Source organism: Salvelinus fontinalis, unplaced genomic scaffold (assembly GCF_029448725.1).
Source record: "Salvelinus fontinalis isolate EN_2023a unplaced genomic scaffold, ASM2944872v1 scaffold_1051, whole genome shotgun sequence".
In the NCBI taxonomy this organism is placed as follows: Eukaryota; Metazoa; Chordata; class Actinopteri; order Salmoniformes; family Salmonidae; genus Salvelinus; species Salvelinus fontinalis.
In genome coordinates, this window is record NW_026601260.1 from 1 (window position 1) to 63573 (window position 63573).

Sequence of the window (63573 nt, forward strand, 5' to 3'; positions counted from 1 at the left end):
AACAGGAAGATAGACTGGTATCTGTTACCAGGACAACCAGCAGAGTTCTGTTAGTTGACAGGAAGATAGACTGGTATCTGTTACCAGGACAACCAGCAGAGTTCTGTTAGTTGACAGGAAGATAGACTGGTATCTGTTACCAGGACAACCAGCAGAGTTCTGTTAGTTGACAGGAAGATAGACTGGTATCTGTTACCAGGACAACCAGCAGAGTTCTGTTAGTTGACAGGAAGATAGACTGGTGGATATGGATGTTATGAATATCATAACACTGAAAAAGGATTCTGCCAATGAAAAGAGAGAAACCAATAGACCATATAAAACCTTGATGAAAGTTCGTTTTGGAGAGAAAGTTTCAATGATCCGTTGTAAGGTGCTTGTTTTACAAAAACTTTTCCTTAAAACATTATGGATGTTACATTGCCTGTCCCAGTCAACCCCCCTATCTTTACAAGACTGTAGAACAGGCAAACTAAACTCCAGACACTGGTAATTAATTAACTAATACTGGAGGAAAGCTGTGATCAGGCTGCCCACTCAAGAGAAAGCTTCAAACTGTAACCAGTGCCTGCAACCTTGATCAGGTTATCAATCAACCTACCAGGGTAGTTACAAACAGTAGAGGAATGAAATCATCAACATATTTTGATCATATCTTTACTAATGCTGCAGAAATTTGTTTGAAAGCAGTATCCAGATTCTTTGGATGTAGTGATCACAATATAGTAGCCATGTCTAGGAAAACCACAGTTCCAAAAGGCTGGGCCTAATGTGCTATTTAAGAGGTCATACAAATGTTTGTAGTGATTCCTATGTTGTTGATGTTGTTAGGTTATTTTTTTTCACAGTAAATAACTCACGGACACTAGAGAAGCTTTAACCAAGTTTAATTATTCCCAAAGGTTCTGTACATCTGTAATTCAGACAACCCAACATTTGTTCCATCCAGATATACAGTGGGGCAAAAATGTATTTAGTCAGCCACCAATTGTGCAAGTTCTCCCACTTAAAAAGATGAGAGAGGTCTGTAATTTTCATCATAGGTACACTTCAACTATGACAGACAAAATGAGAAAAAAAATCCAGAAAATCACATTGTAGGATTTTTCATGAATTTATTTGCAAATTATGGTGGAAAATAAGTATTTGGTCAATAACAAAAGTTTATCTCAATACTTTGTTATATACCCTTTGTTGGCAATGACAGAGGTCAAACGTTTTCTGTAAGTCTTCACAAGGTTCATTGGTGGCTGACTAAATACTTTTTTGCCCCACGTTATGTCTCAAGTAAGACATTCCTCCTTCTCTCCAATCCTTACATCTTATGGTTCCACAGGAAGAGAGTAAAGAGGGTAACAGGATACCACACCTTTGTCTCCCTGATGAGAATCTGTCCTGACCTCAACCCCTCCTTCATCTAATCCACAGATGTCCATCTGTCTCCCCTGTTTCACACTTTGCTTTCCTCTCGTCCACCCAACACATAGATAATGTGTTACTGGTGTAGAGAAGAGTAGGATTGGTTAACACTGCTCTACACTCTCCTAGATAATGTGTTACTGGTGTAGAGAGGAGTAGGATTGGTTAACACTGCTCTACACTCTCCTAGATAATGTGTTACTGGTGTAGAGAAGAGTAGGATTGGTTAACACTGCTCTACATTCTCTTAGATAATGTGTTACTGGTGTAGAGAGGAGTAGGATTGGTTAACACTGCTCTACACTCTCCTAGATAATGTGTTACTGGTGTAGAGAGGAGTAGAAAGGATGCAGTCTCAGGTTTGGAAAGACTGAATTTATTTCAGCACCAACAGATCAAAGCGGAACAAAACCCAAACGTGGTTGTGCTCAAATTAGATCTTCATTAACAAAAAGGCACAGGGTGAACTATATAAAGTACTCAGGAAATAGGAGTAGGAGAGATTCCTCTCAGGAAAACAAGTAACATTTACAAATGACCGACAAAAAGACAAAATGTCAGAGGGAGTGTATATATACAGTGATAGAGGGGCGATTGGAACCAGGTGCGTGTAATGATGACGAGACAAGTCCGGGGGTTGATGAGTGAAGGGCGTTTGACAGCGGTAGGTTCGGCAGCAGCTAGAAGGCCGGGGGTTGATGAGTGAAGGGCGTTTGACAGCAGTAGGTTCGGCAGCAGCTAGAAGGCCGGGGGTTGATGAGTGAAGGGCGTTTGACAGCAGTAGGTTCGGCAGCAGCTAGAAGGCCGGGGGTTGATGAGTGAAGGGCGTTTGACAGCAGTAGGTTCGGCAGCAGCTAGAAGGCCGGGGGTTGATGAGTGAAGGGCGTTTGACAGCAGTAGGTTCGGCAGCAGCTAGAAGGCCGGGGGTTGATGAGTGAAGGGCGTTTGACAGCAGTAGGTTCGGCAGCAGCTAGAAGGCCGGGGGTTGATGAGTGAAGGGCGTTTGACAGCAGTTTGTTCGGCAGCAGCTAGATGGCCGGCAACGCTGAACGCCTGAGCTGGACAGGAGGGGGAGCCAAAGCGAAGTCTGGTGTGACATAATGAGAGAAAATCAATAGAATATTTAATATATTTTCTCAAATTCCGTTTTCTCCGTTTAGTTATTTTCCAGGTTTCTGATATTGTCTCTGTTTTTCAGTTTTTCGCTCTCAAAATCACATTGTTAATAGAAAAACAACAAAAGGAGACCACTTTTGTCGTCCGAGAAAAATCTAAGACATTTTCATTTTTGGGTGTAGATACCCTTTAATTCAAGTGGCACCAGCAAGAGCCTTGCTTGGTTAGTGGTGTCTCTGTAGCACACATGTGATTGCAGAGTTTGCTGAACAAATCACAACTGGATTGATGCAAATAATCATGATATCATTCTGCCAGGTAGGCATAGACTACTTTGTAGTTGACATTTAATTGACAAGGTTTGTGGGAAAACTTTTCCATCAACCAGAAGATGGTTGTCATTAGCATCATCGCTAACAGCTACACATAGTGGTAGACAAATGCACTCAGACAGGGGCATTTCCTGACTGTTTCCTCTTCAGAAAGTTGAAGGAAAATACAAATCACTGAGGTGAATTTAAAAACGACTTGCAGGCAGTGGGTTAAAAATAACTATGACAAAAAATGAATACAAATTATACCACCACCCAAAAGGGCACTTTAGAGACAGGAAGGGTAAAGGGGCATGTGCTCTACACAGGTAGAGTCCTATCTGTCCATGTTGCCTTTTGCAAAGTGGGCACTGCTTTATGTGCTAACACCAACACTCACCTAAATATCCCATATGCCACTGGGTGGGAGAAGTTTTCATTGTTTTTGGGCAGAATTATGTGAGGTGTTGTTAGCGATGAGCCTTGGTCAATTTGACGAGGATGGCATATTCCAAGCTAATGTCGCCCTCTTCAATCTGTCACCTAATCCTCTTCAATCTGTCACCTAATGGGCAGGTCAGCCCTGGAGGAAAGTTTTGGCTCTAAGAAGTAAGATAACATAACATCTGGTTGTTTTTAAATTACTTTTTTTGACATTGCTTTATTTTTGTTCCAATCTGTGTTACCCACTCCAGTCAGCAGATGGCAATGTGAGTTTTTCAGGTAATGCTTCTTGCGTGACGTATAATTTAATGGACGGGGCGGGAGGCTTCTTCAACAGCGACAAAAGGCCTCTGATTCAACCAACGCGGTGGTTTGCTAGCGAACATAAAACCGGAGCATTTAAGCTCTTTAGACTAATCTTGTGTATATTAATCTTGGTGTTTAGAACACAATTCTGTTTACGTATCTACTAGTTCATTTTAACGTAATTTGCTTCTTAAATTAGCGAATGTGTTAACTTCATACCGCACTAGGCTAATCGCCCAGAGCATGAGCTCACTAAACTAGACGGAGAAAATAAGTTCTGGTGAAAGGAGAGGAAGAAGCTTCAGAATGAAAATGGAGGAAGATGCCGTAACATTGAAGGAGGAGAAAGTAGTGAAAGGAGAGGAAGAACCTTTTGGAGTAAAAGAGGAAGAGGAGGCTATCTCAATAAAAGAGGAGGAAGACGTTTTGGAAGTGAAAAGGGAGGAGGAGGAGTCAGAATATCCGATTACCATCAGTGAGTACTGTCTTTAAAAACAGGGGCACAAACAGCAGTTGTTCAACTGTGGGGTTTTAAAGGGGGATTCTACTGAAGTTCTACACATGAATATGTTGTTCTGTACTGTATAAGTTGTTAGTTTCAATCTGCCATTGGTACATCTTTTTTTAGGACCAGGACGTGGTCTATATTAAAGCGCACTTCATCTTGTATAACAGGATTTTACAATCCAATTCTGGTGCATAATTTCTACATAAAATTTTAAAGGAATGCAAAAGGCACCCATTTCGTGGTACAACCTTTTACATTTGCATCACAAACCGTATTTTAAAAAAAAAGCATAATGAAAGTGGCCAATTTAGGCCCTTTTTAGACATATCAATGTCTCTGGTAAGACCCTATGATTGCAATAGAAGATCATAAGTTGACTGTCTGTTTGATGTTGTCATTCACACAGGAGAGAGATGTGACTATCATGGATTCTCTGGGGAGCCTCAACAACATCCTGATGCTGACGAGGCAGAGAAGAGTCTCTCCAGAACAGAACACCAGATGGTACAGCTTGGTCTGGTCTAGCATACAGCTTGCTCTATCGGGGGCTGGGTTTCTGTAAAGCACTTTATGACAACAGTGACATCAGCATCCATAATGATATGTGTCTGTGTCCCCTCTTTATGGTTACCAGGACAACGCTAGCCCTTCCTCCCTCCCGGAGTCCCCGTGTCGTGCCTCTCCCGGTAGCGCCTTACTGCTGGGTATGAAGAGGTTGTCTGTGCTGCTGGTGGACTGCAGGAAAACAACAGGGCTGAGTGGAACTGTGAGAGGAGGAGAAGAGAAGAAAGGATCAGATTTGACACATCAAAGTAAGTGCTGTAATTTAGTTTGGACAAATACAATAGATCTGCCAATGGTATCTGTTACCAGGACAACCAGCAGAGTTCTGTTAGTTGACAGGAAGATAGACTGGTATCTGTTACCAGGATAACCAGCAGAGTTCTGTTAGTTGACGTGAAGATAGACTGGTATCTGTTACGAGGACAACCAGCAGAGTTCTGTTAGTTGACAGGAAGATAGACTGGTATCTGTTACCAGGACAACCAGCAGAGTTCTGTTAGTTGACATGAAGATAGACTGGTATCTTGACATGAAGATAGACTGGTGGATATGGATGTTATGAATATCATAACACTGAAAAAGGATTCTGCCAATGAAAAGAGAGAAACCAATAGACCATATAAAACCTTGATGAAAGTTAGTTTTGGAGAGAAAGTTTCAATGATCTGTTGTAAGGTTTTACAAAAACTTTTCCTTAAAACATTATGGATGTTACATTGCCTGTCCCAGTCAACTCCCCTATCTTTACAAGACTGTAGAACAGGCAAACTAAACTCAAGACACTGTTAATTAATTAACTAATATTGGAGGAAAGCTGTGATCAGGCTGCCCACTCAAGAGAAAGCTTCAAACTGTAACCAGTGCCGGCAACCTTGATCAGGTTATCAATCAACCTACCAGGGTAGTTACAAACAGTACAGAAATGAAATCATCAACATATTTTGATCATATCTTTACTAATGCTGCAGAAATTTGTTTGAAAGCAGTATCCAGATTCTTTGGATGTAGTGATCACAATATAGTAGCCATATCTAGGAAAACCACAGTTCCAAAAGGCTGGGCCTAATGTGCTATTTAAGAGGTCATACAATTGTTTGTAGTGATTCCTATGGTGTTGATGTTGTTAGGTTCTTATTTTTCAGAGTAAATAACTCACGGACACTAGAGAAGCTTTAACCAAGTTTAATTATTCCCAAAGGTTCTGTACATCTGTAATTCAGACAACCCAACATTTGTTCCATCCAGATATACAGTGGGGCAAAAATGTATTTAGTCAGCCACCAATTGTGCAAGTTCTCCCACTTAAAAAGATGAGAGAGGTCTGTAATTTTCATCATAGGTACACTTCAACTATGACAGACAAAATGAGAAAAAAAATCCAAAAAATCACATTGTAGGATTTTTAATGAATTTATTTGCAAATTATGGTGGAAAATAAGTATTTGGTCAATAACAAAAGTTTATCTCAATACTTTGTTATATACCCTTTGTTGGCAATGACAGAGGTCAAACGTTTTCTGTAAGTCTTCACAAGGTTCATTGGTGGCTGACTAAATACTTTTTTGCCCCACGTTATATCTCACGTAAGACATTCCTCCTTCTCTCCAATCCTTACATCTTATGGTTCCACAGGAAGAGAGTAAAGAGGGTAACAGGATACCAAACCTTTGTCTCCCTGATGAGAATCTGTCCTGACCTCAACCCCTCCATCTAATCCACAGATGTCCATCTGTCTCCCCTGTTTCACACTTTGCTTTCCTCTCGTCACCCAACACATTCCGAAGCCATCTGTCTTTCTTCAGAGAACCATTAACTTCTGACATAACACCCAGTCTCTTTCACTTCCTATCACTTCTTTAATGTCTCCATGTTCAAAGTTAAGCCGATTACATCAATGGAAATAATATCTGTTGGTCCGTGGTGTGTAATGACGAGCCACCAGACGCTGCCCTTGACACGTTTATGAAATTGCTTATCCAAGTTACTCATAAGCATGCACCCATTAAGAAAATGACTGTAAAAAACGTTAAATCCACGTGGATTGATGAGGAATTTAAAAATGGTATGATGAAGAGGGAGGCAAAAGAGATGGCAAATAGGTCTGGCTGTATAACTGATTGGCAAACCTATTGCAAATTGAGAAATCATTTGACTAAACTGAATAAAAAGAAGAAACTACACTATGAAACAAAGATAAATGACATGAAGAATGATTGTAAAAAGCTTTGGAGCACCTTAAATGACATTTTGGGCAAAAAAATCAACAATGACATGTCACTGGTGTCTGACAACGTGGATGGAAAATGATTGAGGATAATAGCGGCCGATATTTCCACTTCTATTCGCATTATCTTCAATTTAAGCCTACTAGAAAGTGTGTTCCCTCATGCTTGGAGGGAAGCTAAAGTCATTCCACTACCCAAGAATAGTAAAGCTCCCTTTACTGGCTTAAATAGCCGACCAATCAACCTGTTACCAACCCTTACATTTAAAAAAATAAATGGTGTTTGGCCAGATACAATGCTATTTTACAGTAAACAAATTGAGACTTTCAGCTTATAGAGAAGTTCATTCAACAAGCACAGCACTTACAAATGACTGATTGGCTGAGAGAAATTGATGATAAAAATATTGTTGGGGCTGTTTTGTTAGACTTCAGTGCGGCTTTTGACAGTATCGATCATAGTCTGCTGCTGAAAAAAACGTATGGCTTTACACCCCCTGCTATATTGTGGATAAAGAGTTTTTTTTTATATGTAAACTTTATTTAACTAGGCAAGTCAGTTAAGAACAAAGTCTTTGTTTCAATGACGGCCAAGGACTGCCTTGTTCAGGGGCAGAACGACAGAGTTTTACCTTGTCAGCTCGGGGATTCGATCCAGCAATGTTTCGGTTACTGGCCTACCGCTCTAACCACTAGGCTACCTGCCGCCCCAGAGCTACCTGTCTAACAGAACACAGTGTTCTTTAATGGAAGCCTGTACTACAAAATCAAGGTAGAATCAGGAATTGCCCAGGGCAGCTGTTTGGCACCTTCTTTTTTCAATCTTTACCAACAACATGCCAATGACATTTGAGTTAAGCCAGTGTATCTATGTATGCGGATGACTCAACACTGTACACTTCAGCTACTACAGCGACTGAAATGACTGCAACACTTAACATAGAGCTGCAGTGAGTTCCAGAATGGGTGGCAAGGAATAAGTTTGTCCTAAATATTTCAGATTACCTTAAGTTACATGGCCTACTATGCTAATTCTGTAGCGGTATTGTAAGAGGGGGGTAAAGATAAAGATTTTGTCTGGGCGCCAGGCAGGTATTAACTCTAGTTATTAAAGTTAGTTATTACCTATTATAACATTATTATTATTATAAATATGATTAAAACTGAAAGGATAAGAGTAGAATAGATAGAGTAGCGCTTCCAGACACATTCTAAACATGATAGAGTCTTAAAGGAGGACTGTAGCATCTAATTATGAAACATAATGGAGTCTTAAAGGAGGACTGTAGCATGGAGTCTTAAAGGAGGACTGTAGCATCTAATGATGAAACATTATGGAGTCTTAAAGGAGGACTGTAGCATGGAGTCTTAAAGGAGGACTGTAGCATCATGAGGTGGTCACCTGAAATGCATTTCAATTAACATGTGTGCCTTTTTAGAAGTTAAGTTGTGGAATTTCTTTCCTTAAGCTTTAATTTGGTGTATTGCACTTGTGAATGCATGGAAGTTAATTATTTCTAATAAATAAATAAATATTTTGCGCTCTGCAATTTCACCGGATGTTGTCGAAACGTTCCGCTAGCGGAACCCCAAGCTATAACAGGTTTTAATGTGTTTGAGCCAATCAGTTGTGTTGTGACATGGTAGGGGTGGTATACAGAAGATAGCACTAATGGGTAAAAGACGAAGTTCATATTATGTCAAGAACAGCTCAAATAAGCAAAGAGAAACAACAGTCCATCATTACTTTAAGGACCACCACAGGAATGGGAGACCCAGAGTTACTTCTGATGCATAAGTTCATTAGAGTTACCAGCCTTAGAAATTGCAGCCCAAATAAATGCTTCACAAAGTTCAAGTGCTTTGTATCTTGTGCTTTGTATCTTCGACGTAAAAACAAGTTTTGGACTTCCACACAAAATTACTTCTTTAGTTATTTTATGTTTAAGGAAGTGTGTAGGTCACATTCTGTATCATACAGCTATGAAAGTTATATATTTAGAACCACCTGCTCGATTGGATTCTAGCTACGTCTGTGTCTTCAGTGTCCTAGAACTGTCTAGTTTTTTGTGTTCTGACTTGTAAAACAGGATGAATAAAATAAGTAATGTAAACATAGCAGTAATTGCCAGGAAGCTCTACATTTATTTTAAAATCACACTATAATTGTTAAAACTGGCCTCAGGTTATTGAGAGATCTGATTTAGGATTTACCCTCGTAGCAAGGTTGTTTTATCATGTGGAGGTTTCATTTGGGTCTCTATTTAAAAATAACACAGTGTCTTTGGCAGGAGAACGACCAGACTCAGAGGAACCAGAGCCAGGGACATCCAAACCAGCAAGACGACACCAGTGCTCCCACTGTAGAAAGAGTTGTAACCGGTTATGGGACCTGAAACAACATGAGAGAATACACACAGGGGAGAAGCCTTACCACTGCTCACAGTGTGGAAAGTGTTTCAAAATGTCACGGGACCTGAAACGACATGAGAGAATACACACGGGAGAGAAGCCTTACCACTGCTCCCAGTGTGGAAAGTGTTTCAAACAGCCAGGGCATCTGAAACAGCACGAGAGAATACACACAGGGGAGAAGCCTTACCACTGCTCCCAGTGTGGAAAGTGTTTCAAACAGTCAGGGGAGCTGAAACAACATGAGAGAATACACACAGGGGAGAAGCCTTACCACTGCTCCCAGTGTGGAACGTGTTTCAAAATGTCACGGAACCTGAAACGACATGAGAGAATACACACGGGAGAGAAGCCTTACCACTGCTCCCAATGTGGAAAGTGTTTCAACTGGTCAGGGGAGCTGAAACGACATGAGAGAATACACACCGGGGAGAAGCCTTACCACTGTTCCCAGTGTGGAAAGTGTTTCAACCAGTCAGGGGAGCTGAAACAACATGAGAGAATACACACATGGGAGAAGCCTTACCACTGCTCCCAGTGTGGAAAGTGTTTCAAAATGTCACGGGACCTGAAACGACACGAGAGAATACACACGGGAGAGAAGCCTTACCACTGCTCCCAACGTGGAAAGTGTTTCAACCGGTCAGGGGAGCTGAAACAACATGAGAGAATACACACAGGGGAGAAGCCTTACCACTGCTCCCAATGTGGAAAGTGTTTCAACTGTTTAGGGGAGCTGAAACGACATGAGAGAATACACACCGGGGAGAAGCCTTACCACTGCTCCCAGTGTGGAAAGTGTTTCAGCCAGTCGGGGGGGCTGAAACAACATGAGAGAATACACACCGGGGAGAAGCCTTACCACTGCTCCCAGTGTGGAAAGTGTTTCCGCCAGTCAGGGGAGCTGAAACAACATGAGAGAATACACACGGGAGAGAAGCCTTACCACTGCTCCCAGTGTGGGAAGTGTTTCAAACAGGCAGGGCATCTGAAACGGCACGAGAGAATACACACAGGGGAGAAGCCTTACCACTGCTCCCAGTGTGGAAAGTGTTTCAACCAGTCATGGGAGCTGAAAGGACATGAGAGAATACACACAGGGGAGAAGCCTTACCACTCCTCCCAGGGTGCAAAGCTTTTGCCCATTTAGGAAGCCTGAAATAACACATTAGACTGCACACAGAGCGGAGAATGCTTACAAAAGCCCAGACTTAGGGAAAATATATCACTCATAACAGTCTTTTAAACGTCATTAGAGAATCCACACAGGAGAGAGAAATTACTTCTCTTAGCGTGTATACTGATATTTCACATCACATTGACTTAATATTCATCAGAGTACATACACAGTGCTCCCATTGTCTTATATTGTTGACTGATAATGTGTTTACTTGTTTTTACCATATGAAATTAAATGGTACAAGGTATACTCAAACATATATTTGTTTGTTTTTATTAGAAAACATGAATTTAATATGGAGTATGTCACTTTGAATATAAAGTAGATCAGATTCCATGTGTTTAAATGGTCCTTTTTAAAACTCTTTGTGTGTGTTTATCTGGGTGTGTCATTCCTCCAGCACTACAGATAATACAGTGATATTTGGATGTGATGCATTTGTTCCATTGTTTACATTTGCATTGTTGGCCCACTGATGATTTAATGAAATTCAAATATTCAGACTGTAACGGAAAATGTTAATTGTATGTGTGTCCACATAAGTGATTATGTGACTAACCTTGTGAAACTGTCCTATTTTAATCTCCTGTTCTTGGGACCATCATTATGTGTTGCAAACCAGCTGCACCTGCGTCCTTGTATGAATAAAGTCCCTCCCAGGAACAGGAAACTATAAAGATATGTGCTCATCACCCAATGCTTTGGGAATTCAGACTGTCTACACTGCGGTGTGTAACTCTGTTATTCTCTCTGAGCTCAGAAATAAAGAATCTTGGTTTGACTTGGACTCCAGCAGATGCTTATTTTATAATATCCACCTCAACTCTCCCACGGATTGCTGTTTATTATTGTCTCAATGAAGAGTTCCTCGTTCCACTTTCCTGGGGGCATTTACAAGCCTCCCACTGGTTGAATAAATGTTGTTTCCACGTCATTTCAACAAAACAAATCCACGTGATGATGATAGATGTAGAAAACTGATTGGATTTGTAAAAAGCCATCAACATCAGTTATTTTAGTTGTTTTTCATCCAACTGGCAACCTAAATCCAATGACAGGTGACATTTTGTGTTGATTTCATGTTGAATTCACTTTAGTTGACGACTCAAAGAAATGTAAATAGAAACTAGATGTTGAACTGACGTCTGTGCCCAGTGGGCTGGTTTGAATACGTGGCAGGTGTTGGATCAATATCCACCTTAGTAGCTAAGTTTCCATGTAATTTGAGACAGATTTTCATGTGAATATTCTAAAATCTGCATAAAACAATATACGCATTTTCCCACCAGAAATGTTTCTATCAAACAGACTCATTGCAGATAAAAGGCTTTGCGTGACAAAACTTAAATATAAATATTTGAGCATAATGGAGTTTCCACCGCCATTTCTCGCTTAAACATTTTTACTGACACAAAAAGACCCCACCATGTAAAACGAACTAACATATCGTCTGTCGGCTTTTATAAAATTGTAAAGGCATAACCTGTTTCCATCAGCCCGGTCATTACTTTTGAAATGGTTGGATCAATATCTACCTTCATGATATGGATGAAGCCTGATTTGGAATGTCTGAGTAGTTCTATCTGATGTCATAATACACCCCTCTGATAATCAAGTGATATTTGGAATGTCTGAGTAGTTCTATCTGATGTCATAATACACCCCTCTGATAATCATATGATATTTGGAATGTCTGAGTAGTTCTATATGATGTCATAATACACCCCTCTGATAGTGATACATTTGCTCCATTGTTTCCATGTCAGTTGGTTTCCCACTCTGATGATTTATATCTAACAGAGGGGCTTTAAAGGAATATTATGGTGACATCTTAGTGGGGCTTGAAATAAATAGGATTATTAATCATGAACTCCTACAGATACAATACACTGCAGCTTTTGACGTCAAGAAGAGAATGGGCTGATGGGTGGTGGTGCTACTATATAGGTAAGGCTGTCCAATATGAATGTTCAATACACACAATAGGTTGACTGGGGAGGTGATGTACCACAGTCAAAGTCCTGCAATAAGAGCTAAGAGGCTAATATTTGTGTAAACTATATAAACTGTTTACAATTTGGCTCATGCATCCTCCCTTCTCTCCCCTGTAATGATTCCCCAGGTTGTTGCTGTAAATGACAATGTGTTCTCAGTTGACTTACCTTGTTAAATAAATCATGACATGTGAATGAACAAGCCTTTTCATACTCTATAACATGGCTATATACAATGCCTTCAGAAAGTATTCAGACCCCTTGACTTTTTCCAACATTTTCTTACGTTACAGCCTTATTCTAAAATGTATTAAATCATTTTTTCCCCTCATCAATCTACACACAATATCCCATAATGACATCACAATATCCCATAATGACATCACAAAAACAGGTCTTTAGAAATTGTTGCTAATTTTTTATTATTTTTTTTAACAACTGAAAAATAACATTTTCATAAGTATTCAGACCCTTTACTCTGTACTTTGTCGAAGGACCTTTGGCAGCGATTACAGCATTGAGTCTTCTTGGGTATGACGCTACAAGCTTGGCACACCTGTATTTGGGGAGTTTCTCCCATTCTTCTCTGCAGACTCTCTCAAGCTCTGTCAGGTTGGATGGGGAGCGTCGCTGCACAGCTATTTTCAGGTCTCTCCAGAGATGTTAGACCAGGTTCAAGTCCGGGCTCTGGCTCGGCCACTCAAGGACATTCAGAGACCAGAGACTTGACCCGAAGCCACTACTGCATTGTCTTGGCTGTGTGCTTAGGGTTGTTGTCCTGTTGGAAGGTGAACCTTCGCCCCCAGTCTGAGGTCCTGAGTGCTCTGGAGCAGGTTTTCATCAAGGATCTCTCTGTACTTTGCTCGGTTCATCTTTCCCTTGATCCTGACTAATCTCCTAGTCCCTGCTGCTGAAAAACATCCCCACAGCATGATGCTGCCACCACCATGCTTCACCCTAGGGATGGTGCCAGGTTTCCTCCAGACGTGACGCTTGGCATTCAGGCCAAAGAGTTCAATCTTGGTTTCATCACACGAGAGAATCTGGTTTCTCATGGTCTGAAAGTCCTTTTGGTGCCTTTTGGCAAACTCCAAGTGGGCTGTCATGTGCATTTTACTGAGGGGCTTCCGTCAGGCCACTCTACCATAAAGGCTTGATTGGTGGAGAGGTGGAGAGATGGTTGTCCTTCTGGAAGGTTCTCCCATCTCCACAGAGGAACTCTAGAGCTCTGTCAGAGTGACCATCGGGTTCTTGGTCACCTCCCTGACCAAGGCCCATCTCCCCCGACTGCTCAGCTTGGCTGTGCCGCCAGCTCGAGGAAGAGTCTTGGTGGTTCCAAACTTCTTCCATTTTAGAATGATGGAGGCCACTGTGTTCTTGGGGACCTTCAATGCCGCAGAAATGTGTTGGTACCATTCCCAAGATCTGTGCCTCGACACAATTCTGTCTCGGAGCTCTACAGACAATTCCTTCTACCTCATGGCTTGGTTTTTACCCTGACAGTCTCATATAAAGGGTCTGAATACTTACTGTTATGTAAAGGTATATCGTTTATCTTTAATAAATGTTTCTAAAAACCTGTTTTTGCTTTGTAATTAGATGTTTTATATTTAACTAGGCAAGTCAGTTAAGAACAATTTCTTATTTACAATGACGGCCTACCGCTGAACAGTGCCTTGTTCAGGGTCAGAACAACAGAGTTTTACCTTGTCAGCTCAGGGATTCGATCCATCAACCTTATGGTTACTAGCCCAATGCTCTAACCAATAGGCTACCTGCCACCCCAAATGATGGGCTATTGTGTGTAGATTGCTGAATATATATATATATTTTTAAAATCCATTTTCAAATAAGGCTGTAACGTAACAAAATGTGGAAAAAGTAAAGGGGTCTGAATACTTTCCGAAGGCACTGTACAAACATCACATGGAATATTCACCTCACTTTTGAAAAGCTCCATGAGGAAGAAAGGATTCCCAGATGATCTTTTAGATGTTCTGTCTTCAGGATGTTCTGGGTTGATGGCTGTTGGAGAGGGGAGGGGCAGTTGAGTGAGCTGGGGCCTTTTATGGGCCTGCCTCTGGGAGCCTCTCAGCTTGTGACATGATGAGAGAGAGTGAGAGAGGGCCTACCTGTAAGATATGTGTTATAAACATACTTCTATTTGAAGAGCTTTTTGACCATTCAGGGACCTAATCTCAAGCAGTCATGAAAACATGAAAAAAATATTGTCCACACGAAAGACTGAATTTGGTAATAAAACTGATTTTTGACAAGTTATATGCATGAAAATAAAGATGTTAATAAAAATGTGACATTTTGGAGAGTTTTTTGCAGACTATATGAGAGGCCTAAGCCTTGTTGTGGATACATGTCTATAAAGATAGACTGGTATTAGATATCTGAACCATTTTTATTGAACATGTTGACAAGATGTTGGGGAATCACTGGAGGGGAATATTGACCAACTGAGCATCTCAGTGTACAGCTCAATAAACACAATAGTAGTTTTGTTACATTCAGTCTTCTGTGATGAAGTGTCATATTGGGATGTAAACTCAAATGTGTACATTTAAATTGTATCTGACATGGTACTGGTGTCTTCTTTTTTAAAGCCCATAACCATGTGTGATGTGTAAACAACAAAGGGCACCCCCCCCCCATAAAAATATCCTGCAACAGAAAGCTGCACAATATGTTGAGTAAAGTATTTTGTTAACCATGACTATATCAAACCCTACTCCATGTGTTGCCACTATCATGTATCCTACCATGACTATATCCAACCCAACTCCATGTGTTGCCACTATCATGTATCCTACCATGACTATATCCAACCCTACTCCATGTGTTGCCACTATCATGTATCCTACCATGACTATATCAAACCCTACTCCATGTGTTGCCACTATCATGTATCCTACCATGACTATATCCAACCCTACTCCATGTGTTGTCACTATCATGTATCCTACTTGGCTGAAGCTTTGATCCAATGGATGAAGTATTAAGGAGCAGGGAGGTTAAAGGTCACTTCAGGATACAGCTGTTACTCTACAACAGTAAAAATGAAACACTGCTTTACACTCTCCTAGATAATGTGTTACTGTTGGGGGTACTGGAGGACCAGGATTGGGAAACACTTCTTTACACTCTCCTAGATAATGTGTTACTGTTGGAGGTAGTGGAGGACCAGGATTGGTTAACACTGCTCTACACTCTCCTAGATAATGTGTTACTGGTGTAGAGAGGAGTAGGATTGGTTAACACTGCTCTACACTCTCCTAGATAATGTGTTACTGGTGTAGAGAGGAGTAGGATTGGTTAACACTGCTCTACACTCTCCTAGATAATGTGTTACTGGTGTAGAGAGGAGTAGGATTGGTTAACACTGCTCTACACTCTCCTAGATAATGTGTTACTGGTGTAGAGAGGAGTAGGATTGGTTCACACTGCTCTACACTCTCCTAGATAATGTGTTACTGTTGGTGGTAGTGGAGGACCAGGATTGGTTAACACTGCTCTACACTATCCTAGATAATGTGTTACTGTTGGGGGTAGTTGAGGACCAGGATTGGTTAACACTGCCCTACACTATCCTAGATAATGTGTTACTGTTGGTGGTAGTGGAGGACCAGGATTGGTTAACACTGCTCTACACTCTCCTAGATAATGTGTTACTGGTGTAGAGAGGAGTAGGATTGGTTAACACTGCTCTACACTATCCTAGATAATGTGTTACTGGTGTAGAGAGGAGTAGAAAGGATGCAGTCTCAGGTTTGGAAAGACTGAATTTATTTCAGCACCAACAGATCAAAGCGGAACAAAACCCAAACGTGGTTGTGCTCAAATTATATCTTCATTAACAAAAAGGCACAGGGTGAACTATATAAAGTACTCAGGAAATATTTGGAGAGATTCCTCTCAGGAAAACAAGTAACATTTACAATGACCGACAAAAGACAAAATGTCAGAGGGAGTGTATATATACAGTGATAGAGGGGCGATTGGAACCAGGTGTGTGTAATGATGACGAGACAAGTCCGGGGGTTGATGAGTGAAGGGCGTTTGACAGCAGTAGGTTCGGCAGCAGCTAGAAGGCCGGGGGGTTGATGAGTGAAGGGCGTTTGACAGCAGTAGGTTCGGCAGCAGCTAGAAGGCCGGGGGTTGATGAGTGAAGGGCGTTTGACAGCAGTCGGTTCGGCAGCAGCTAGAAGGCCGGGGGTTGATGAGTGAAGGGCGTTTGACAGCAGTAGGTTCGGCAGCAGCTAGAAGGCCGGGGGTTGATGAGTGAAGGGCGTTTGACAGCAGTAGGTTCGGCAGCAGCTAGAAGGCCGGGGGTTGATGAGTGAAGGGCGTTTGACAGCAGTAGGTTCGGCAGCAGCTAGAAGGCCGGGGGTTGATGAGTGAAGGGCGTTTGACAGCAGTAGGTTCGGCAGAAGCTAGAAGGCCGGCAACGCTGAACGCCTGAGCTGGACAGGAGGGGGAGCCAAAGCGAAGTCTGGTGTGACATAATGAGAGAAAATCAATAGAATATTTAATATATTTTCTCAAATTCCGTTTTCTCCGTTTAGTATTTTTCCAGGTTTCTGATATTGTCTCTGTTTTTCAGTTTTTCGCTCTCAAAATCACATTGTTAATATAAAAACAACAAAAGGAGACCACTTTTGTCGTCTGAGAAAAATCTAAGACATTTTCATTTTTGGGTGTAGATACCCTTTAATTCAAGTGGCACCAGCAAGAGCCTTGCTTGGTTAGTGGTGTCTCTGTAGCACACATGTGATTGCAGAGTTTGCTGAACAAATCACAACTGGATTGATGCAAATAATCATGATATCATTCTGCCAGGTAGGCATAGACTACTTTGTAGTTGACATTTAATTGACAAGGTTTGTGGGAAAACTTTTCCATCAACCAGAAGATGGTTGTCATTAGCATCATCGCTAACAGCTACACATAGTGGTAGACAAATGGACTCAGACAGGGGCATTTCCTGGCTGTTTCCTCTTCAGAAAGTTGAAGGAAAATACAAATCACTTAGGTGAATTTAAAAACGACCTGCAGGCAGTGGGTTAAAAATAACTATTACAAAAAATGAATACATATTATACCACCACCCAAAAGGACACTTTAGAGACAGGAAGGGTAAAGGGGCATGTGCTCTACACAGGTAGAGTCCTATCTGTCCATGTTTCCTTTTGCAAAGTGGGCACTGCTTTATGTGCTAACACCAACACTCACCTAAATATCCCATATGCCACTTGGTGATAAGTTTTCATTGTTTTTGGGCAGAATTATGTGAGGTGTTGTTAGCGATGAGCCTTGGTCAATTTGACGAGGATGGCATATTCCAAGCTAATGTCGCCCTCTTCCATCTGTCACCTAATGGGCAGGTCAGCCCTGGAGGAACGTTTTGGCTCTAAGAAGTAAGATAACATAACATCTGGTTGTTTTTAAATTACTTTTTTTGAAATTGCTTTATTTTTGTTCCAATCTGTGTTACCCACTCCAGTCAGCAGATGGCAATGTGAGTTTTTCAGGTAATGCTTCTTGCGTGACGTATAATTTAATGGACGGGGCGGGAGGCTTCTTCAACAGCGACAAAAGGCCTCTGATTCAACCAACGCGGTGGTTTGCTAGCAAACATAAAACCGGAGCATTTAAGCTCTTTAGACTAATCTTGTGTATATTAATCTTGGTGTTTAGAACACAATTCTGTTTACGTATCTACTAGTTCATTTTAACGTAATTTGCTTCTTAAATTAGGGAATGTGTTAACTTCATACTGCACTAGGCTAATCGCCCAGAGCATGAGCTCACTAAACTAGACGGAGAAAATAAGTTCTGGTGAAAGGAGAGGAAGAAGCTTCAGAATGAAAAAGGAGGAAGATGCCGTAACATTGAAGGAGGAGAATGTAGTGAAAGACGAGGAAGAACCTTTCAGAATGAAAAAGGAGGAAGATGCCGTAACATTGAAGGAGGAGAATGTAGTGAAAGACGAGGAAGAACCTTTCAGAATGAAAAAGGAGGAAGATTCCGTTACATTGAAGGAGGAGAATGTAGTGAAAGACGAGGAAGAAACTTTTGGAGTAAAAGAGGAAGAGGAGGCTATCTCAATAAAAGAGGAGGAGGAAGACGTTTTAGGAGTGAAAAGGGAGGAGGAGTCAGAATATCCGATTACCACCAGTGAGTACTGTCTTAAAAACAGGGGCACAAACAGCAGTTGTTGAACTGTGGGGTTTTAAAGGGGGATTCTACTGAAGTTCTACACTTGAATATGTTGTTCAGTACTGCCATTGGTACATATATTTTTTTAATCTATTTATTTTAATCTCCATGTGGTCTATATTAAAGCGCATTTCATCTTGTATAACAGGATTTTTACAATCCAATTCTGGTGCATAATTTCTACATAAAATATCAAAGGAATGCAAAAGGCACCCATTTCGTGGAACAACCTTTTACATTTGCATCACAAAGAATATTTTACAAAATCATGATGAAAGTGGCCATTTTAGACATATGCATGCCTCTTGTAAGACTCTGTGATCGCAATAGATGGTCATACGTTTACCATCTGTTTGATGTTTTCATTCACACAGGAGAGAGACATGACTATTGTGGATCCTCTGGGGAGCCTAAACAACATCCTGATGCTGACGAGTCAGAGAAGAGTCTCTCCAGATCAGAACACCAGATGGTACAGCTTGGTCTGGTCTAGCATTCAGCTTGCTCTATCTGGGTCTGGGCTGGGCTTCTGTAAAGCACTTTGTCAACAGTGACATCAGCATCCATAATGTTATGTGTCTATGTCCCCTCTCTATCGTTACCAGGACAACGCTAGCCCTTCCTCCCTCCTGGAGTCCCCGTTTCGTGCCTCTCCCAGTAGCACCTTACTGCTGGGTATGAAGAGGTTGTCTGTGCTGCTGGAGAACAACGGGGCTGAGTGGAACTGTGAGAGGAGGAGAAGAGAAGAAAGGATCAGATTTGACTCATCAAAGTAAGTGCTGTAGTTTAGTTTGAACAAATAAAATAGATCTGTCCACCGGTATCTGTTACCAGAACAACCAGCAGAGTTCTGTTAGTTGACAGGAAGATAGACTGGTATCTGTTACCAGGACAACCAGCAGAGTTATGTTAGTTAACAGGAAGATAGACTGGTATTTGTTACCAGGACAACCAGCAGAGTTCTGTTAGTTGACATGAAGATAGACTGGTATCTGTTACCAGGACAACCAGCAGAGTTCTGTTAGTTGACATGTAAAATCTTGATGTAAGTTAGTTTTAGAGAGAAAGTTTCAAGATAATCTGATGTAAGGTGCGTGTTTTACAAAAACATTTTCTCAAAACATTATAGATGTTACATTGCCTGTCCCAGTCAACCCCTCTATCTTTACAAGACTGTAGAACAGGAACTTGTCAGCCCTGCATTAAGGACCAACATTGTGATAAATGGAACTGTATACAAGTTCCATTTAAGGACCAAAAAACTGACAGCTGTGCCATATACATTTAATTTTCCATATAAATTTCAAAATGGTTGGCAAGATATTTTCTATGTACTGATTCCATGGCACATGGTTTATGAATTGACACGCAAAATGACGCCAGATTCAAAGCTTAAATTTTTATACAAAATTCTTGCAACCAATAGAATGTTATATATGGGGATATAATCTTCCCAGTTCTGCAGATTTTGCTGTGAGGAGGCAGTCATTAGATTATTTATTTTGGTACTGTCCATATGTAGCTCGTTTTTGGTCACAGGTCCAGGAATCACTGAAGAATTGCAACATTTACCTAGAGCTAACGCTGCAGATAGCAATACTGGGTGATTTGAAAAGTCCTATTCAATCGATCAATAATATAATAATTATTTTAGCAAAAATGTTTATCTTTAATTTACAATCTGTAGAATCTATGAGAAAAGAAAGGTTTAGTACTTTTGTGAAGCATCACAGCACAGTTGAAAAATATATGGCAAATAGAAATCCAAAATGGATGGTGTTGAGAGAAAGATGGGAGGGGTTGAATGGAGCCGAAGGGTGGGACTAATAACAAGATAACCAATGTAAAATATACAGGGTCTGTAAAATGTCAAATGTATATAGGTTCAGAACCTTTGTGAAACAGCACAGTTTCAAGTAGAAATCAAACTGGATGGACATCAGTAATAGAGGAAGGCCTAAAAACAAACAAAATACACTGCTCAAAAAAATAAAGGGAACACTTAAACAACACAATGTAACTCCAAGTCAATCACACTTCTGTGAAATCAAACTGTCCACTTAGGAAGCAACACTGATTGACAATAAATTCCACATGCTATTGTGCAAATGGAATAGACAACAGGTGGAAATTAGAGGCAATTAGCAAGACACCCCCAATAAAGGAGTGGTTCTGCAGGTGGTGACCACAGACCACTTCTCAGTTCCTATGCTTCCTGGCTGATGTTTTGGTCACTTTTGAATGCTGGCGGTGCTTTCACTCTAGTAGTAGCATGAGACGGAGTCTACAACCCACACAAGTGGTGGCACATCAATGCGAGCTGTGGCAAGAAGGTTTGCTGTGTCTGTCAGCGTAGTGTCCAGAGCATGGAGGCGCTACCAGGAGACAGGCCAGTACATCAGGAGACGTGGAGGAGGCCGTAGGAGGGCAACAACCCAGCAGCAGGACCGCTACCTCTGCCTTTGTGCAAGGAGGAGCACTGCCAGAGCCCTGCAAAATGACCTCCAGCAGGCCACAAATGTGCATGTGTCTGCTCAAACGGTCAGAAACAGACTCCGTGAGGGTGGTATGAGGGCCCGACGTCCACAGTTGGGGGTTGTGCTTACAGCCCAACACCGTGCAGGACATTTGGCATTTGCCAGAGAACACCAAGATTGGCAAATTCGCCACTGGCGCCCTGTGCTCTTCACAGATGAAAGCAGTTTCACACTGAGCACATGAGCACATGTGACAGAGTCTGGAGACGCCGTGGAGAACGCTCTGCTGCTTGCAACATCCTCCAGCATGACCGGTTTGGCGGTGGGTCAGTCATGGTGTTGGGTGGCATTTCTTTGGGGGGCCGCACAGCCCTCCATGTTTTCGCCAGAGGTAGCCTGACTGCCATTAGGTACCGAGATGAGATCCTCAGACCCCTTGTGAGACCATATGCTGGTGCGGTTGGCCCTGGGTTCCTCCTAATGCAAGACAATGCTAGACCTCATGTGGCTGGAGTGTGTCATCAGTTCCTGCAAGAGGAAGGCATTGATGCTATGGACTGGCCCGCCCGTTCCTCAGACCTGAATCCAATTGAGCACATCTGGGACATCATGTCTCGCTACATCCACCAACGCCACGTTGCACCACAGACTGTCCAGGAGTTGGCGGATGCTTTAGTCCAGGTCTGGGAGGAGATCCCTCAGGAGACCATCCGCCACCTCATCGGAAGCATGCCCAGGCGTTGTAGGGAGGTCATACAGGCACGTGGAGGCCACACACACTACTGAGCCTCATTTTGACTTGTTTTAAGGACATTACATCAAAGTTGGATCAGCCTGTAGTGTGGTTTTCCACTTTTAATTTTGAGTGTGACTCCAAATCCAGACCTCCATGGGTTGATAAATTTGATTTCCATTGATAATTTTTGTGTGATTTTGTTGTCAGCACATTCAACTATGTAAAGAAAAAAGTATTTAATATGAATATTTCATTCATTCAGATCTAGGATGTGTTATTTTAGTGTTCCCTTTATTTTTTTTGAGCAGTGTATAACTATTGTAAAATAGATTGTGTCTGTAAAATGTGTATGTATAAGATGGAAGTAGAATCCTAAGTATTGTTGTTTATTAGTTTACTCCAATAGGGGGGGGGGAGTTTGGGTTTGAGAATAATAAAGGAAGGTATTGTCGCCCTGACCTTGAAACGCCCTGAAAAACCTGATCTCTGTTTTTCTATATATTATGGTTAGGTCAGGGTGTGACTAGGGTGGGTACTCTAGTTTTTGTATGTCTATGTTGGCCTGATATGGTTCCCAATCAGAGACAGCTGTTTATCGTTGTCTCTGATTGGGGATCATATTTAGGTAGCCATTTTCCTCATTTGTGTTGTGGGATCTTGTCTATGTATAGTTGCCTTAGTGCACATCAGTAGTTTCACGTTTCGTTTGGTTGTTTGTTGTTTTGTTAGGTGAGTTTCGGTTTATTAAAATGATGTGGAACTCTACTCACGCTGCGCCTTGGTCTCGTCATTATGACGATCGTGACAGGTATATTCTAAAAAGACGTGTATATATGTATGTATGCACGTTTATGTATGTAGGTGTGTGTATGTATATATCTAAATATATGTACTAAAAAAAATATATTAGGGATGGGAAATTATGCAGACAATTGCATTCATTGATGGAAGCGACAATCTATCTGCAATGTTAAAGCTGATCCATCTCCCACATGTTTGCTGTTGTTGCAAATAGAATGATTCGCAATTAAGGAAAGTGGATGAATAACAGATTTGGCTCATTAATCTATATTAATATATATCTATATTAATCTACATTAATCCAAATCAAGATGATCTGTACTTCTTCAGAAAATATTTATATCAATTTATTTACAGGCAACAAACAATCAAATCATTATGGTAGGAGACTATAACAGTTTTAATTACCTCAATGGACCGTAAAGGAAATCGCTCATCATCAGAGATCACAAATATTATGGACTCATTAGAAATAGGGGAAATTTAGAGACTAAAAACCCCTGACCTATTGCAATACACATGGAGGAGACTCTACAAACTATCATCAATGAAGAAGAAATCACAAATATTATGGGCACATTTGCTTTAATATAAAGGATCAAAACTTGCGGAGGAATAAAAATAACATAAATAGGAAAGGCTACCAGTTTCATTTGAGGACCAGGATGTTTACCGCTGTGCATAACAGATTGCAAAATAGTTGGGAAGATATTTATGATGTACCGATTCCATGGTACAGGGTGTATGAGGTGATATATATAACGGCACAAGATTGAAGACTTTGTGCTTTTCACCTAAAATTATTGTACAGAATTCTTGCCACCAACAAAGTGTTGAATATTTCGGGCATACAATCATCGCAGCTTTGCAGATTTTGTAGTGAAGATACAGAATCAATGGACCGTTTGTTTTGGTATTGCCCTCAGGTAGCCTGTTTCTGTTCTCAGGTTCAGGAAACCTATAAATAGTATTGTTGGGAGAATCTGGAGAGAACGGGTATGTCAATTACTAATATCCCATATATTCTATATCATTCTTAGTAAAGTAGTTAGAGAGAACGGGTATGTCAATTACGAATATCCCATATATACTATATCATTCTTAGTAAAGTAGTTAGAGAGAACGGGTATGTCAATTACTAATATCCCATATATACTATATCATTCTTAGTAAAGTAGTTAGAGAGAACGGGTATGTCAATTACTAATATCCCATATATACTATATCATTCTTAGTAAAGTAGTTAGAGAGAACGGGTATGTCAATTACTAATATCCCATATATACTATATCATTCTGAGTAAAGTAGTTAGAGAGAACGGGTATGTCAATTACTAATATCCCATATATACTATATCATTCTGAGTAAAGTAGTTATCTTGAACTCGCAATCTGTGGATTCTATTCGATTGTATGAAAAGTTGTAGAAATATCTCAAGGATGATCAATGGAAACAGGATGCACCTGAGCTGAATTTCGAGTCTCATAGCAAAGGGTCTGAAAACTTATCTAAACATTTATATTTTCAATATTCATATTTTTCAATATTCAAAAATTCATGTCAGAATTATTTGCTTCATGACACCCATTGTTGGAGGCCTGTAACATCTGATGTTTAAACATTATGGAGTCTAATGATTAAAAGGGAAGGGAAAGTTGTACAACTGAATCCATTCACCCTAAACCTGTCTTCCCCATTGAACCCAACCCCTCTGAATCAGGGAGGTGCTGGAGACTGCCTTAATCGACGTCCACGTCATCGGCGCCCAGGGGACTACTTGTTGTTGTTGGTTATTTGCCTTGCTCAAGGGCAGATTTTCGGCAGATTTTCCATACTTGACGTCGTGGGGATTCGAACCAGCGACCTTTCGGTTACTGGCTCAACACTCTTAACCGCTAGTCTACAAATGTTCCAACTTCAATTCATTATTTCTCAATGATGCTTTAAAGGAGAAGTTTATCCAAAATCCAGAAACTCCTAAGTGATTCCATACATTGAAACTAGTCCAGTGGAGTTTGTCCTCTCCCCCTCTCTCTCCCTGTAGTGTTGTACTGAAATAGCTGCAAAAATGGGACTTGTGATGTATCTGGATGAGGCCGTCGCTTTGCTACTTTGCCAGTTAATAATTCAGAAATCCACAAAGTGTGTGGACTAATTTGTTTTATTAAAGCTATTGGCCTTTGTCTTTCACCTTGAGAAAAAAACACCTTTCAACCCATATGATCTATTACATCATAAAAGTCTAATAAAACACATTTCAACCCATATGATCTATTACATAATAAAAGTCTAATAAAACACCTTTCAACCCATATGATCTATTACATAATAAAAGTCTAATAATACACCTTTCAACCCATATGATCTATTACATAATAAGTCTTAATAAAACACCTTTCAACCCATATGATCTATTACATAATAAAATAAAAGAGAATGGCGTTAGAGAGGATGGCTGCCGTTTTATGGGCTGCTAATCAACCGTGCTATTTAGTTTGTTTTTTCACGTTGTTTGTATCTTATTTTGTCCATAATGTTACTGCTACCGTCTCTTATGACCGAAAAGAGCGTCTGGACACCAGAACATCAGACCAGAACATCAGACCAGAACATCAGACCACAACATCAGACCAGAACATCAGACCAGAACATCAGACCAGAACATCAGACCAGAACATCAGATCAGAACAGAACATCAGAACAGAACATCAGAACAGCGATTTCTCACCTTGAACTGGATGAAGAATTCTTCTGTAATGGGTCGGACGAGATTTACTCCAGACACCTGACATGGCCCTCATCCCCATAATTCGCAGGAGAAAGAGACGGAGATATCACGGACAGAGATCGGGGTTCCTTGTAAGGATCCGTGGACGAGTGGGTAATCTGCCTTTACCATCGGTACTATTAGCCAACGTACAATCATTGGATAATAAATTAGACGAACTACGATCAAGTATATCCTACCAACGGGACATTAAAAACTGGAATATGTTCCACCGAGTCGTGGCTGAACGATGACATAACACTGTATCGGCAGGATAGAACAGTAGCCTCTGGTAAGAAAAGGGGCGGCGGTCTATGTATATTTGTGAACAACAGCTTGTGCACAATATCTAAGGAAGTCTCAAGGTTTTGTTCGCCTGAGTTATAGTATCTCATGATAAGCTGTAGACCACACTATCTACTAAGAGGGTTTTCATCTACAGTTGAAGTCGGAAGTTTACATACACCTTCGGCAAATACATTTAAACTCAGTTTTTCACAATTCCTGACATTTAAGCCTAGTAAAAGTTCCCTGTTTTAGGTCAGTTAGCCACTTTATTTTAAGAATGTGAAATGTCAGAATAATAGTTGAGAGAATGATTTATTTCAGTTTCTATTTCTTTCACCACATTCCCAGTGGGTCAGAAGTTTACATACACTCAATTAGTATTTGGTAGCATTGCCTTTAAACTGTTTAACTTGGGTCAAACGTTTTTTGGTAGCCTTCCACAAGCTTCCCACAATAAGTTGTAAAATATATTTTGATTTGTTTAACACTTTTTTGGTTACATGATTCCTTATGTTTTTTCATAGCTTTGATGTCTTTACTGTTATTCTACAATGTAGAACATAGTAAAAATAAAGAAAAACCCTTGAATGAGTAGGCGTGTCCAAACTTTTGACTGGTACTGTACATTAAATTCCCTGGCAACAGCTCCAGTGGACATTTCTGCAGTCCCTCTGAGACATCTGTGACATTGTGTTGTGTGGCAAAACTGCACATTTTAGAGTGGCCTTTTATTGTCCCCAGCACAAGGTGCACCTGTGTAATGATACTGCCCAATTTGAGAGAAAAAAGCTTTTTGTACATATGTAAAAATTCTGGGATCTTTTATTTCAGCTCGTGAAACATCTGACCAACACTTTACATGTTGCATTTATATTTTTGTTCATTAAAGTTACTATCAGTTTTAGATACATGTTATTTCATGACCATGCGAATGAACAAGCCTTTTCAGACTTTAAAATATGGCTATATATAGACTTACTAAACTCAGCAAAAAAAATACGTCCCTTTTTCAGGACCCTGTCTTTCAAAGATCATTCGTAAAAATCCAAATAACTTCACAGATCTTTATTGTAAAGTGTTTTAAACACTGTTTCCCATGCCTGTTCAATGAACCATAAACAATTAATGAACATGAACCTGTGGAACGGTCGTTAAGACACAAACAGCTTGCAGACGGTAGGCAATTAAAGGTCACAGTTATGACAACTTAGGACATCAAAGAGGCCTTTCTACGGACTCTGAAAACACCAAAAGAAAGATGCCCAGGGTCCCTGCTCATCTGCCTGAATGTGCCTTAGGCATGCTGCAAGGAAGCATGAGGACTGCAGATGTGTCCAGGGCAATAAATTGCAATGTCCGTACTGTGAGACACCTAACACAGAGCTACAGGGAGACAGGACGGACAGTTGATTGTCCTCGCAGTGGCAGACCACGTGTAACAACACCTGCACAGGATCGGTACATCCGAACATCACACCTGCGGGACAGGTACAGGATGGCAACAACAACTGCCTGAGTTAGGTCTAGGGCACTGCATCGCAGCGCTAGCTGTGCCACCAGAGACTCTGGGTTCGCGCCCAGGCTCTGTCGCAGCCGGCCGTGACCGGGAGGTCCGTGGGGCGACGCACAATTGGCCTAGCGTCGTCCGGGTTAGGAAGGGTTTGGCCGGTAGGGATATCCTTGTCTCATCGTGCACCAACGACTCCTGTGGCGGGCCGGGCGCAGTGCACGCTAACCAAGGTCGCCAGGTGCACGGTGTTTCCTCCGACACATTGGTGCGACTGGCTTCCGGGTTGGATGCACGCTGTGTTAAGAAGCAGTGCGGCTTGGTTGGGTTGTGTTTCGGAGGACGTATGGCTTTCGACCTTCGTCTCTCCCGAGCCCGTACGGGAGTTGTAGCGATGAGACAAGATAGTAACTACTAACAATTGGATATCACGAAATTGGGGAGAAAAAGGGGGTAAAATTCAAAAAAATTAAACTGCCGAGTTACACCAGGAACGCACAACCCCTCCATCAGTGCTCAGACAGCCTATTGCGGACAAAGAGAGAGTGGACTCAGGGCTTGTAGGCCTGTTTTAAGGCAGGTCATCACCAGACAGACCCAGCTGGACTGGACTGGCAAAAAGTGCTCTTCACTGACGAGTCGCGGTTTTGTCTCACCAGGGGTGATGTTCGGATTCGCGTTTATCGTCAAAGGATAAATGATCGTTACACTGAGGCCTATACTCTGGATCGGGATCGATTTGGAGGTGGAGGGTCCGTCATGGTCTGGGGCGGTGTCACAGCATCATCGGACTGAGCTTGTTGTCATTGCAGGCAATCTCAACGCTGTGCGTTACAGGGAAGACATCCTCCTCCCTTATGTGGTACCCTTCCTGCAGGCTCATCCTGACATGACCCTCCAGCATGACAATGCCACCAGCCATACTGCTCATTCTGTGCATGATTTCCTGCAAGACAGGAATGCCAGTGTTCTGCCATGGCCAGCAAAGAGCCCGGATCTCAATCCCATTGAGCATGTCTGGGACCTGTTGGATCGGAGGGTGAGGGCCTGGGCCATTCCCCCCAGAAATGTCCGAACTTGAAGGTGCCTTGGTGGAAGAGTGGGGTAACATCTCACAACAAGAACTGGCAAATCTGGTGCAGTCCATGAGGAGGAGATGCACTGCAGTACTTAATGCAGCTGATGGCAACACCAGATACTGACTGTTACTTTTGCTTTTGAACCCCCCTTTGTTCAGGGACACATTATTCCATTTCTGTTAGTCACATGTCTGTGAAACTTGTTCAGTTTATGTCTGTTGTTGAATCTTGTGTAAATATTTGAATGAACATATGTTAAGTTTGCTGAAAATAAACGCAGTTGACAGTGAGAGGACGTTTCTTTTTTTGCTGAGTTTATATATAGTTACTATCAGTTTTAGGAACATCTACCCAAAATATTTCACCCTATTTTTTTACTTTACCCAAAAAGTTCACGACATCAGCGTTTAGTCAAAATGTTGAACATTTGTGAACGTCTAAATAAATTGGCCTTTTCAATAGCGTTTCGAACCCTTTCGACAACGGGGAGATGTTACTGATGTGCTTTGTGTCTTCAACGTAAAAACAAGTTTTAGACTTCCACTTAAAATTACTTTACTTATTTTTGGTTTAAGGAAGTGTGTAGGTTGGATTCTGTATCATACAGCTATGAAAGTTATATATTAAGAACCACCTACTCGATAGGAATCCAGCGATGTCTGTGTCTTGAGTGTCCTAGAACTGTTTAAATTTTGTGTTCTGACTTGTAAAAACAGAATGAATGAATAAAATAAGTAATGTAAACATATCAGTAATTACCAGGAAGCTCTACAACATTTGTTTTAAAATCACACACAGATTAAAACTGGCCTCAGATTATTGAGGGATCTGATTAGGATTTACCCTCGTAGCAAGGCCGTTTTATCATGTGGAGGTTTCATTCAGGTCTCTATTTAAATAAACACTCTGTTTGTCTTTGACAGGAGAAAGACCAGACTCCGAGGAACCAGAGCCAGAGACGTCCAAACCAGCACGAGGACACCACTGCTCCCACTGTGGAAAGGGTTTTAAACAGTTACGGGACCTGAAACAACATGAGAGAATACATACAGGAGAAAAGCCTTACCACTGCGCCCAGTGTGGAAAGAATTTTAACCACAAAGGATTCCTGAAACAACACGAGAAAATACACACAAGGGAGAAGCCTTACCACTGTTCCCAGTGTGGAAAGAGTTTTAACCAGAAAGCACACCTGAAAGCTCATGAGAGAATACACACAGGGGAGAAGCCTTATCACTGCTCCCAGTGTGGAAAGTGTTTCAAAGGGCCTTGTCATCTGAAACAGCATGAGAGAATACACACAGGGGAGAAGCCTTACCACTGCTCCCAGTGTGGACAGTGTTTCAACCAGAAAGGACACCTGAACCAACACGAGAGAAGACACACAGGGGAGAAGCCTTATCACTGCTCCCAGTGTGGAAAGTGTTTCTATCGGTCAGAGGAGCTGAAAGGACATGAGAGAATACACACAGGGAAGAAGCCTTATCACTGCTCCCAGTGTGGAAAGTGTTTTAAGCATTTAGGAAACCGTAAATCTCATGACAGAATACACACAGGGGAGAAGCCTTATCACTGCTCCCAATGTGGAAAGTGTTTCAACCACTCGGGATTTGAACCACCACGAGAGAATACACACAGGGGAGAAGCCTTACCACTCCTCCCAGGGTGCAAAGCTTTTGCCCATTTAGGAAGCCTGAAAGAACACATGAGACTACACACAGAGGCTTAGAAATTGCTCAGACTGGGAAAACATATTACTCATCAGTCACTTAAACATCATTAGAGAATCCACACAGAAGAGAAGAATTACTTGTATATTGATATTTCACATCTCATTGACTTAAAATTCATCAGAGAACATACACAGTGCTCCCATTGTCTTATATTGTTGACTGATAATGTGTTTACCTGTTTTTACCATATGAAACTGAATTGTACAAAGTATACTAAAACATATTTGTTTGTTTTTATTAGAAAACATGAATTTAATATGGAGTATGTCAGTTTGAATATAAAGAAGATCAGGTTGCTTGTGTTTAAATGGTCCTTTTTTTAAACTCTTTGTGTGTGTTTATCTGGGTGTGTCATTCCTCCAGCACTACAGATAATCAAGTTTTGGATGTGATGCATTTGTTCCATTGTTTACATTTGTATTGTTGGCCCACTGATGATTTAATGACATGAAAATATTCAGACTGTAATGGAAAATGTTAATTGTATGTGTGTCCACATAACTGAGTATGTGACTAACCTTGTGATACTGTCCTATTATAATCTCCTGTTCTTGGGACCATCATTATGTGTTGCAAACCAGCTGCACCTGCGTCCTTGTATGAATAACTGAGTAACTCTGTTATTCTCTCTGAGCTCAGAAATAAAGAATCTTGGTTTGACTTGGACTCCAGCAGATCCTTATTTTATAATATCCACCTCAACTCTGCCACGGATTGCTGTTTATTATTGTCTCAATGAAGAGTTCCTCGTTCCACTTTCCTGGGGGCATTTACAAGCCTCCCATTGGTTGAATAAACGTTGTTACCTGAATGATGAGATCATTATTTTATTTGTCAAATGGCAACCAATCATCAATCATCATGTCACCAGAATAAGACCATCAAAATGTATTGGAAAGGAGCATCAAGCTCAGCACATGCAGTTTCACCACCCTGTGAAGTTCATAACTTATTTCATCTGTAGCCTAATAAACTGCATGGTTTCTCAAGTCATAGTGGGAGGACCACACAACATATCATCATGTGACTCCAAGTTAACTAAGATGTGATTGTTATTATATAAATATTTGAGCATTAAGGAGTTTCCACCTCCATTTCTCACTTAGACAAACAAATTGTCAAACGAAGTAACAAATTGTCTATCTGCATTAATAAAAGTGTACAGGCATATCCTGTTTCTGCCAGCCCGGTCATTACTTTGGAAATGGTTGGATCAATATCCACCTTCATGATATAGATGAAGCCTGATTTGGAATGTCTGAGTAGTTCTATATGATGTCATAATACACCCCTCTGATAATCAAATGATATTTGGAATGTCTGAGTAGTTCTATATGATGTCATAATACACCCCTCTGATAATCAAATGATATTTGGAATGTCTGAGTAGTTCTATATGATGTCATAATACACCCCTCTGATAGTGATACATTTGCTCCATTGTTTCCATGTCAGTTGGTTTCCCACTCTGATGATTTATATCTGACAGAGGGGCTTTACAGGAATAGTATGGTGATCTTAGTGGGCCTGGACATGCGCTGGCTTGAGCAGGGGGACCTGGCGTGCGCGCAGGATTTTAATCCATGACGGCGTAATGTGTTACTAATGGTTTTCTTTGAGACTGTGGTCCCAGTTCCCTTCAGGTCATTGACCAGGTCCTGCCGTGTAGTTCTGGGCTGATCCCTCACCTTCCTCATGATCATTGATGCCCCACGAGGTGAGATCTTGCATGGAGCCCCAGACCGAGGGTGATTGATCGTCATCTTGAAATTCTTCCATTTTCTAATAATTGCGCCAACAGTTGTTGCCTTCTCACCAATCTGCTTGCCTACTGTCCTGTAGCCCATCCCAGCCTTGTGCAGGTCTACAATTCTATCCCTGATGTCCTTACACAGCTCTCTGGTCTTGGCCATTGTGGAGAGGTTGGAGTCTGTTTGATTGAGTGTGTAGACAGGTGTTTTTTATACAGGTAATGAGTTCAAACAGGTGCAGTTAATACAGGTAATGAGTGGAGAACAGGAGGGCTTCTTAAAGAAAAACTAACAGGTCTGTCAGAGCCGGAATTCATACTGGTTGGTAGGTGATCAAATACTTAAGTCATGCAATAAAATGCAAATTAATTACTTAAAAATCATACAATGTAATTTTCTGGATTTTTGTTTTAGATTCCGTCTCTCGCAGTTGAAGTGTACCTATGATAGAAATTACAGACCTCTACATGCTTTGTAAGTAGGAAAACCTGCAAAATCAGCAGTGTATCAAATACTTGTTCTCCCCACTGTATATATACACAGTTGAAGTCGGAAGTTTACATACACCTTAGCCAAATACATTTAAACTCAGTTTTTCACAATTCCTGACAGTTAATCCTAGTAAAAATTCCTTGTCTTAGGTTTGTTAGGATCACCACTTTATTTTAAGAATGTGAAATGTCAGAATAATAGTAGAGAGAATTATATATTTCAGCTTTTATTTCTTCATCACATTCCCAGTATGTCAGAAGTTTACATTACAGTCAATTAGTATTTGGTAGCATTGCCTTTAAATTGTTTCACTTGGGTCAAACATTTCGGGTAGCCTTCCACAAGCTTCCCACAATAAGTTGGGTGAAGTTTGGCCCATTCCTCCTGACAGAGCTGGTGTAACTGAGTCAGGTTTGTAGGCCTCCTTGCTCGCACACGCTTTTTCAGTTCTGCCCACACATTTTCTATAGGGTTGAGGTCAGGGCTTTGTGATGGCCACTCCAATATCTTGACTTTGCTGTCCTTTTTTGCCACAACTTTGGAAGTATGCTTGGGGTCATTGTCCATTTGGAAGACCCATTTGTGATCAAGATTTAACTTCCTGACTGATGTCTTGAGATGTTGCTTCAATATATCCACATAATTTTCCTACCTCATGATGTCATCTATTTTGTGAAGTACACCAGTCCCTCCTGCAGAAAAGCACCACCACAACATGATGCTGCCACCCCCGTGTTTCACGGTTGGGATGGTGTTCTTCGGCTTGCAAGCCTCCCCCTTTTTCCTCCAAACATGACGTTGGTCATTATGGCCAAACAGTTATATTTTTGTTTCATCAGACCAGAGGACATTTCTACAAAAAGTACGATATTTGTCCCAATGAGCAGTTGCAAACCGTAGTCTGGCTTTTTTATGGCGGTTTTGGGGCAGTGGCTTTTTCCTTGCTGAGCGGCCTTTCAGGTTACGTCGATATAGGACTCATTTTACTGTGGATATAGATACTTTCGTACCTGTTTCCTCCAGCATCTTCACAAGGTCCTTTGCTGTTGTTCTGGGATTGATTTGCACTTTTCGCACCAAAGTACGTTCATCTCTAGGAGACAGATCGCGTCTCCTTCCTGAGCGGTATGACGGCTGCGTGGTCCCATGGTGTTTATACTTGCGTACTATTGTTTGTACAGATGAACGTGATACCTTCAGGCATTTGGAAATTGCTCGCAAGGATGAACCAGACTTGTGGAGGTCTACAATTTTTTTTCTTTTAATTTTCCCATGATGTCAAGCAAAGAGGCACAGAGTTTGAAGGTAGGCCTTGAAATACATCCACACCTCCAATTGACTTAGGCTAATTGACATAATTTATCAGAAGCTGCTAAAGCCATGACATCATTTTCTAGAATTTTCCAAGCTGTTTAAAGGCACAGTCAACTTAGTGTTTGTAAACTTCTGACCCACTGGAATTGTGATACAGTGAATGATAAGTGAAATAATCTGTCTGTAAACAATTGTTGGAAAAATTCCTTTGTAACGGCTTTCGTCGGTGGAAGAAGGAGAGGACCAAAGCGCAGCGTGAATAGTGTTCATCTTAATTTAATGAATATCAAAAACTGAACACTACAAATTACAAAACAACAAACGTGAAAACCGAAACAGTTCTATCTGGTGCAGACACACAAAGACTGAAGACAACCACCCACAAAACCCAACAGAAAACAGGCTACCTAAATATGGTTCCCAATCAGGGACAACGATTGACAGCTGTCTCTGATTGAGAACCATATCAGGCCAAACACAGAAAACCAACACAGAAATAGAAAACATAGATTACCCACCCAACTCACGCCCTGACCACACTAAAACAAAGAAAATACAAAAGAACTATGGTCAGAACGTGACAGTACCCCCCCCCAAGGTGCGGACTCCGGCCGCAAAACCTGAACCTATAGGGGAGGGTCTGGGTGGGCATCTGTCCGCGGTGGCGGCTCTGGCGCTGGACCCCACTCCACCATAGTCTTTGTCCGCTTTAGTGGCCTCCTAGGAACGGCGACCCTCGCCGCCGACCCTGGCCTGGGAACCCTAATAAATGGGCCCACAGGACTGAGGGGCACCTCTGGACTGAAGGACGCCTCTGGACTGAAATAACTCCTCAGGACTGAGGGGCAGCTCAGGACTGAGGGGCAGCTCATGACTGAGGGGTAGACTGAGGGGTAGCTCATGACTGAGGGGTAGCTCAGGACTGAGGGGTAGCTCAGGACTGAGAGGTAGCTCAGGACTGAGAGGTAGCTCAGGACTGAAGGGCAGCTCAGGACTGAAGGGCAGCTCAGGACTGAAGGGCAGCTCAGGACTGAAGGGTAGCTCAGGACAGGGGTAGCTCAAGACTAAGGGGTAGCTCAAGACTGAAGGGTAGCTCAGGACTGAAGTGTAGCTCAGGACTGAGGGGTAGCTCCGGACTGAAGGGCAGCTCCGGACTGAGGGACAGCTCCGGACTGGCGGGCGGCTCTGGCGGCTCCTGACTGGCGGGCGGCTCTGGCGGCTCCTGACTGGCGGGCGGCTCTGGCGGCTCCTGACTGGCGGGCGGCTCAGATGGCGCTGGACAGACGGACGGCTCAGGCGGCGCTGGACAGACGGGCAGCTCAGGCAGCGCTGGACAGACGGGCAGCTCAGGCGGCGCTGGACAGACGGGCAGCTCAGGCGGCGCTGGACAGACGGGCAGCTCAGGCGGCACTGGACAGATGGGCAGCTCAGGCGGCGCTGGACAGACGGGCAGCTCTGGCCTGCTGAGGCGCACAGTAGGCCTGGTGCGTGGTGCCGGAACTGGTGGTACCGGGCTGGGGACACGCACCTCTGGGCGAGTGCGGGGAGCAGGAACAGGGCATACTGGACTCTGGAGACGCACAGGAAGCCTGGTACGTGGTGTTGGTACTGGTGGTACTGGGCTGGTGCGAGGGGCTGCCACAGGAGAGCTGGTACGTGGGGCTACCACAGGAGAGCTGGTGCGCTGAGCTGGCACAGGACGTGCAGGGCTAGGGAGGCGCACAGGAGGTCTGGTGCCGGAACTGGTGGTACCGGACTGGAAACACGCACTTCTGGGCGAGTGCGGGGAGCAGGAAAAGAACACCCCGAGTTGTGAAGGTACTCTGGAGACCTGGTGTGTGTAGCCGGCATCATGTTTCAGGATGAGTACTAGGAACTGACACGTGGCATCAGACAGCTAACACGCTCCTCAGGGCGAATACTGTGCATACTACGCCAAACCAACAGCTCTCTCTCTACAATCTCCTCCAATTTTATCAACAACTCCTCGAATGTCTCATAATCTCCCCTCCATTCACTCTCCTCCAATCTGTCCAATAACTCCTCAACATTCTCAGACTGACACCTCAACTTCGCCGACTGCTCTGATTCCATCCTCGGCTCCTTACGGTAAGCACGGGAAGTTGGCGCAGGTCTCCTACCTGAAATCGCCACACTCCCCGTGTATCCCCCCCCCCCCCCAAGAAATTTTTGGGGCTGCCTCTCGTCTTCCAGTCGCGCTGCCGAGCTAGCTCCTCATAATGCCGCCTCTCGGCTTTTGCTGCCTCCAGCTCTGCCTTGGGGCGGCGATATTAACCCGGCTGTGCCCATAGTCCCTTGCCGTCTAATATTTCCTCCCATGTCCAGGAGTTCTGAGATTTAGGTCGCTGCTTCTCCTGCTGCTGCTGCTGCCGCCTGTTACCACGCTGCTTGGTCCTTGGTCCAAAAGACATTTGTGGAGTGGTTGAAAAACAAGTTTTAATGACTCCAACCTAAGTGTATGTAAACTTCCAACTTCAACTGTGTGTATATATATACTACAGCAAGATAATGGCCCGAAACATACCTCCAGGCGATGGGGTTCATCCTAGAGCAAGATAATGGCCCAAAACATACCTCCAGGCTATGTCAGAACTACCTTAGAAGAAAAGAACAAGCCGATAGTCTTCAAATCATGGAATGGCCAGCACAGTCTCCATCCTTAAACCCCCATGGTGCTGGTTTGGGATGAACTGAGCAGAAGGTTGAAAGCAAAGAAACCCATGTAACACATGTGGGAATTTCTGTAACAGTGTTGGGAAGAACATTCCAAACAATAATTAGATTTCCATTGTAGAAAGAATGCCACGAGTTTGTTCGGCTGTTATGTCTGCAAAAAGGTGGCTACTTTGAGGAGTCAAAAAATGTTTGATTACATTTTGATAAATAAAACAACTCCACCATTTTTTTTTGTTGTCTCCAATTGTTTATTTGTTTCGATGCTTTAATTTCAGAGTACATTAAGACATTCAACTGTATGAATTTCAATACAAACTGGAAAAACTGAGGTGTTCTAAAAGTTTTGAATGGTAGTGTACATTATACATAGGCTGGTAAGGCTAATGTTAGCAGGCTAGTTGGCTAGAAACCTTGCAAGTTGATTTGTAACAATAAATTCAGAAAGTATTTGCTTGTTAGTTTGATGAAAATGTAATTGAAACCAGTTGTCATGAGTGAAAATTATTGTTTAACTTGAAGTTATACATGTAAAGAGTTTACATTATAGGACCACTCCTTAATTATCCCCAACATCATTCTGAGATAACAGTATATATGTATATTTACCCATGATGCAGACAATTACATTGATGGAATCTCCATTCTATGTTCAATATTAAAGCTGACCTTCCCCCAAGGACTGAGTTGGGAAACCCTGCTCTAACTGGATATTTTTTCTCTCAAATTGAGATCAAAGTACGATATACAAAATATGATATACTTTGTCCATTTACATGGAAATTCATTTTGTGAAACACACAAACACAATCCACTTTAATACATGCAGTAGGGAAAACACTGGAAAGTCAAGCTACATTCAGTCTCTGAGGACTACTGACCCACCATGTATTGGACCTGCACCTGTACTATTTCTCACTGTTCAGAGGCCTATACTGACCCACCATGTATTGGACCTGCACCTGTACCATTTCTCACTGTTCAGAGGCCTATATTTGTCCTATGTCTTAATGTTCAGCAGCCTACATCTTTATCTCCTCTGTGTTTTATCTCATGTCTTCTCATGTTACCTAACTCTGTAAAACTCTTTTCACACTGGGAGCAGTGGTAAGGCTTCTCCCCTGTATGTATTCGCCCATGCGTTTTCAGGTTACACAAGTGGGTAAAACTCTTTCCACACTGGGAGCAGTGGTAAGGCTTCTCCCCTGTGTGTATTCTCTCGTGTGTTTTCAGGTTACTTAAGTGGGTAAAACTCTTTCCACAAAGGGAGCAGTGGTATGGCTTTTCTCCTGTATGCATTCTCTCATGTATTTTCAAGGTCCCTAATGTAGTAAAACCCTTTCCACACTGGGAGCAGTGGTATGGCTTTTCCCCTGTATGCATTCTCTCGTGTATTTTCAGGCTCCCCAACATTGTAAAACTCTTTTCACACTGGGAACAGTGGTGAGGCTTCTCCCCTGTATGTATTCTCTCGTGTCGTTTCAGGTCACTTAACTGGTTAAAACCCATCCCAAACTTGGAGCAGTGGTAAGACTTCTCTCCTGTGTGTATTCTCTCATGTTGGTTCAGGTGGGCTTTCTGGTTAAAACTCTTTCCACACTGGGAGCAGTGGTAAGGCTTCTCCCCTGTGTGTATTCTAGCATGTTGTTTCAGGTATCCTTTCTGGTTAAAACTCTTTCCACACTGACAGCAGTGGTACAGCTTTTCTCCTGTATGTATTCTCTCATGTATTGTCAGGCTCCCAAATGTTGTATAACTCTTTCCACACTGGGAGCAGTGGTAATGCTTCTCCCCTGTGTGTATACGCTCATGTGTTTTCAGGTTACATAACTGAGTAAAACTCTTTCCACACTGGGAGCAGTGGTAAGGCTTCTCCCCTGTGTGTATTCTCTCATGTTGTTTCAGGTCCCTTAACCGGTTACAGCCCGTTCCACACTGAGAGCAGTGGTAAGGCTTTACCTGTGTGTGTATTCTCTCATGTGTTTTCAGGTTACGTAAGTGGTTAAAACTCTTTCCACAGTGGGAGCACTGGTGTCGTCTTGCTGGTTTGGACGTCCCTGGTTCCTCTGAGTCTGGTTTTTCTCCTGCCAAAGACAGAGTGTTTATTTAAATAGAGACCTGAATGAAACCTCCACATGATAAAACGGCCTTGCTACGAGGGTAAATCCTAATCAGATCCCTCAATAATCTGAGGCCAGTTTTAATCTTGGTGTGATTTTAAAACAAATTATGTTGTAGAGCTTCCTGGTAATTACTGATAATATGTTTACATACTTATTTTATTCATTCTGTTTTAGAAGTCAGACAACAAAAAAACTAGACAGTTCTAGGACACTGAAGACACAGACATCTGTATTCCAATCGAGCAGCTGGTTCAATCAATATATATATATATATATATATATATATATATATATATATATATATATATATATATATATACAACTTTCATAGCTGTATGATACAGAACATGACCTACACACTTCTTTAAACCTAAAATAAGTAAAGAAGTAAAATTTCTGTGGAAGTCCAAAATTTGTTTTTACGTCGAAGACACAAAGCACATCAAAAACATCTCCCCATTGTCGAAAGGGTTCGACACATGCTCTTTAAATGGCCCAATTTATTTAGATGTTCACAAATTTTCTACATTTTGACAAATCGCTGATGTTCTGACATTTCGGGTAGAGTAAAAAAATCTGGTGAAATATTTTGGAGAGATGTTCCTAAAACTATATAGCCATTTTACAAAATATGAAAAGGCTTGTTCATTCACATGTGATGAATAACCTATGACATCATATGTTCCTAAAACTATATAGCCATTTTACAAAATATGAAAAGGCTTGTTCATTCACATGTCATGAATTCCATATGACATCATCATATGTTCCTAAAACCGATAGTAACTATATTATATAGCAACTACACTGAACAAAAATATAAACGCAACATGTAAAGTGTTGGTCCCATGTTTCATGAGCTGAAATAAAAGATTGCAGAATTTTGTGCACAAAGTTGTTTCTGTCTGTTTCTCCCTGTTAGTGAACATTTATTCTTTGCCAAAATAATCCATCCACCTGACAGATGTGGCATATCAAGAAGCTGATTAAACAGCATTATCATTACACAGGTGCACTTTGTGCTTGGGACAATAAAAGCCACACTAAAATGTGCAGTTTTGTCACACAAGACAATGCCACAGATGTCTCAGAGGGAGCGTGCAACTGGCATGCTGACTGCAGGAATGTCCACTGGAGCTGGTGCCAGGGAATGTAATGTACAGTACCAGTCAAAAGTTTGGACTCACCTACTCATTCAAGGGTTTTTCTTAATTTTTACTATTTTCTACCTTGTAGAATAATAGTGAAGACATCAAAATTATTAAAAAACACATGGAATCATATAGTAACCAAAAGAAGTGTTAAACAAATCTAAATATTTTAGATTCTTCACAGTAGCCACACTTTGCTGTGATGACAGCTTTGCACACTCTTGGCATCCTCTCAACCAGCTTCACCTGGAATGCTTTTCCAACAGTCTTGAAGGAGTTCCCACATATGCTGAGCACTTGTTGGCTGCTTTTCCTTCACTCTGCGGTCCAACTCCATCCCAAACCATCTCAATTTGGTTGAGGTCGGGGGAATGTGGAGGCCAGGTCATCTAATGCAGCACTCTCCTTGGTCAAATAGCCCTTACACTACCTGGAGGTGTGTTGGGTCATTATCCTGTTGAAAAACAAATGATAGTCCCACTAAGCCCAAACCAGATGGGATTGCGTATCGCTGCAGAATACTGTGGTAGCCAACCTGGTTAAGTGTGCCTTGAATTCTAAATAAAATCACTGACAGTGTCACCAGCAAAGCACCCACACACCATCAAATCTCCTCCTCCATGCTTCACGGTGGGAACCACACATGCAGAGATCTTCCGTTCACCTACTCTGCGTCTCACAAAGACATGGCACTTGGAACCAAAAATCTCAAATTTGGACTCATCAGACCGAAAGACAGATTTCCACAAGTCTAATCTCCATTGATCGTGTTGCTTGGCTAAAGCAAGTCTCTTCTTATTATTGGTGTCCTTTAGTAGTGGTTTCTTTGCAGCAATTCGACCATGAAGGCCTGATTCACACAGTCTCCTCTGAACAGTTGATGTTGAGATGTGTCTCTTAATTGAACTCTGTGAAGCATTTATTTGGGCTGCAATTTCTGAGGCTGGTAACTCTAATGAACTTATCCTCTGCAGTAGAAGTAACTCTGGGTCTTCCATTCCTGTGGCGGTCGTCATGAGAGCCCGTTTCATTAAAGCACTTGATGGTTTTTGCGACTGCACTTGAAGAAACTTTCAAAGTTCATTACATTTTCCTGATTGACTGACCTTTATGTCTTAAAGGACAGTTGTTTCTCTTTGCTTATTTGAGCTGTTCTTGCCATAATATGGACTTGGTCTATTACCAAATAGGGCTATCTTCTGTATACCACCCCTAACTCGTCACAACACAACTGATTGGCTCCAACGCATTAAGAAGAAAATAAAATCCCAAAATTAACTTAACAAGGCACAGATGTTAATTTAAATGCATTCCAGGTGATTACCACATGAAGCTGGTTGAGAGAATGCCTATAGTGTGCAAAGCTGTCATCAAGGCAAAGGTGGCTACTTTGAAGAATCTCAAATATATATATATAGTATATTTTGATTTGTTTAACAATTTTTGGTTACTACATGATGTGTTATTTCATAGTTGATGTCTTCACTATTATTCTACACAGTAGAACATAGTAAAAAATAAAGCAAAACCCTGGAATGAGTAGGTGTCCCCAAACTTTTGACTGGTACTGTAAATTCCTCTACCATAAGCTGCCTCCAACGTCGTTTTAGAGAATTTGGCAGTTTGTCCAACCGACCTCACAAACGCAGACCACGAATAACCAAAACTTCCACAGCCACCCGGACACTGGATAAAACTGAATAGAACGTCTCTCTGTAATAAAGCCCTTTTGTGGGGAAAAACTCCTTCGGAATTGCCTGGCTCCCCAGTGGGTGGGCCTATGCCCTCCCAGTCATGTCAAGTCTGCGCCCCTGCCCAGTCATGTCAAGTCCATAGATCAGGGCCTAATTCATTTATTTACAGTGACTGATTTCCTTATACGGTCTAATGAATTCATTGACATTGATTAATTTCCTTATATGAACTGTGAATCGTTGAATGTTGCGTTTATATTTTGTTCAGTCTATATATACAGCCATATTATACAGTATGAAAAGGCTTGTTCATTCACATGTCATGAATTCACTATGACATCATATTTGTAAAGGTGTTTTATTAGACTTATGATGTAATAGATCATATGGGTTGAGTAGTGTTTTATGATGTAATAGATCATATGGGTTGAAGAGTGTTTTATGATGTAATAGATCACATGAGTTGAGTAGTGTTTTATGATGTAATAGATCATATGGGTTGAGTAGTGTTTTATGATGTAATAGATCATATGGGTTGAGTAGTGTTTTATGATGTAATAGATCATATGGGTTGAGTAGTGTTTTATGATGTAATAGATCATATGGGTTGAGTAGTGTTTTATGATGTAATAGATCATATGGGTTGAGTAGTGTTTTATGATGTAATAGATCATATGGGTTGAGTAGTGTTTTATGATGTAATAGATCATATGGGTTGAGTAGTGTTTTATGATGTAATAGATCATATGGGTTGAAAAGTGTTTTTTTCTCAGATATAAACAAACAATTCAAAGCCAAAGGCCTATAGCTTTAATAAAGCAACAAATTTGTCCACACACTGCGGATTTCTGAATCATGAATTAACTGGTAAAGCAGAAAAGCGACGGGCGCATCCAGCAACGTCACAAGTCCCATTTTTGCAGCTGTTTCAGTACAACACTACAGGGAGAGACAGAGGGAGAGGACAAACTCCACTGGACTAGTTTCAATGTATGGAATCACTTAAGAGTTTCTGGATGTTGGGTAAACTTCTCCTTTAAAGCATCATTGAGAAATAATGAATTGAAGTTGGAACATTTGTAGACTAGCGGTTAAGAATGTTGGGCCAGTAACCGATAGGTCTCCGGTTCGAATCCCCACGGGGTCAAGTAGGAAAAACCCTCCTTTAAGACTCCATATTGTTTCATCATTAGAAGCTACAGTCCTCCTTTAAGACCCCATAATGTTTCATCATTAGATGCTACAGTCCTCCTTTAAGACTCCATAATGTTTCATCATTAGATGCTACAGTCCTCCTCTAAGACTCATTAGATGCTACAGTTCTCTTTATATTTACCCCCCTCTAACAATACTGCTACAGAATTAGCATAGTTGGCCATGTAACTTAAGGTAATCAGAAATATTTAGGACTAACCTATTCCTTGCCACCCATTCTGAAACTAACTGCAGCTCTTTGTTAAGTGTTGCAGTCATTTCAGTCGCTGTGGTAGCTGACGTGTAGTGTTGAGTCATCCGCATACATAGACACACTGGCTTTACTCAAATGATCAATAATGTCAAAAGCCACACTGAAGTCTGACAAAACAGCCCCCCCCCCAATCTTTTTATCATCAATTTCTCTCAGCCAATCAGTTATTTGTGTAAGTACTGAAAATCTCAATTTGTTTACTGTAAAACAAGTAAAAAACTGTATCTGATCAAACACACATTTTATTTTTAAATTCAAGGGTTGGTAACAGGCTGATTGGTCAGCTAGTTCAGCCAGTAAAGGGGGCTTTATTATTCTGAGGTAGCGGAATTACTTTTGGTTCGTCCACTATTATCCTCAATCCTTTTCCACGTTGTCAGACCCCGGTGACTTGTCATTGTTGACAGACAACAATAATTGTTTCACCTCTTCCACACTTACTTCACAGACTCAAAATTACAATGCTTGTCTTTCATAATTTGGTTAGATATACTTGGATGTGTACTATCAGTGTTTGATGCTGGCATGTCAATTCTAAGTTTGCTAATCTTGCCAATGAAAAAATAGTTCAAGTAGTTGGCAATATCAGTGGGTTTTGTGATGAATGAGCCGTCTGATTCAATGAATGATGGAGCTGCTTTTTACAATCATTCTTTGTCATTTATCTTTGTTTCATAGTGTAGTTCGTTCTTCTTTTTATTCAGTTTAGTCACATGATTTCTCAATTTGCAATAGGTTTGCCAATCAGTTGTACAGCCAGACCTATTTGCCATCTCTTGCCTCCTCCCTCTTCACCATAACATTTTTAAAATTCTCATCAATCCACGTGGATTTAACAGTTTTTAGTCATTTTCTTAACAGGTGCATGCTTATTAGTAACTGGGATAAGCAATTTCCTAAATGTGTCAAGGGCAGCATCTGGTTGCTCATCATTACACACCACGGACCAACAAATATTATTTACATCAACAACATAGGAATCACTACAAAACTTATTGTATGACCTCTTTTACACAATATTAGGCCCAGCCTTTGGAACTGTGGTTTTCCTAGACATGGCTACTATATTGTGATCACTACATCTGATCGATCTGGATACTGCTTTCAAACACATTTCTGCAGCATTAGTAAAGATATGACCAAAACATGATGATTTCATTCCTCTACTGTTTGTAACTACCCTGGTAGGTTGACTGATAACCTGAACAAGGTTGACGGCACTGGTTACAGTTTGAAGCTTTCTCTTGAGTGGGCAGCCTGATCACAGCTTTCCTCCAGTATTAGTTAATTAATTAAAACAGGCCAAATTGAAGTGTCTTGAGTTTTGTTTGTCTGTTCTACAGTCTTGTAAAGATAGGGGGGGGGGGGGGGGGGTTGACTGGGACAGGCAATGTAACATCCATAATGTTTTAAGGAAAAGGTTTTGTAAAACATGCACCTTACATCAGATCATCTTGAAAATGTCTCTCTAAAGCTAACTTTCATTAAGGTTGTATATGGTCTATTGGTTTATCTCAGTCTACCTTGATGTCAACTAACAGAACTCTGCTGGTTGTCCTGGTAACAGATACCAGTGGGCAGATCTATTGTATTTGTTCAAACTAAATTACAGCACTTACTTTGATGAGTCAAATCTGATCCTTTCTTCTCTTCTCCTCCTCTCACAGTTCCACTCAGCCCCGTTGTTTTCCTGCAGTCCACCAGCAGCACAGACAACCTCTTCATACCCAGCAGTAAGGTGCTACCGGGAGAGGCATGACACGGGGACTCCAGGAGGGAGGAAGGGCTAGCGTTGTCCTGGTAACCATAAAGAGGGGACACAGACATATATCATTATGGATGCTGATGTCACTGTTGTCACTGTTGTCATAAAGTGCTTTACAGAAACCCAGCCCAGACCCAGATAGAGCAAGCTGTACCATCTGGTGTTCTGTTCTGGAGAGACTCTTCTCTGACTCGTCAGCATCAGGAGGTTGTTGAGGCTCCCCAGAGGATCCACAATAGTCATGTCTCTGTCCTGTGTTAACGAGAACATCAAACAGATGGTGAACTTATAACCGTCTATTACAATCATAGGGTCTTACAAGAGGCATGAATGTGTCTAAAAAGGGCCTATAAAATATTATTTGTGATGCAAATGTGAAAGGGTCGTTCTACTAAATGGGTGCCTTTTGTGTCCCTTTGATATTTTAAGTAGAAATTATGCGCCAATATTGCACCAAAAACTGTTATATTAGATGAGGGGAACTTTAATGTAGACCACATGGAGAATTCGATAAATCTAATTTAAAAGTCCCCAAAATAAATGTACCAATGGCAGATTGAACCTTTAAGAATGTATACAGTAGGAAATGGGTGGGTATAATTTGTGGAACGTTCAAACACGAATCTATTCCAAAAACTTCGTAAATGACAAGGATGCCAACAAACAACGCATACAAAGTAGCATGATCAATTCACCTAGCTAACTAGCTGCCAAAAGGGCATCAACTCACCATGTAGCTTATTCTTAATAAGAGAGAGAGGACAGACATTTTTCAGAATAAACGTGGTAAGTGAAAAATCTAATGAAATAGCCCACTCCCTACCCGGTATCCTGTTCTGCCGCTATACAACTGTGTATGCGTTGTTTGTTGGCATCCTTGCTCAAAACATATTCAAGTGTAGAACTTCAGTAGAATGCCCCACAGTTCAACAACTGCAGAGTTTGTGCCCCTGCTTTTAAGACAGTACTCACTGGTGATAATGAGATAATCTGTCTCCTCCTCTTTCACTCCAAAAACGTCTTCCATCTTCACCTTTATTGAGATAGCCTCCTCTTCCTCCTTTTTCATCCTGAAAGGTTCTTTCTCTTCTTCCTTCACTATAAAAGCCTCTTCTTCTTTCACTATAACAGCCTCTTCTTCCTTCACTATAACAACCTCTTCTTCCTCCTTTTTCATTATTAAAGGTTCTTTCTCTTCTTTCACTGTAATACCCTCCTCTTCTTCTTCCACGACATTGTTCAGCGCCAGAGCTTCTTTCTCCGTACAGCAGACCTCCTCTTCTTTAACAGGGGATGAGTAGTTTAATGAGCTCATGGTCAGGGATGTTAGCTAGCGAGTTAGCATTAGCGACTAGCCTAGTGCTAGGCTCAGCATCAATCTTTAACAAGTTTGCAAATTGAACAAGCAAATTACGTTAAAGTTAACCAGTTAATACGTCAACAGAATTGTGTTTACAACATTGAGATTAGATAATTTACATTAACGTGGTCTAAAGCGTCAATCTTTCAGTTTTATGTTGGCTAGCAAGCTACCGAGATGGATGAAAGAGTAGACGCGTTGTTGTTGGTGAAGAAGCGTCCCGTCCAGTAAATTATACGTCACGCAAGAAGCATCAACTGAAAGACGCACATCCGCCATCTGCTGGCTGGAGTGGGTAACGCAGTTTGGAAACAAGTTACTACACTTTTTGTACTGGAAAGAACGTCATAATAATTTAACAATAAGCTGATGTTTTTTCTCTTACGTCTTACAAATAATACTTTCCTGTAGACAGACGTAGATGCTGAATATGAATATCAAATAAAATAAAATGTATTTATATAGCCCTTCGTACACCAGCTGATATCTCAAAGTGCTGTACAGAAACCCAGCCTAAAACCCCAAACAGCAAGCAATGCAGGTGTAGAAGCAGGGATGATGAATAAATACTTCCATGAATAGGTTGTGTGTTAAAGCACATTTGCTCTGTTCATTTTTCACATTCGTTTTTATCTAGATGTGACCATACTACTCCCTTAAAGCCACGCTCTATAAGATACAAATCATCCTGTAAACAACAGAGCAAATACGGTGAAGCATTGTGGTGGCAGCATCATGCTGTGGGGTTGTTTTTCAGCGGCAGGGACTGGGAGACTAGTCAGGATCGAATGGAAAGATGAACAGAGCAGATGTATTCTTATTTTGAATCCCAGCCGCCGTAGGAGGCCTTTTGCCTTTTAATAGGCCGTCATTGTAAATAAGAATTTGTTCTTAACTGACTTGCCTAGTTAAATAAAGGATAAATAATAAATAAATAAAAATAAAATACAGAGAGATCATTGATGAAAACCTGCTCCAGAGCACTCAGGACCTCAGACTGGGACAAAGGTTCACCTTCCAACAGAACAACAACCCTAAGCACACAGCCAAGACAACGCAGAAGGGGCTTCGGGACAAGTCTCTGAATGTCCCTGAGTGGCCCAGCCAGAGCCTGGACTTGAACCCGATCGAACGTCTCTGGAGAGACCTGAAAATAGCTGTGCAGCGACGCTCCCCATCCAACCTGACAGAGCTTGAGAGGAGAGTAGAGAAGAATGTGAGAAAAATACAGGTGTACCCAAGAATACTCTAGGCTGTAATTGCTGCCAAAGGTGCTTCAACAAAGTACTGAGTAAAGGGTCTGAATACTTATGTAAATGTTATATTTCAGTTTTTAATTATAAAATACATTTGCCATAATGTCTAAAACCCTGTCTTTGCTTTAACATTATGGAGTATTGTGTGTAGATTGAAGAGGAAAACATCCCAATTTAATCAATTTGAGAACAAGGCTGTAACGTAACAACATGTGGAAAAAGTCAAGGTCTGAATACCTCCCGAATGTAAGTGATTGTGGTGGTGTATGTAGACCAGAATATCAGGAACAGGCTGGATGTGAGAAGGAGGATGGCATCTCACTGCCATTCAGCATTCAGGAAGTAAACTGAAAATGCCAATTCTCTTCTATGGTTTTCAATGAGGAATATGTTGAATTGGAATTTGGTTAACTTCCTGAAATGACTGGAATTGACTCCAACCCTGGTTTTACTACAAAGCTGTCAACGTCATCATTTAGTCAATCGATGTTATAATGCATAACGCTCACAGATGTGCTTGTTCTCATTCAGACTACATTTTCTAATTGAATAACAGAATAGAAGAAAAACTTCATGATTTCTCAATTTGCAATCAGAGTACATTTTCTAATTGAATAAAACAGAATTAAACAAATAAAATGTATTATGCACCTGAGTATCTTCAACATGGACAATCTGGTTGATTCTCTGCTCAACAACACTGACTGTGAATCAATCTGGTTGATTCTCTGCTCAACAACACTGACTGTGAATCAATCTGGTTGATTCTCTGCTCAACAACACTGACTGTGAATGAATCTGGTTGATTCTCTGCTCAACAACACTGACTGTGAATCAATCTGGTTGATTCTCTGCTCAACAACACTGACTGTGAATCAATCTGGTTGATTCTCTGCTCGACAACACTGACTGTGAATCAATCTGGTTGATTCTCTGCTCAACAACACTGACTGTGAATCAATCTGGTTGATTCTCTGCTCAACAACACTGACGGTGTCAAACTTTGATGTGTGTCCAGGCTGTCACTTCTGTCATCAGCTACTAACACAAAGTGTAGAGTGTAGACTTTGTATAGTCACTGTACAGCCTTAACTGTGGAGTGACCTCATTAAATGGGATATCAGCCAACTCACTGACAACCACAGAACACAACTATGTATAGTTTACACAAATATTAGCATCTTAGCTCTTATTGCAGGACTTTGAATGTGGTACATCACCTCCATAACCAACCTATTGTGTGTATTGAACATTCATATTGGACTGTAGCAGCTAGCTATCTGGCTACTGATCAACCTATTGTGTGTATTGAACATTCATATTGGACTGTAGCAGCTAGCTAACTGACTACTGATCAACCTATTGTGTGTATTGAACATTCATATTGGACTGTAGCAGCTAGCTAACTGGCTACTGATCAACCTAGTGTGTGTATTGAACATTCATATTGGACAGCCTTACCTATATAGTAGCACCACCACCCATCAGCCCATTCTCTTCTTGATGTCAAAGCTGCAGTGTATTGTTGGTATAGGAGTATTAAATTAATGAATAATCCTATTTATTTAAAGCCCCGCTAAGATGTCACCATACTATTCCTTTATAGCCCCTCTGTCAGATATAAATCATCAGAGTGGGAAACCAACTGACATGGAAACAATGGAGCAAATGTATCACTATCAGAGGGGTGTATTATGACATCATATAGAACTACTCAGACATTCCAAATATCACTTGATTATCAGAGGGGTGTATTATGACATCATATAAAACTACTCAGACATTCCAAATATCACTTGATTATCAGAGGGGTGTATTATGACATCAGATAGAACTACTCAGACATTCCAAATATCACTTGATTATCAGAGAGGTGTATTATGACATCATATAGAACTACTCAGACATTCCAAATATCACTTGATTATCAGAGGAGTGTATTATGACATCATATAGAACTACTCAGACATTCCAAATATCACTTGATTATCAGAGGGGTGTATTATGACATCAGATAGAACTACTCAGATATTCCAAATCAGGCTTCATCCATATCATGAAGGTGGATATTGATCCAACCATTTCAAAAGTAATGACTGGGCTGATGGAAACAGGATATGCCTTTACACTTTTATAAATGCCGACAGACGATTTGTTACTTCGTTTGACAATTTGTTTGTATATTTGTGTCAGTAAAAATGTCTAAGCGAGAAATGGCTGTGGAAACTCCTTAATGCTCAAATATTTATATAATAACAATCACATCTTAGTTAACCTGGAGTCACATGATGATATGTTGTGTGGTCCTCCCACTACGACTTGGGAACCCATGTAGTTTATTAGGCTACAGATGAAATAAGTTATGAACTTTACAGGGTGGTGAAAGAGCATGTGATGAGCTTGATGCTCCATTCCAATACATGTTGATGGTCTTATATTGGTGACATGATGATTGATGGTTGGTTGCCATTTGACAAATAAAATAATCATCTCATCATTCGGGTAACAACGTTTATTCAACCAGTGGGAGGCTTGTAAATGCCCCCAGGAAAGTAAAACAAAGAACTCTTCATTGAGACAATGATAAACAGCAATCCGTGGGAGAATTGTGGTGGATATTATAAAATAAGGATCTGCTGGAGTCCAAGTCAAACCAAGATTATTTATTTCTGAGCTCAGAGAGAATAACAGAGTTACACAGCGCAGTGTAGACACTCTGAATTCTGAAGCATTGGGTGATGAGCACATATCTTTATAGTTTCCTGTTCCTGGGAGGGACTTTATTCATACAAGGACACAGGTGCAGCTGGTTTGCAACACAGAATGATACTCCCAGGAACAGGAGATTATAATAGGACAGTTTCACAAGGTTAGTCACATACTCAGTTATGTGGACACATACAATTAACGTTTTCCATTACAGAGTCTGAACATTTTCATGTCATTAAATCATCAGTGGGCCAACAATATAAATGTCAACAATGGAGCAAATGCATCACATCCAAATATAAATTGATTATCTGTAGTGCTGAAGGAATGACGCACCCAGATAAACACACAAAGAGTTTTAAAAAAGGACCATTTAAAACAAGGAACCTGATCTTCTTTATATTCAAACTGACATACTCCATATTAAATTCATGTTTTCTAATAAAAACAAACAAATATATGTTTGAGTATACCTTGTACCATTTAATTTCATATGGTAAAAACAAGTAAACACATTATCAGTCAACAATATAAGACAATGGGAGCACTGTGTATGTTCTCTGATGAATTTTAAGTCAATGTGATGTGAAATATCAATATACAAGTAATTCTTCTCTTCTGTGTGGATTCTCTCATGATGTTTAAGTGACTGTGATGAGTAATATGTTTTCCCATTCTGAGCATTTTGTAAGCCTTCTCCTCTGTGTGCAGTCTTGTGTGTTATTTAAGGCTTCCTAATTTGTTAAAATGCATTGAACACTGGGAGCAGTGGTAAGGCTTCTCGACTGTGTGTATTCGCTTATGTGTTTTCAGTTGACATAAGTTGGAAAAACTCTTTCCACACTGGTAACAGTGGTACAGCTTTTCTCCTGTATGTATTCTCTCATGTATTCTCAGAGTCCCTAATATTGTAAACCGCTTTCCAAACTGGGAGCAATGGTAGGACATCTCCCCTATGTGTATTCTCTCATGTGTTTTCAGGTCCCTTAACTGGTTACAACCCTTTCCACACTGGGAGCAGTGGTAAGGCTTCACCCCTGTGTGTATTGGATTGGGTGTCCTTTCTGGTTAAAACTCTTTCCAGGCCCTCTACTCTTTTCTATTTTTGCCAATGACCATACAGTTTTTTAATTCCTTAACAGTTCTAACAATCAGCTTCTTAACAGGTATTATCAATAATTGGAAGAAACAATTTCATATGGTGAAAACAGGTAAACACATTATCAGTCAACAATAAGACAACAGGAGCTGTGTATGTTCTCTGAGGAATTTTAAGTCAATGTGATGTGAAATTACAATATACACGCTAAGAGAAGTAATTTCTCTCTCCTGTGTGGATTCTCTAATGACATTTAGGTGACTGTTATGAGTAATATGTTTTCCCACAGTCTGGGCTTCTGTAAGCATTCTCCGCTCTGTGTGCAGTCTAATGTGTTCTTTCAGGCTTCCTAAATGGGCAAAAGCTTTGAACCCTGGGAGGAGTGGTAAGGCTTATCCCCTGTGTGTATTCTCTCATGTTGTTTCAGCTCCCTTGACTGCTTGAAACACTGTCCACACTGGGAGCAGTGGTAAGGCTTCTCCCCTGTGTGTATTCTCTCGTGCCGTTTCAGCTCCCATGACTGGCTGAACCACTTTCCACACTGGGAGCAGTGGTAAGGCTTCTCCCCTGTGTGTATTATCTCATGCCGTTTCAGATGCCCTGGCTGTTTGAAACACTTTCCACACTGGGAGCAGTGGTAAGGCTTCTCCCCTGTGTGTATTCTCTCATGTTGTTTCAGCTCCCCTGACTGGTTGAAACACTTTCCACACTGGGAGCAGTGGTAAGGCTTCTCCCCTGTGTGTATTCTCTCATGGGCTTTCAGGTGTGCTTTCTGGTTAAAACTCTTTCCACTCTGGGAGCAGTGGTAAGGCTTCTCCCTTGTGTGTATTTTATCCCCTGTGTGTATTCTCTCATGAGCTTTAAGGGTTCCTAAAAGCTTAAAACTCTTTCCACACTGGGAGCAGTGGTAAGGCTTATCCCTTGTGTGTATTTTCTCATGTTGTTTCAGGTCCCATAAACGGTTACAACCCTTTCTACAGTGGGAGCACTGGTATCGTCTTGCTGGTTTGGACGTCCCTGGCTCTGGTTCCTCTGAGTCTGGTCTTTCTCCTGCCAAAGACACTGTGTTATCTTTAAATAGAGACCCGAATGAAACCTCCACATGATAAAACAACCTTGCTACGAGGGTAAATCCTAAATTAGATCTCTCAATAACCTGAGGCCAGTTTTAACAATTATAGTGTGATTTTAAAACAAATGTAGAGCTTCCTGGCAATTACTGCTATGTTTACATTACTTATTTATTCATCTTGTTTTACAAGTCAGAACACAAACTAGACAGTTCTAGGACACTGAAGACACAGACGTCGCTAGATTCCAATCGAGCAGGTGGTTCTAAATATATAACTTCATAGCTGTATGATACAGAATGTGACCTACACACTTCCTTGAACATAAAATAACTAAAGAAGTACTTTTGTGTGGAAGTCCAAAACTTGTTTTTACGTCGAAAATACAAAGCACAAGATACAAAGAACTTGAACTTTGTGAAGCATTTATTTGGGCTGCAATTTCTAAGGCTGGTAACTCTAATGAACTTATGCATCAGAAGTAACTCTGGGTCTCCCATTCCTGTGATGGTCCTTAAAGTAATGATGGACTGTTGTTTCTCTTTGCTTATTTGAGCTGTTCTTGCCATAATATGAACTTCGTCTTTTACCCAATAGGGCTATCTTCTGTATACCACCCCTACCTTGTCACAACACAACTGATTGGCTCAAACACATTAAAACCTGTTATGGCTAGGGGTTCCGCTAGCGGAACGTTTCGACAACATCCGGTGAAATTGCAGAGCGCAAAATATTTTTTTATTTATTAAAATAATTAACTTCCATGCATTCACAAGTGCAATAAACCAAATTAAAGTTTAAGGAAAGAAATTCCACAACTTAACTTCTAAAAAGGCACACATGTTAATTGAAATGCATTTCAGGTGACTACCTCATGATGCTACAGTCCTCCTTTAAGACTCCATGCTACAGTCCTCCTTTAAGACTCCATAATGTTTCATCATTAGACGCTACAGTCTTCCTTTAAGACTCCATCATGTTTAGAATGTGTCTGGAAGCGCTACTCTATCTATTCTACTCTCATCCTTTCGGTTGTAATCATATTTATGATAATAATGTTATAATAGGTAATAACTAACTTTAATAACTAGGGTTAATACCTGCCTGGCGCCCCAACAAAATCTTTATCTTTACCCCCATCTAACAATACCGCTAAAGAATTAGCATAGTAGGCCATGTAACTTAAGGTAATCTGAAATATTTAGGACTAACTTATTCCTTGCCACCCATTCTGAAACTAACTGCAGCTCTATCGGCTATGAAAAGCCAACTGAATATTATTCATGATTATTATTTGACCATGCTTGTCACTTATGAACATTTTTGAACATCTTGGCATAGTTCTGTTATAATCTCCACCCGGAACAGCCAGAAGAGGACTGGCCACCCCTCATAGCCTGGTTCCTCTCTAGGTTTCTTCCTAGGTTTTGGCCTTTCTAGGGAGTTTTTCCTAGCCACCGTGCTTCTACACCTGCATTCTAGCTGTTTGGGGTTTTAGGCTGGGTCTCTGTACAGCACTTCGAGACATTAGCTGATGTACGAAGGGCTATATAAAATAAACTTGATTGATTGATTGATTACTCTATGTTAAGTGTTGCAGTCATTTCAGTCGCTGTAGTAGCTGACGTGTACAGTGTTGAGTCATCCGCATACATAGACACACTGGCTTTACTCAAATGTCATTAGCATGTTGTTGGTAAAGATTGAAAAAAGGTGCCAAACAGCTGGCATGGGGAATTCCTGATTCTACCTTGATTTTGTTGTACAGGCTTCCATTAAAGAACACTGTGTTCTGTTAGACAGGTAGCTCTGGGGCGGCAGGTAGCCTAGTGGTTAGACCGGTAGGCCAGTAACCGAAACATTGCTGGATCGAATCCCCGAGCTGACAAGGTAAAACTCTGTCGTTCTGCCCCTGAACAAGGCAGTCCTAGGCCGTCATTGAAAAAATAATTTGTTCTTAACTGACTTGCCTAGTTAAACAAAGTTTACATTTAAAAAAAAAGCTCTTTATCCACAATATAGCAGGGGGTGTAAAGCCATACGTTTTTTTCAGCAGCAGACTATGATCGATACTGTCAAAAGCCGCACTGAAGTCTAACAAAACAGCCCCAACAATATTTTTATCATCAATTTCTCTCAACCAATCAGTCATTTGTAAGTGCTGTGCTTGTTGAATGAACTTTCCTATAAGCTGAAAGTCTATATTTGTTTACTGTAAAATAGCATTGTATCTGGCCAAACAACATTTTTTTTATTTTTATGTAAGGGTTGGTAACAGGTTGATTGGTCGGCTATTTAAGCCAGTAAAGGGAGCTTTACTATTCTTGGGTAGTGGAATGACTTTAGCTTCCCTCCAAGCCTGAGGGAACACACTTTCTAGTAGGCTTAAATTGAAGATAAGGCAAATAGGAGTGGCAATATCGGCCGCTATTATCCTCAATCATTTTCCATCCACGTTGTCAGACACCAGTGACATGTCATTGTTGATTTCTTTGCCCAAAATGTCATTTAAGGTGCTCCAAAGCATTTTACAATCATTCTTCATGTCATTCTTGTCATTTATCTGTCATTTATCTTTGTTTCATAGTGTAGTTTCTTCTTTTTATTCAGTTTAGTCACATGATTTCTCAATTTGCAATACGTTTGCCAATCAGTTATACAGCCAGACCTATTTGCCATCTCTTTTGCCTCCCTCTTCATCATACCATTTTTAAATTCCTCATCAATCCACGTGGATTTAACAGTTTTTACAGCCATCTGTGGATTAGATGAAGGAGGGGTTGAGGTCAGGACAGATTGTCATCAGGGAGATAAAGGTGTGGTATCCTGTTACCCTCTTTACTCTCTTCCTGTGGAACCATAAGATGTAAGGATTGGAGAGAAGGAGGAGTGTCTTAAGTGAGATATATATCTGGATGGAACAAATGTTGGGATGTCTGAATTACAGATGTACAGAACCTTTGGGAATAATTAAACTTGGTTAAAGCTTCTCTAGTGTCCGTGAGTTATTTACTGTGGAAAAAAATAACCAAACAACATCAACAACATAGGAATCACTACAAACAATTGTATGACCTCTTATATAGCACATTAGGCCCAGCCTTTTGGAACTTTGCTTTTCCTAGATATGGCTACTATATTGTGATCACTACATCCGATGAATTTGGATACTGCTTTCAAACAAATTTCTGCAGCATTAGTAAAGATATGATCAAAATATGTTGATGATTTAATTTCTGTACTGTTTGTAACTACCCTGGTAGGTTGATTGATTGATAACCTGAACAAGGTTGCAGGCACTCGTTACAGTTCAAAGCTTTCTCTTGAGTGGGCAGCCTGATCACAGCTTTCCTCCAGTATTAGTTAATTAATTAACAGTGTCTGGAGTTTAGTTTGCTTGTTCTACAGTCTTGTAAAGATAGGGGAGTTGACTGGGACAGGCAATGCAACATCCATAATGTTTTAAGAAAAAGTTTTTGTCAAATTTGCACCTTACAACAGATCATTGAAACTTTCTCTCCAAAGCCAACTTTCATCAAGGTTTTATATGGTCTCTTGGTTTCTCTCTATTCATTGGCAGAATCCTTTTTCAGTGTTATGATATTCATAACATCCATATCCACCAGTCTATCTTCCTGTCAACTAACAGACCTCTGCTGGTTGTCCTGGTAACAGATACCAGTGGGCAGATCTATTTTATTTGTTCAAACTAAACTACAACACTTACTTTGATGAGTCAAATCTGATCCTTTCTTCTCTTCTCCTCCTCTCACAGTTCCACTCAGCCCCGTTGATTTCCTGCAGTCCACCAGTAGCACAGACAACCTCTTCATACCCAGCAGTAAGGCGCTACCGGGAGAGCCACGACACAGGGACTTCGGGAGGGAGGAAGGGCTAGCGTTGTCCTTGTAACCAAAAAGAGGGGACACAGACACATATCATTATGGATGCTGATGCCACTGTTGTCATAAAGTGCTTTACAGAAACCCAGCCGAGACCCTAATTGAGCAAGTTGTATGCTAGACCAGACCAAGCTGTACCATCTGGTGTTCTGATCTGGAGAGACTCTTCTCTGACTCGTCAGCATCAGGATGTTGATGAGGCTCCCCAGAGGATCCACAATAGTCATGTCTCTCTCCTGTGTAAACGACAACATCAAACAGATCGTAAACTTATAACCGTCTATTACAATCATAGGGTCTTACAAGAGGCATGAATGTGTCTAAAAAGGGCCTATAAAATATTATTTGTGATGCAAATGTAAAAGGGTCGTTCTACTAAATGGGTGCCTTTTGTGTCCCTTTGATATTTTAAGTAGAAAATATGCACCAATATTGAATTTTAAAAGCCTGTTATATTAGATGAGGGGAACTTTAATATAGACCACATGGAGAATTCAATACATCTAATTTAAAAGTCCCCAAAATAAATGTACCAATGGCAGATTGAACCTTTAAGAATGTAAACAGTAGGAAACGGGTGGGTATAATTTGTGGAACGTTCCAACAGGAATCTGTTCCAAAAACTTCGTAAATGACAAGGATGCCAACAAACAACGCATACAAAGTAGCATGATCAATTCACCTAGCTAACTAGCTGCCAAAAGGGCATCAACTCACCATGTAGCTTATTCTTAATGTTTGTCCATAGGCTACCAGAGTGAGGACAGACATTTTTCAGAATAAACGTGGTGAGTGAAAGACTTTATGAAATAGCCCACTCCCTACCCGGTATCCTGTTCTGCCGCTATACAACTGTGTTGTTTGTTGGCATCCTTGCTCGAAACATATTCAAGTGTAGAACTTCATTAGAATGCCCTTTAAAACCCCACATTAGAACAACAACTGCATAGTTTGTGCCCCTGCTTTTAAGATAGTTTTTAAGACAATACTCACTGGTGTTTATCAGATTTTCTGTCTCCTCCTCTTTCATCCCAAAAACGTCTTCCATCTTCACCTTTATTGAGATAGCCTCCTCTTCCTCCTTTTTCATTCTGAAAGGTTCTTTCTCTTCTTCTTTCACTATAACAGCCTCTTCCTCCTTCACTATAACAGCCTCTTCTTCCTTCACTATAATAGCCTCTTCTTCCTTCACTATAACAGCCTCTTCTTCCTTCACTATAATAGCCTCCTCTTCTTTCACTATAACAGCCTCCTCTTCCTCCTTTATCATTCTGAAAGGTTCTTTCTCTTCTTCCTTCACTATAACAGCCTCCTCTTCCATTCTGAAAGGTTCTTTCTCTCCTTTCACTGTAATACCCTCCTCTTCTTCTTCCACAACAATGTTCAGCGCCAGAGCTTCTTTCTCCGTACAGCAGACCTCCTCTTCTTTAGCAGGGGATGAGTAGTTTAGTGAACTCATGGTCAGTAATGTTAGCTAGCTAGTTAGCATTAGCGACTAGCCTAGTGGTAGGCTCAGCATCAATCTTTAACAAGTTTGCAAATTGAACAAGCAAATTAGGTTCAAGTTAACCAGTTAATACGTCTACAGAATTGTGTTTACAACATTGAGAGTAGATAATTTACATTAACGTGGTCTAAAGCGTCAATCTTTCAGCTTTATGTTGGCAAGCAAGCTACCAAGATGGATGAAAGAGTAGGTGCGTTGTTGTTGGTGAAGAAGCGTTCCGTCCAGTAAATTATACGTCACGCAAGAAGCATCACCTGAAAGACGCACATCCGCCATCTGCTGACTGGAGTGGGTAACGCAGTTTAGAAACAACAGTTACTACACTTTTTGTACTGGAAAGAACGTCATAATAATTTAACAATAAGCTGATGTTTTTTCCCTTACGTCTTACAAATAATACTTTCCTGTACACAGACGTAGATGCTTAATATGAATATCAAATCAAATGTATTTATATAGCCCTTCATACATCAGCTGATATCTCAAAGTGCTGTACAGAAACCCAGCCTAAAACCCCAAACAGCAAGCAATGCAGGTGTAGAAGCATGGATGATGAATAAATACTTCCATGAATAGGTTGTGTGTTAAAGCACATTTGCTCTGTTCATTTTTCACATTCGTTTGTATCTAGATGTGAACTTACTACTCCCTTAAAGCCACGCTCTATAAGATACAAATCATCCTGTAAACAACAGAGCAAATACGGAGAAGCATTGTGGTGGCAGCATCATGCTGTGGGGTTGTTTTTCAGCGGCAGGGACTGGGAGACTAGTCAGGATCGAATGGAAAGATGAACAGAGCAGATGTATTCTTATTTTGAATCCCAGCCGCCGTAGGAGGCCTTTTGCCTTTTAGTAGGCCGTCATTGTAAATAAGAATGTGTTCTTAACTGACTTGCCTAGTTAAATAAAGGATAATTAATAAATAAATACAAATAAAATACAGAGAGATCATTGATGAAAACCTGCTCCAGAGCAGCTAGGACCTCAGACTGGGACAAAGGTTCACCTTCCAACAGAACAACAACCCTAAGCACACAGACAAGACAACGCAGAAGTGGCTTCGGGACAAGTCTCTGAATGTCCTTGAGTGGCCCAGCCAGAGCCTGGACTTGAACCCAATCGAACGTCTCTGGAGAGACCTGAAAATAGCTGTGCAGCGACGCTCCCCATCCAACCTGGCAGAGAAGAATGTGAGAAAAATACAGGTGTACCCAAGAATACTCGAGCCTGTAATTGCTGCCAAAGGTGCTTCAACAAAGATCTCAAAGGGTCTGAATACTTATGTAAATGTTATATTTCAGTTTTTAATTATAAAATACATTTGCAAAAATGTCTAAAACCCTGTCTTTGCTTTATCATTATGGGGTGTTGTGTGTAGATTGAAGAGGAACACATCCCAATTTAATCAATTTTAGAATTTGGCTGTAACATAACAGAATGTGGAAAAAGTCAAGAGGTCTGAATACCTCCCGAATGCAATGTAAGTGATTGTGGTGCTGTATGTAGACCAGAATATCAGGAACAGGCTGGATGTGAGAAGGAGGGTGGCAGCTCACTGCCATTCAGCATTGGTGTATATAGACCAGAATATCAGGAACAGGCTGGATGTGAGAAGGAGGGTGGCAGCTCACTGCCATTCAGCATTGGTGTATATAGACCAGAATATCAGGAACAGGCTGGATGTGAGAAGGAGGATGGCATCTCACTGCCATTCTGCATTCAGGAAGTAAACTGAAAATGCCAATTCTCTTCTATGGTTTTCAATGAAAAATATGTGGAATTTGGTTTACTTTCTGAATTGACTGGAATTCAAATGGAATTGACTCCGATCCTGGTTTTATTGCAAAGCTGTCAACGTCATCATTTAGTCAATCAATGTTATAATGTATAATGCTCACAGATGTGCTTGTTCTCATTCAGAGTACATTTTCTAATTGAATAACAGAATAGAAGAAAAACATTTTTTTATACACCTGAATAACTTTCGACATGGACAACCTGGTTGATTCTCTGCTCAACAACACTGATCGAGTCAAACTTTGCTGTGTGTCCAGGCTGTCACTTCTGTCATCAGCTACTAACACCAGTGCTGCACCTTTGTCCTTGAGAGACTGGATGACGGCTTCCTGCTCCCTCTTCCATAGTGACAACAATGATGGCTCAACATGGGTTTCTGAGAGACTGGATGACGGCTGCCTGCTCCCTCTTCCATAGTGACAACACTGATGGCTCAACATGGGTTTCTGAGAGGCTGGATGACGGCTGCCTGCTCCCTCTTCCATAGTGACAACACTGATGGCTCAACATGGGTTTCTGAGAGACTAGATGACTGCTTCCTGCTCCCTCTTCCATAGTGACAACACTATTTTCATTCCCACAGCCTTCATCACCGTCCATGGCACCTTCGCTGCACATCAGACAAGTTCTGAAGAGTTCCAGAAGCTGTGATTGAAACATGATGTACTTCATCTCCTTGTTAGGAGCAGAGTTTCAGACTCTCTGAAATAATATTATTAGTGGCAATACATCAACAGCACAAAGTTAATATGTTACTATGTCCAGTAATGGCACCACCACCCATCAGCCCATTCTATTCTTGATGTCAAAGCTGCAGTGTATTGTTGCTATAGGAGTTTATGATTAATAATCCTATTCATTTCAAGCCCCACTAAGATGTCACCATACTATTCATTTAAAGCCCCTCTGTTAGATATAAATCATCAGAGTGGGAAACCAACTGACATGGAAACAATGGAGCAAATGTATCACTATCAGAGTGTATTATGACATCATATAGAACTACTCAGACATTCCAAATATCACTTGATTATCCGAGGGGTGTATTATGACATCAGATAGAACTACTCAGATATTCCAAATCAGGCTTAATCCATATCATGAAGGTGGATATTTATTTAATTTTTTATTTCACCTTTATTTTACCAGGTAGGCAAGTTGAGAACAAGTTGTCATTTACAACTGCGACCTGGCCAAGATAAAGCAAAGCAGTTTGACACATATAACAACACAGAGTTACACATGGAGTAAAACAAACATACAGTCAATAATACAGTAGAAAAATAAGTCTATATTCAATGTGAGCAAATGAGGTGAGATAAGGGAGGTAAAGGCAATAAATAGGCCATGGTGGCGAAGTAAATACAATATAGCAATTAAAACACTGGAATGGTAGATTTGACAGTAGGTGAGTGTGCAAAGTAGAAATACTGGGGTGCAAAGGAGCACAATAAATAAATAAATACAGTAGGGGAAGTGGTAGTGGTTTGGGCTATTTATAGATGGGCTATGTACAAGTGCAGTGATCTGTGAGCTGCTCTGACAGCTGGTGCTTTAAAGCTAGTGAGGGAGATAAGTGTTTCCAGTTTCAGAGATTTTTGTAGTTCTTTCCAGTCATTGGCAGCAGAGAACTGGAAGGAGAGGCGGCCAAAGGAGAAATTGGCTTTGGGGGTGACAAGGGAGATATACCTGCTGGAACGCGTGCTACGGGTGGGTGCAGCTATGGTGACCAGCGAGCTGAGATAAGGGGGGACTTTACCTAGCAGGGTCTTGTAGATGACCTGGAGCCAGTGGGTTTGGCGACGAGTATGAAGCGAGGACCAGCCAACGAGAGTGTACAGGTCGCAGTGGTGGGTAGTATATGGGGCTTTGGTGACAAAACGGATGGCACTGTGATAGACTGCATCCAATTTATTGAGTAGGGTATTGGAGGCTATTTTGTAAATGACATCGCCAAAGTCGAGGATCGGTAAGATGGTCAGTTTTACAAGGGTATGTTTGGCAGCATGAGTGAAGGATGCTTTGTTGCGAAATAGGAAGCCAATTCTCGATTTAACTTTGGATTGGAGATGTTTTATGTGAGTCTGGAAGGAGAGTTTACAGTCTAACCAGACACCTGGGTATTTGTAGTTTTCCACATATTCTAAGTTAGAACCGTCCAGAGTAATGATGCTGAACGGGCGAGCAGGTGCAGGCAGCGATCGGTTGAAGAGCATGCATTTAGTTTTACTTGTATTTAAGAGCAGTTGGAGACCACGGAAGGAGAGTTGTATGGCATTGAAACTAATGTACCACTATCAGAGGGGTGTATTATGACATCAGATAGAACTACTCAGACATTCCAAATATTACTTGATTATCAGAGGGGTGTACTATGACATCAGATAGAACTACTCAGACATTCCAAATATCACTTGTTTATCAGAGGGGTGTATTATGACATCAGATAGAACTACTCAGACATTCCAAATATCACTTGATTATCAGAGGGGTGTATTATGACATCAGATAGAACTACTCAGATTTTCCAAATATCACTTGATTATCAGAGGGGTGTATTATGACATCAGATAGAACTACTCAGACATTCCAAATATCACTTGATTATCAGAGGGGTGTATTATGACATCAGATAGAACTACTCAGACATTCCAAATCAGGCTTCATCCATATCATGAAGGTGGCTATTGATCCAACCATTTCAAAAGTAATGACCGGGCTGATGGAAACAGGATCTGCACTTTTATAAATGCCAACAGACAAGTTGTTAGTAGTCTTTTTGTGTCAGTAAAAAATGTCTAAGCGAGAAATGGCTGTGGAAACAGCTTTATAAGCAAACGTTTCTATAATAACTGTTGTGTCTCTTATACTTATTTATATCATAAGAAAGACTCCGCATACAAGGAATGGAACTGGAGCTTCACATTTACTAAAACGAGTTAGTACCAGATTAACATAGAACAACACTGTGCATGACCAAGGCTGCTCCGTTCTTAAAGGGGACATCAGTAATTAACAGAACATTCCTTCTCTTATCCAATCAGACTTTAACCAAACCACAACTGAAACACTTCCCAGAACTTGTTGTAGTTATTTTGTATCTTTTTAATTTGAACTTGAACAGTTCGTTTTTGTTTGTGTTTGTTTATAAGTCCAGTCTGTCTGGTGGACGGTGCCTTCGTTCTGGGCAGCGCCTAAGATTGAAAAGTGAAATTTGTAAGGCTTCTTTCTCCCTGTGTGTATACGCTCATGAGCTTTCCGCTTCCCTAACTCCGTAAAACTCCTTCCACACTGAACGCAATGGTATGGCTTCTCCCCTGTGTGTATTTCGCTCATGATATTTCATGTTTCCTAACATGTTAAAACTCTTTCCACAATGGGAGCAGTGGTACATCCCTGATAGTGAACATTTATCCTTTGCCAAGATAATCCATCCACCTGACAGGTGTGGCATATCAAGAATCTGATTAAACAGCATTATCATTACACATGTGCACCTTGTGCCGGGGACAATAAAAGGCCACAAAAATGTGCAGTTCTGTCACATAACACAATGCACAGATGTCTCATAGATAGCGGGCAATTGGCATGCTGACTGCAGGAATGTCCATTGAGGCGGTTGCCAGGGGATTTTATGTACAGCACCAGTCAAAAGTTTGGACACACCTACTCATTCAAGGGTTTTTCTTTATTTTCACTATGAACTATGAAATAAGACATATGGAATCAGTAACCAAAAAAAGTGTTAAATAAATCAAAATATATTTTAGATTCTTCAAACTTGCCACCTTTTGCCTTGATGACAGCTTTGCAACACTCCTGGCTTTCTCTCAACCAACTTCACCTGGAATGCTTTTCCAACAGTCTTGTAGGAGTTCCAACACATGCTGATAATGCTGTTGGCCACTTTTCCTAACCTCTGTGGTCCAATTCATCCCAAACCATCTCAATTGGATTGAGGTCAGGTGATTGTGGAGGCCAGGTCATCTGATGCAGCACTCCATCACTCTCCTTCTTTGTCAAATAGCCCTTACACAGCCTGGACGTGTGTTGGGTCATTGTCCTGTTGAAAAACAAATGATAGTCCCACTAAGCCCAAAACAGATGGGATATCGCTGCAGAATGCTGTGGTAGCCATGCTGGTTAAGTGTGCCATTACCTCAAAATAAAATCACTGACAGTCTCAACAGCAAAGCACCCGCACACCTCCGTCTCTATGCTTCACGGTGGGAACCCCACATGCGGAGATCATCCGTTCACCTACTCTGCATCTCACAAAGACATGGTGGTTGGAATAAAATTACTGTGGAATTAAATGACTGTTT

At 41.1% G+C, this 63573-nt stretch overlaps 3 protein-coding genes across 3 annotated transcripts; 2 read left to right on the forward strand and 1 right to left on the reverse strand.

Moving 5' to 3' along the window:
* Positions 1-31: 31 nt before the first annotated feature.
* On the forward strand, positions 32-11265 carry LOC129848543 (zinc finger protein 345-like). Its single transcript, XM_055915710.1, has 4 exons — positions 32-4071; positions 4511-4608; positions 4739-4916; positions 9184-11265. Exons 1-4 carry the CDS (start codon positions 3903-3905, stop codon positions 10452-10454), a joined length of 1716 nt encoding a protein of 571 aa, XP_055771685.1. The 5' UTR covers positions 32-3902; the 3' UTR covers positions 10455-11265.
* A 7086-nt stretch (positions 11266-18351) lies between these two features.
* LOC129848545 (zinc finger protein 501-like) lies at positions 18352-30754 on the forward strand. The gene is made up of 4 exons (XM_055915712.1): positions 18352-18567; positions 19312-19346; positions 19390-19478; positions 29285-30754. Exons 1-4 carry the CDS (start codon positions 18352-18354, stop codon positions 30088-30090), a joined length of 1146 nt encoding a protein of 381 aa, XP_055771687.1. The 3' UTR covers positions 30091-30754.
* Positions 30755-36555: 5801 nt separating this feature from the next.
* On the reverse strand, positions 36556-58320 carry LOC129848544 (zinc finger protein 271-like). The gene is made up of 9 exons (XM_055915711.1): positions 56936-58320; positions 56081-56178; positions 55768-55945; positions 51330-52020; positions 48267-48294; positions 45519-45876; positions 44701-44798; positions 44401-44578; positions 36556-38429 (listed from the first exon to the last, which is right to left on the reverse strand). Exons 1-9 carry the CDS (start codon positions 57399-57401, stop codon positions 37360-37362), a joined length of 3165 nt encoding a protein of 1054 aa, XP_055771686.1. The 5' UTR covers positions 57402-58320; the 3' UTR covers positions 36556-37359.
* Positions 58321-63573: the final 5253 nt, after the last annotated feature.

Bases quoted from the DNA above. Each gene is read 5' to 3' on its own strand.
- LOC129848543 (XM_055915710.1), top strand. From the start codon at position 3,903: ATGAAAATGGAGGAAGATGCCGTAACATTGAAGGAGGAGAAAGTAGTG. The intron at 4,072-4,510 runs GTGAGTACTGTC...TCATTCACACAG, and splicing joins AGAATATCCGATTACCATCA to GAGAGAGATGTGACTATCAT. The intron at 4,609-4,738 runs GTACAGCTTGGT...TATGGTTACCAG, and splicing joins CCAGAACAGAACACCAGATG to GACAACGCTAGCCCTTCCTC.
- LOC129848544 (XM_055915711.1), bottom strand. From the start codon at position 57,401: ATGAGTTCACTAAACTACTCATCCCCTGCTAAAGAAGAGGAGGTCTGC. The intron at 55,946-56,080 runs GTACAGCTTGGT...TTTGGTTACAAG, and splicing joins CCAGATCAGAACACCAGATG to GACAACGCTAGCCCTTCCTC. The intron at 44,579-44,700 runs GTACAGCTTGCT...TATGGTTACCAG, and splicing joins CCAGAACAGAACACCAGATG to GACAACGCTAGCCCTTCCTC.
- LOC129848545 (XM_055915712.1), top strand. From the start codon at position 18,352: ATGAAAAAGGAGGAAGATGCCGTAACATTGAAGGAGGAGAATGTAGTG. The intron at 19,347-19,389 runs GTTTCGTGCCTC...CTGGGTATGAAG, and splicing joins TCCTCCCTCCTGGAGTCCCC to AGGTTGTCTGTGCTGCTGGA. The intron at 19,479-29,284 runs GTAAGTGCTGTA...TGTCTTTGACAG, and splicing joins ATCAGATTTGACTCATCAAA to GAGAAAGACCAGACTCCGAG.